The sequence below is a fragment of the Sceloporus occidentalis genome, unplaced genomic scaffold (genome assembly GCF_023333645.1).
Source record: "Sceloporus occidentalis isolate IW3139 unplaced genomic scaffold, rSceOcc1.0.p SCAF_8, whole genome shotgun sequence".
NCBI lineage: Eukaryota > Metazoa > Chordata > Lepidosauria > Squamata > Phrynosomatidae > Sceloporus > Sceloporus occidentalis.
This window is the reverse complement of record NW_028316988.1, coordinates 1781220-1845331: the sequence shown is the minus strand read 5'-3', so window position 1 is coordinate 1845331 and position 64112 is coordinate 1781220. Positions and strand designations below refer to the sequence as shown.

Genomic DNA, 64112 nt, shown 5'->3' with positions numbered 1-64112 from the left:
CCTGGCCACTAGGTACACAGGGGATTCTGGGTGCTGTAGTCCCAGGAAAGCAATGTTTCCTGAGCTCTGTTCCTCCGTCGCATCATGCTCTCTACTTTGTCACTCACATCCCGGGAAGGTCCATGCGCCACCTTCCGCCAGTCCTTATCCGATCAAGATTTGTTTAAGGTGAGCGGCAGCCCTATAATCCCCCGCCGGCAATTAATTGCTTTTTTGTTCAGCAAGAGTGAACAAGATCTCATCTTAATCTTCATTATTTCTTCTTGTAGAGCAGAGTCAACACAAGATTAGGTTTAATTTACGTAAAGGGAGAAGACGGCGCAGAAGAAGAAGAAGAACGAAGCAATTGCCATGTCCTTTGTCTTTATCCTTTTTATGGGCCCTTTCTCTTTGCCTTTGCAGAGTCTGCTTCTTCTTTGCTGATGGTTTTCGGTCTCTTTGGTGGCCGAAGAGGGATTTGAACGCGGGTCTTTCCAACAGACATCCCTTGTAAAGTTTTATTCTGCCTCCAGCACCACATTCTGCCTTTATCTCAGCTTTCTGACCTATATAAAACTTAGATCTTCTTTTTCCGTCGCATCGGTTCTCACTTTTCTCGCAAGAGCAGGAATCCATAACCCTGAAAAATAGGTGACATTTTGGGGATCTGAGAGCAATTTAGTCTTGAAGCCGTGCTTTGCTCCTTTCCCACCAGCGAAACATTGAGAGAACATATATATATATATATATATATATATATATATATATATATGCACCTTCTGCTTCTGCCAGCAAGGGACAAAAATGACTTAAAAGCAGGAGGAGGAAAAAAAGAACGGCCAAAGGAAAAAGTGATTTTCCTCGCACCGAGGGGATTAAATCTTGTTTTCCGCCGTCACCGCCGAGTGGAATAATCCAATATATTACAACCTAATGTGCATCTAGTATTTATTGCGGTGCGGCTGACCTAACAGGGTTTTATTCTTGCGTTACGCACAAAACCGTTCCGAGACGCAGAAGCCCAGGACTCCTAGATCAATTGCAACCCCATTTCCGACATGAAAAAGAGAAAGAAAGAAAGAAAGGAGAGAAATATTTCTAGTGTAAGATGGAAATATATATATGTATGTGTGTGTGTGTGTGTGTGTGTGTGTATATATATATATATATATATATATATATATTAATTTTGTATTAGAGATAATCCTCTTTTTGATAGAACTTTGATGGTGTCTTAAGGCATGAACAAAATCCAGAGGTGATGTGAAGGCTTCCCTTTTCTTATTCATATATATGTGTTTGTGTGTGTGTATTGTGTGTGTGTGTGTGGGAATAGAGAAGACTTGGATCTGATTTTGTGCGGCCGTTCCGGCCTTCTTAATGGTCAGCAATGCTAGGTGGACCTGAATATCTTGGAAGGTTTTGGCGAAGGGTCTTTCGCTGGTTGGCTTCCAAATGAGTCTGGATGGCTACCTGCTGCTGGGGATGGTCTATCTGGAGCTCTTGCGTTGAGCAAAGGCTTGGATTTGATGGCTTCTAGGACCCCATTACAACTCTATGGACTTTTTCACATGGAGGAAGGTATCACCGCCCCGAAAGAAGAAGAAAGAGTGGGGGGGGGGGGGGGTCCGAAAATGCAAGAAATTACGTAGCGTCCATCTGAACGAGAAGCATCCATCCGAAAGAGAAAGCCGTGCGGATGCGAATGAACTCATAACATGAGTACCCATCGGCTTCTTGATTTCGAATTAGCATCTTTGCACATGCACAGGGAAGACAAGATCCCACAGCCAACTTACCATTGGCCGTGGGATCTTGTCTTCCCTGCGCATGTGCAAATGCGCTAATTCGAAATCAAGAAGCCGATGGGTACGTACTCATGTGATGTACTCATGTTCCCACGGCCGAACTGGAGATGCGTTTCATACTAACGCAAATGTGAATCGACTGGGCAAGTCACACTCTCTCAGCCCCAGAGGAAGGCAATGGCAAACTGCCTCTGAAGAAATTTGGCACGAAAACCCTATGAGAGGGTCGTCTTATGGTCCCCGAAATGACTTGGAGGCACCCAACAACATCTAATAATAATAATAATAATAATAGTAATAATAGTAATAATAATAAATTGGGCCGAGGAAACCAGGAGGAGATATTCAGGTCAGTATTTGGCTTTCTTTGTGGCCGGGGAAGGTGAGAGGAAGCGATCTGACCGTCTCCGCTGGTTTTTAATGTGATTTTCTCTTGCCCAAATCCATGACGTGCGGAAGTAAAACAAAATAATTAGAGAATTAGCAAATGCATCTGGAGAGGAGGAAGGAAGAAAAGGCCCCGGGGGTGGCTAATCCTATCCCTCCGCTAACTCTATTAAAGTTCACTGTAATTAGATTGTAAACTACCGCGGTATGCATTAATGCACCAAAAAAAAGAAGGCCAAATTGAATTATGGCATGGGAAGCGAAGTCGTATTGGAAGACAGCGGGAAAGGCTGTAATTAAAACCAGCGATGAGTTGAAGTTTGCTCCCGAAATGTCCGCAAGGCCCTCTTTCCTCTTTGCAACAAGGTCTGCAAACAACTGCAAAAAATAGCTTTCTGGTCAGTTTTGAATCTGTCCCAAGTTTAGACTAGGATCTACTCAAGAGTCCAGCCCCTTATACTGTGCCTTTAACCCTAAAGTGGTGTCGAACTGGATTAAGTTTGCAGCGTGTTTGGGATCAAAGCGGTCAAACTGGATTGTGTCGGCGTGCGGATGCAGACCCTGACTCTGCGACAAAACATCTAGATCAAAAATAATGGTTTCTGGTGAGATTTGCCTCTGGCTCCTCTTTCCTTGTATAGTGATATATTGGGAACGGGGAATTTACCACCACCCCAAGATATTTGTTTCCCCCCCTTCCAAGCAATTTCCTTATTCATTTCCTTTTGCTCTTTGGAGCTGCGTTTGGTGGCCTGAGTAAGCTTTTAAGCCCCAATCTCCATAATTAAACAGGTAGAACAGAAATCGATGGCGCTTGGAATCATTAGACAGAAGCGCTCCTTAAACCCTCACTTAGGGCTGAGATGAGGAGATACGGCGCGGGCATTTGATCCCTGGGCCAGAGGAATCGATGCGAGAGGCGAGCGCCGGGAAGCGGATCCGGCCCGTGGGTCTCCAGCCGTGTCATGATCTCTTTCAGATTTTGGCTGGATGTGTTTGGTATAAAAGCTTTGCAGGGAGGAAGATAAAGGGAGAGGGATCCTGGATTGCAAAAGAGCAGAAGAGCAAAAAAGACATCTCCAAGGGTCATCCAGTCCAGCTCCGTTTTGCCATGCAGGAATACACAACCAAAGCCATCCCTGGCCATCCAGGCTCTATTTAAAAGCCGCCAAAGAAGGAGACTCCATCACACTCCAAGGCTGCATCTTCCTCCGTTGCACAGATCTTACTTTCAGGAGGTTCTTCCTAAAGGAGCCTTTTAGAGGCCAAGTGCCAAGTGCCCAAATTACAACCCAAAACCCACTTATTTATTGCAAAGTGCCATGCCCCTCTGGCTTTCTAGTAACAAACTCTGGCAAACTCTGTGCTGTGGCGATGGCACATGTGCCCACAGAAAGACCTCTGAGTGCCACCTCTGACGCATGTGCCATAGGTTCGCCATCACTGGTTTAGGTGGACTCTCTTGCCCCATACCTTGAATCCATGACTCCATTGTGTCCTATTCTCTGGAGCAGCAGAAAACAAGCTTGCTCCATCCTCAACATGGCATCCCTTCACATGTTTAAACACTTCACCTCTTCAGAGTCTCTTCTCCAATGAAGCTTGCCTAGAGCAAGGTGGAAATCATGCAGTCCTCCAGATCCAGAAGCAATAGCACCATAGGACTTTATCACACGGGGAAAACTGGAAGGTTCACCAAAGGTTAATCCGGAGGTCATCCAAGATATTTCACGCAAATGCGCTAATTCAACATTTATAAATCCAATGTGATGCTCAAACCACTCGAGGAAAGCAGTAGTGCCATTCTGCTTTGGTAAGGTCTCACTTGGAATACTGTTCAACAGAACAGAATACAAACTGAACTTGAGCCAACAGTGTGATGCGGCGGCTAACAAAGCCAATACGAAACAATCCTAGGCTGCATTCATAGAAAAATAGTGTCCAAATCAAGGGAAGTAATAGTCCCACTCTATTCTCCTTTGGTCAAGCCTCACCTGGACTACTGTTCAATATAATACAATACAAAGTAAACCCGACCCAATATTGTGATGCGGCAGCTAACCTGTTTGATTGTGGGGAAGGGAGGAAAAATCCCTGCATTCGAAGCCAGGAGCAGAACCGATAGCTAAATTAAACCTGCCTGTTTAATTGAAAATGCCATCTGTAATTTAAATGCCAGAGCCAAGGATGGTTATTAAAACCCCTTCTTGAGCGCCGTGCCTCATTTCACCGTTTCAAAACAGACAAGAAAGGGCCGCAAATGGAGCATGTAACACCGGCCGCCGCGCAATTAATAATCCTTGCCGGCTGCCTTTCTCTCTTTCTGGGCCGCTCTGTCTTCCTCACCCGCCACCCTCCTCTTTTTCTCCTATCTCTCCCATTCTGAGTTTATCACATCAGGGGTTTATCCCATGACCATCCTGGAAAAAAATCGCGCAATTACGCAAAAACGATTTCACAAGATGTCATGCAAAACCGGTCACAAGGAAGCATTAACGCGCATCTTTTTGCTTTTCAGCGGCAATGCATTTCCGATATCACTTTATTTGCGCAATTGCATGTGATAACCATTCGCCGTTTTCACTTTATTTGTGGGACGCTTAAAAGGCGCTTTAGTCTCTCTTTAGTGCCAAAATTAGCCCCAGTGCGATAAACTGGAATCTCTCTTCCTTTCCCCCACCCTCTCTCTCTTCCCCTTCCGTCTCTCCCCTTTTCTTTCTCTCTCCTACACTCTTTCCATCCCTTCTTCTTTCCTCCTCTCCGCCTTCTCTCCTTCACTTTCTCTCAAATGGTGACCATGAAGGCTTCTGGGAATGGCTTTTGCAGAAGCCTCTCTTTGCTTGGGCAAAACCGAGCTCCATTTGTTGCTGCATTTTGCAAAAGTGTTCAATATCTGCATGGCTAGAAATCCTGGCATCAAAGTGAACCATGAGAAGCACCAAGAAGATAAGGAACCAAGGCAGAAAAGGCCTCCTTCCCTGGTTTTTCATGGACGCCATCCACCCCAATCTTTTCACATTTCACAATCTTTCTTCCAACCCAAACCTTTGGATACGTTTGGGCATCGTTTCTGGACTGTTTTGCACTGCCTCCCTCCGTCTCTCCGTTCCTTCCTTCCCTCCTTCATCTCTTTCTGTCCTCAATGAGACGAACAGCGGGGAGGGATCTCAAATTTGACACCTTCCGATCGATAAGTGGAAAATGCATCCTTCGCGTCGTTTCCATTAGCCGGCTTTCCGGCTCCGTATGTCCAGCTTCCTGGGGTTCTTGCTGGCAAACCAGCGATCATTTCCAAAGGTCTCTGAGAAATGGATATAGTGCCCCTCAATCGCTTGCTTCCCTTGTTCAATTTGATTTGCATTTAAATATATTTCCCCCCATCTTCTCTCCTCCAAGTCATATTTTGTCTCCTTCTTGTTTTTGAGCGAGGAAGATGTCTCGGGTACCCAATTAACTGGAAAAGATATTTTCCTCCTCCTTTCTCCCTCCTTTACCGTTCCTTCATTGATGAATAATGATTTTGGGCTCATAAATGAAAATGACTTTTCTATTTAAATCCCGTAACTTCCTTTCGGAGAAGGCGGCAGGTTGCGGGGGAAAGAGAGGAATAAAGAGAGGGGAGCTAAGTGCCGCTCTTGGGACATTAGGACTTATTAATTTCAAGCGGTGCGCTTGGAGAGCGGCGTTAACCCCGAAAGTATTACAAAAGGATTTAATGTCAGGCTGATTAATTACCTCCGAAGGTTTTAGGGCCGTTGCGGCTTTTGTGCGGCAAAGCAATAGGGAAGCGAGGACAACTAAGGATAGAGGAGGCTTTTCCAAGTGGAAGAGGAAACAGTTCTATATCTGGGGAACTAGGAACCAGAATACTATGCTTGTCCAGCAAAAATGAAATGCATAGCTATAGGATGGAGGACACCTGGTTCAACAAGACTCCGTGCGAAAGGGATCTAGGAGTCGTAGTAGACTACAAGTTGAACATGAGCCAATGGTGTGATGCGGCAACTAAAAAGGCCAATGTGATTCTATAGTATAGTGTCTAGATCTAAAGACCCTTCAAGGGTCATCTAGTCAAACCCATAGGAGTTGCCTGTATGATGGTGACCATCATGCACTGGTCAAACTGGGAGATGGCAGCCATGGAAGTCGTTCCCCTCTCCGTCCATGTTGGGTCCTCCATGGATTGCAGCGTCCATCTTGCGGACGGCTACCAACTTCCAACAAACTCCCCCAATTTTAGGAAAGATGAGGGGTACGAAAACTTGGCGAGGAGTTACTTCTTCTTTTGCCAAGTTGCAAAACCCTGGCCTCTTTATATTTTGTTCCTTTTTCAATGACAAAGTGTTCTGTTGGGTGTTTCTGAGAAATGCCTTTCCTGCCCCTATTAACATTGAGCGGCTTGCAAAGGAGGACTTTCTCTGCCGGCCGCCGACTCCTTGAAGAAGCCTCCGCCGTCTCTCTGTACTGTCCAAGCGCAATTCATTTGTCGGGAATTGTATCGCCGTCGGCAGCCGCACGCCGGATGTGGGTCAGTCAATTAACGGCATAAAAGGACGCCGAAGGAATACGGGCTGCATTTCCAGGCGATACTGAAGCAATCTCCCCATAGCAGGAAGGGAAGAAATGACTTTTCTTTTTCCTTCTATACATTGGAATAACAACTTGTCCTTTTCTCTCCTTTCCGTGTAACGTTTGAGTCCGGTTTTGGCCTTGCAATCGGGTCAACGGAAAGTGGAAAAGTAGCGGAGGGCTGCCAATATCCGTGCTGCACCAATGTCTCTCAGGGCCTCTGCTTTTAACTTATACTACTAGGTTTAGGAAGACCACACTTAAGGTTTTACATGGCTGAGCCGGGATTTGAACCCTGGTCTCCAGAGTCGTAGTCCAATGCTCAAACCATGACCTTTCACTGGCCGTCGGGTCTGGAATATCAGTATGTCAAAGGATCTTTGGGAAAGACGTTATAGCATAAGCTTTGGTAGACGTGACAGCACAGCATTGAACCGTGACTCTGGGACCAGGGTTCGAATCCCTGCTTGGCCATGTAAACCCATTGGGTGACTTTGGGCAAGTGACACTCTCTCAGCTTCAGAGGAAGGCCATGGCAAACTCCTTTGGAAGAAACCTGCCAAGAAAACCCTGTGATAGATCTGCCTTAGGGTCGCCATAAATCGGGTACGACTTGAAGGCACACAACGATAACAACAACAAATACTGCTCTTGGATATGGAGGTTCTGTTTAGCAACCAAGACGACTCTCTTGAATCTGCCGATCTCTCCTTCCATATATTCACGGCTGGGCATTTTATCTCCCAGGTTTGTCACCGTCCAGACCTTACGATCAGTCCTAGGAAGATGGGCATGGAAGGGAAACCCAAAGACGGATTTCCCTCTGCAGTGAGCCATCCCAAAATGGAAGGAGAACGCTTTCTATGGCCGCCAGATCCTTTTCCTTTCACCCATGAAGTGCAAAGCCATCAAAACAGAGGTCTGCTCTTTTGCTAGTCAGTTGAATTCCATTTGGACGGCGGCAGGAAATGTATTTTCTACTTAATGAACCTGCCAGATTTTATGACCGCCGGTCCCTGGAAGAGAGTAAGCAAAGCAGGCAGGAATAGGGAAGGAGGAGGGCGAGAAAAGAAAAGAGGACATGTCTGTGTTCTGGAAAGGTCCAGCGACCTCTTCTTTGCTGGAAGCCCACTTTTGCAAGGATGCCATTAATCACAGACGGGAAGAAAATGCACCTGGATGGATCACCTCTTTTCATTTTCTTCAAGGTCCAGCCATTGCCTGCCTTAAACGCAAGGCCAGGCTTGATTTATAGGAGCATTAACACCCCATTGGGAAGTTTCCTGGGGTTCCAAAGATGTATGAGGTGTAAGAATATAACTAAAGTTGCAATACATAGGAACCATCGAATTGTAGAATACTACAGTTGGAAGGGACCCCAAGGGCTATCCAGTCCAACCCATGGCCATGGAGGAGGACACATGTCCTCTCTCTGAAAGATGGCCATCCGGCCTCTGTTTAAAATCCTCCAAAGAAGGAGATCTTCCACAATCCCAGGGAACATCTTCCACTGTTGAGCAGCTCTTCCCACCAGGATGCTCTTCCTAATGTTGAGGTGGAATCTCTTTTCCTGTAGTTTGCATCCATTGCTCTGTGTCCTAGTCTCTGGAGCATCAGAAAACAAGCTTGCTCCATCCTCAACATGACATCCCTTCATATATTTAAACACGGCTATCAGGTCATCGCTTCACCTTCTCTTCTCCGACGAACCTTGTCTAGAACAAGGTGGAACTCATGCAGTCCTCTAGATCCAGAACTTATAGCATCATCGTTGGAAGGGGTCCCAGAGGCCTTCAAATCCAACCTTTTGCTCAATGCAAGAGCTCCAGATAGACCACCCCCAGCAGACTCTTTTGAAAGCCATCCAAAGAAAGAGGCTTCGCCAAAACATTTCTAGTTTATTGAGTTCCACCAAGCATTTCTGACCATTAAGAAGGCCAGAATGGCCCCACAAAACCAGATTGAAGTCTTCTCCAGTCCACCATTATGTTCTTCCAGAGGAGAACCAGATACTTGAATGGGAAGTCCAGACTAAACATAGCCAGCTCCCAAAGTTGCTCCTCAATAGGGCTTCATGGTTTCCAGACTCTCCACCATTTTGGTCTTGATGCACCTCTGCCAACTTCTACATATACCAAGAAACTTACATGTACTATATATACATTACAAAGAGGATACCCACATACTTGAATTGGAAGTCCACCAGAAGGACATGGCCAGGACTGTGGCCTGTGTCCCATGTTCCTCAGCAACTGATATCACTATTAGATATCATGTTGGATCACTATTAGATATAGTGAGAAGAAACCTATGTCCTGTTCCTGAGTCTCAGGGCTTGGTGGACCTCCCAAATCCTAGTCTAATGGCGTTCCCCATTTTCATTTGGCTTGCGGACACCTTCACCTGCCAAGCAATGGCTCATTTGTGAGTTATCCAAACAATCATTTGCAACGTTTACAAGCCATGAAGCCCCGAACTGCCAAATGAGGCAATGCAAACGAAGGGAATTATGCAAAGCCGGCGGAAGAGCGCAAGTGGCGCTGTGCTGGAGCATGGGCCCAAGGAAGCAGGGCTGCTGACTTTTGGAGAGATCCCCTTTTTGGATTTGTTCCTCCTTCTTACCTTTCAGTTTGAGCTCCGGCATCTTAGTAGGGATCTGTTAGTATTTTAGTCACAGACACCTAGAAGAAGAGAAACCTTTGCAAGGTGTCTGTCTGCGAATGTCCCTTCAAGTCGCCTGTTGACATTTGGCAAACCCATTAGTTTCATAGGATTTTCTTAGCCCTAGGGAAGGGTCGCCTTAAGGGTCTCCAGAAGTCGGAAATGACTTGAAGGCACACCATCAGAATGGCCTCATTCCCACTACCTTTTAAACTGGACTACAAATCGGTTTGAACCGAAATCGGTTCGCACTTGAACCGAATCGCTGAAGTGCTTTGGAGAGGGGAGCCCATGCGCTAGACTCATTTAACCGGTATCTTTTTTGATGCTGATTTTTTTCCATGTCTTTTTGGATTAATCAATTCAAGTGTGAACCAGATGCGGATCGGAATCGATTTAAATTTGCCCTTTGGTCAGCTGGAGTGGCTCCATTTTGAATCGATTCATCTGTCAATGTGAACCACAAGTGGGTTATTTTATTTTGTTTTGCAGCCAGAAAATGCGATTGGGGCAAATGTAGTGTGAACCGCGCTCCGCTGCCGAACCAATCCATCGATTTGGATCACAAAGCGATTTATAAGTGTGAATGCGGCCAACAAATACTATTTCTTTCCTATTCCTTTCCAACTCAATCTTGGAACTGCATCAGATTGGAACTTCTGTTTCTAGCCATTCCAGCTGAACAGACTTACTGGCATGAGAGCAAAAGTAGAGCCACAGGTTGGGATGCATATATTCTGCTCTCCTGACTTCTTGCTAACTCTTCTCCCCATTATTTTCACAACCTTGCAATCCTGCCAACCTTTCCTCTCGCTCCCTTTTCCCTTTCCTTGGCTTCTCTCCTCAAAGGAGGCCCAACCTTTATTCAAATGCCAGCCTCTGAATATGGAGCAGGTTCGCTTTCATGTGCCGCTTTCCTACAGATCAAAAGCGGAGCTTCTCAAGATGTTTTTCGCGGAGCTGTCTCCTCCATGAAAATCAAATCAAACAGAGAGATAAACAGCCCAACGCTTCCTGCAGCCTGGCTTGAACATCCAGGAGTCTATGTCCGTATCAATTTTGTTGCATTTCTCACTCTTTGGGGAATTTCTCTTGGCATAGGGATGCTTTTCACGAAACTGTCATGGGCTACTTCATCATCTGCTTGTGAAAGTTACATTCCATAACCCCTGTGTGCACCAACATTTGACGCACATGGCTGACAACCCCTTGTGCAATTGCAATACTTCATGCACCGTGTGCAAAGTCAATGCATAGAGGCATTCACATTGTTTTGGGTGTACCTTGATTTGCAACTGTCTCATGTGCCATAATATTTCTGACTAGGGGTGCGTGTGTGTGTGTGTGTGTGTGTGTTGTGTGCTTGCAAGTCATTTCTGATTTTTGGCAACCCTAAGACAAACCTATCATGGGGTTTTCTTGGCAAGGTTTATTCAGAGGAGGTTTGCCCATTGCCATTGCCTTCCCCTGACGGGAAGAGAATGTGACTTGCCCAAGGTTATCCAATGGGTTTCATGGCCGAGTCGGAATCAAACCCTGGTCTCCAGAGTCGTAGCCCAATGCTCAAACCACTGCGTCACTCTGGCTCTCATTTACACTGTAGAAATAGTTCAGTTTGGCCTCATTCCCACTTGCAAATAAATTGGTTTGCGATCCGAATCGATGGATCGATTCGACAGTGGAGTGTGGTTCACACTACATTTGCCCCAGTCCTGTCTGCAATATGCATTCTTGTATGACTCTACTTCATTCTCTCCATTTTAGCTCCTTTCCTTTCCCACACTCCTTTCCAGTCTTTAAACCCCAAAACCATCGGCGCATCAAGATAATGAAGCTCTGGGATGCGGCGAAACCGTCAGATTTAGCCGCTGCCTCGACTCATTTTGGGTGACTTCCCAACACCAGCAGGTTTTAACCAAGCCCCTAAAATTCATTAATGAGGCAGCTTAGCCACTGTCCCCAGGGAGGGTTTGTTCCAGAAGCCTTGTTAGGACACAAAGATTTACACAACAAATGCATTCAGCGCAACGGGATCAAATTAGATAATCCCTAATATTATACCAACCTCTTCCCCGCTAACCCTTCTCTATTATTTTAGCCAATCCTCCCTCCAAAAACTGCCAACTCTCGGATGTAATGAAAGCTTGTTGCACCTCTGCTTTGGAGGAACACAGGGCTGCATCTGCACTGCAGAATCGATGCAGTTTGACACCACTTCAACTGCCATGACTCCATGCTATGAAATCCTGGGATTGATCATGTGCCGAGAAGTTTCTAACAAGGTGAAGGAGCTCACAAAACTAGTTTTGCTCCAGTGCCATGAGAAACCGCCATTCTCAGACTTCCATAGCATTGAGCCGCGGCAGTTAAAGTGGGGCCAAATTGGATTATTTCTGCAGATGATAATGCTTGGAAAGATAAGGTAGTAGGAAGACTCGCTTTATCACGCCAGGATTGGATCAGATTGCGACAGGAACCGGTTTCGAATGGGAACAACCGTCATTTGCACCGATCGGCAATTCGCTCTATTGCATTCATAGTGGGAACAGGCCCATAGAAGGTCAAAGAAATCACAGACCCAAATGGCATGGACCCAAGACCAAAGTGTTGGATCTGGGAACATACAAAAAGCCTGGACAAGAATGGATGAGTAAAAAGACAAAAGGCATGCACCTTGGATGGTCAAAGTGTTGACATTGTGCCCATTTGAACAGCTGCCTCGGTTACCTTCTTGTTTTGCAACGGCAAGCTCTTCTCTACTTCCCCCCTGTTTCTTTCCCCCAAAAAGGAGACCTTATCTAACTGCCTACAGAAAGATGTTTTTAATCCGTATTTAAAAGGGCGCATCTCCCTCCTTCCCTGCGGCATAAAGCCTTTGACAAAGATTCTCATTACCGTAATGCTTTAATGCTGAAAAGCCTGTTCGTATAATTGGGGAAAGGGAACAACAACAGCAACACCACAAATCTCTGAGATTTTCCTCTTTACGGAGGGGGAAAAAGGGGGCTTCGACGATGGTCACAGCGGGAGCTGTATGAAAGAGCAGCCGAGCATTCAACAGCTCCAGGAAAATAATTGTCTCTTAGTAAAGGAAGGTGGAGGAGAAGATGTTATATGGTTGCAAGCACTCCTTCTTATCTCAAGGAGTTCGAGATCATGGTACTTAATGGGAGACGTTGCGCCAACAGACCCATGCGGCGTCTCTTTTGCAGAGGGGCTGGTTGGGAAACCTCTGAGGCAGGATGTCTGTCTGTCTCCTTCCCTACCGCTTTGTTGGGTCTATGTTGACCCAATGAAACCCTGTTGGTGAATTGCAAAGATGCGCATCAAGGAACCGGCAAGAGTGCTCCAGTGTGCCTCAGGCACTTCTGAGGCACACCAGGCTCTTCTGACGGTGCATCAGGCACATCCAAGGCACATTGGGTTCTTTTGAGGTACACTGGGTTCTTTCGATGGTGCATCAGATGCATTGGACTCTTCTGATGCACATTAGGCATTGCTGATGTGCCTTGGACCCTCCTGATGTGCACTAGGCATTTCTGTTTGAACACAGAGCTCTTCTGAGGCATGTCAGGCTCTTCTGATGGTGCATCAGGCACATCCATTGGATTCATCTGAGGCACACTGGGTTCTCTTGATGGTGCATCAGATACATTGGACACTTCTGATGCACATTAGGCATTGCTGATGTGCACTGCATCCTCCTGATGTGCACCAGGCATTTCTATTTGAACATAGGGCTCTTCTGAGGCACATCAGGCTCTTCTGATGGTGCATCAGACACATCCAATGCACACTAGGCTCTTCTGATGCACATTGGACACTGCAGCTAACAACAAACAAATGCACATTAGGCTCTTCTTATTGTGCACTGGAAACTTCTGATGCACATCCAGCTCTTCTGATCTCAAAAATATCATACTAAGAGATGACCTGCGGGGAAAGAAATGACTTTTTGTACTATAACTCCCAGCATCTCCAAGCTGGGATTCTGGGATTTGTGAGTCCCCAAAGGACATCTTCCAAACGCTTGCTAGGAGTAGAAGGGATTTGCAATTGTTTGATGGCTAGCCCCAAGTTATCTATTGAGCCCAAACTGTAAGAGAAAGAGGAGAGAGGGAGCGAAAAGGAGGGAAGGAGAGAAAGAGAATGAGAGAAAGAGAGAGAGGGGGGATTCTGCCAAGCAAGGACAAGAGCTCTTAATGAGGTCCTTATAATTGTATTATGCGTTGTATTATTTTATCCTTCTGCAAGCCAGGGATTGAGCATCTGGAGACAAACATAATGTCCAGGTGTGTGCCGTGCTGCCAACTCGCAGCATTTAAAGGGTAATTTACTCGAGACAATAGCCGGCGGACCTGATCGCTACTCCTCCGAAGCGACAATTATGGCGCGTCACGTGAGGGCCTTCAGTGGCCTCTGGATGAGGCCTTTAAATGCTGAAACAAATACAGCTGATTGCAATTAAGGGGACGCTGGGCTTTCTTCTCCCTCCCAGACGGTTACGGGAAAACGAAGAGCGCCGCGGTGCTGTCGGCAGATCTGTTAATGAAATTAAAATTCCAAAGACATTCGTTGGCATGGCTGGCGTAAAAAGAGTCGTCCTGCCATGTCCTTTGGCAACCGCAGCCGGGAAAGAACCAAAAAGAGCTGAAAGATGTTAGGGTTAAATGAGGATGATAACCAGAAGCAGGGGTCTCTTTCTTGCTCTGAAGCTCTGGTGCTTCCAGAAACTACAGTTCCCAGAATTCCATAGCATTGAGCCATGGCAGTTAACATCGAGTTATTTCTGCAGTATGGATGCAGCCCTAGATCATTAGATAGCAATGATGATGAGCCCTGTTCCCAAGTAGGTACAATGCCTTGGACAGTTCGTGTGCATTTCATCTCCAGACTCAAAATGGAGTGGAAACTACACACAACTGATGGTGGCATGGACCTGAAACGGCTTAAAGGCTGGGAAGAGGTGAAATTGCATGGCCCCCAACACTGACATATTGGTCCAACCGTATAGATAAGTAGCCGTGAATCCCATCTATGGAGCCACACTGGTTTCTTTCTCAGACAGGTATAATTTTACTACTCCCTTGATGTGTTGAAATCCATGGATAGGATTCATCGCTACTTATCTATTGCACAACTTTGGGATGGGTACGACTTTTTAGCTAGGATTCATAGCTCCTTATTTATGTCCCAACTTCAGGATGGGTACGACTTTTTAAATAGGATTCATCACTTATCTATTGCACAACTTTGGGATGGCTATTACTTTTTAGCTGGGCTTCATTGCTCCTTATCTATGGCCCAATTTCAGGATTGGCACGGCTTTTTAGATAGGATTCATCACTATTTATCTATTGCACAACTTCCTAGGACGCATGCGACTTCACTCTTCCATTGGCACACTGAAAGAGACCTGACGTGAACCCACTTTCAGGCGTGAATTATGCATCAACCTTGTGCCTTGCAGGGTGGCAGTGAACCCATCGCATGCATAAAGAACAAGCTGTTGGCCCTAAACCCCAAACGCAGAAGATGCGGAGGAAAATAAATTAGGAAAGAGAAATTAGACAACGTCGGCCAACGCGCCTGAACTGGGGGCCATCAGAATGCATGGCCGCGTTTCTCCCGCCATGTTTATCGCTCCCCAAAACGATTACGCCTGAGTAAGCCGCTCTCACAGCCATCTGTCCCTTTATCACCGGAGACTCCATGGGCTTCCCGAAGCGGCGCAATTAACTGCTTAGCAAGCGATAAATGCCATTGTTATCCCACCACGGTTGAGATGAGACCAATTCTTCACCTCTTCCCCTCCCAGGCGCACATCAGGGTCCACCATCTGGGGGGATTTGCGCAGCTTCTGGTGTTGAATTGCTATGGATACACATTCTTTGTTGATGCCAAAGCTTCTATTTGTGGAGTTGATAGAGTTGTCAGGGCAGGACTGTCCCAGGTTGGGAAATTTGTGGGTCCGAACCTGGGGTCGAACCCTTGCGAAGTCATGGTGGAGGCCCAAGGGTTTCCAGTGAGTTTTCATGGCTGAGCTGGGATCATAGTCTGATGCTCAAAGCACCAAACCACACTTGCTGTCTTGCAATGATAGATATAGCTTTATTTGCTTCCTTCTGGGAGAAAGGTGGCATCGAAACGAAATAGATAAAATAATAAAATGTTCCGCGTTGCAGTGCTGGGGCTTTTTAAAATGCCATTTTTAAGAGGGAGAAACTTTGCAAACTTTTTAGGTCTTGACTGGTAAGACGTCAGCTGAGAAGAAGCCAAACAGGACCTGTCAGTTTGGCAGGACATCTGCCATTGGAATTGTCACCGGTGATGTTGCGATGATTAAATTTCTCACCCAGAGTCCCCAGCCTTTCTGCTTATTGACCGAATCAAGAGCCTCCTATTGACAGAAGCATGAGTTAAAAGGGGAACAACGCGGGAAAATCGATGAGTTATTAGGCTGGGAGGTTCACCATCTTGCCAGGGATGGAAGTAGCAGAGATGAAAAGTGGACTTGCTTGTGCGGGGAGCCAAGAGGTCAAGCTCCCCAGATGCACCCCAAGAACATATCTCCTCCGCGTAGTTTGCAAACTCACCTCTCAGGACTTTATCACACGGGGAAAAGTGGAAGGTTAACCAAAAGTTAATCTGGGGTCGTCCAAGGCATTTCGGGTAATTTCACAAAAGATTTTCAAACGAAGTCGCAACCAAATGGAAGGCACCCCGAACGCAATCGTGAGACATCCCAAGGATAGCTGAATTTGGAAAAATATCAATTTATATATCCTTTTCAACTGTGTATTAGCAGTCAATTTGCATTTGCGTTACTATGAAGTGCACCTCCAGTTGCTGTGTGCCTTCAAGCTTGTTGTAGCTTCCTTGGAGAACGAAATTGGGGGAAAGATTATATGCCCAGGGACTCTTTCCTGTTGCAATTACAGTTCTTCTGCAACGCTTTTTGATCCACAGTCTCTCTTCGAAGCTCTCCGGAAAAGAAGAGGCAAAGGTGGCCACTGAGAATGGAAGTGAGAATAGCCGATGGCTAAAGGGACACTTGGTTGCAAGAGAGAAACGGCTGCCAGACGTCTTTGGCAATCTTTGGGCATTCTCGGCCCAGACCTAGCAAGAGCAAAAGGGCGAGAGGGATGATAAATTGAAGTTTATTCCAGCAAATACTCTGCCCTCCCTTAACAAGCTGTTAATGGCAGCATGAGTCAGTAGCAATCCCTCAATGCCTGGCATGATCTTTTAGTAAGACGCCGCCGGCTTGGCTATGAAACCCACTTGATGACATTGAGCGAGTCACATGCTCTCAGCCTCAGGGGAAGACAATGGCAAAGCAAGGACACCAATCAGGACCAAACCAAGGGCACCTTGGGACAAAAAAACCCCATGATAGGTTCCAATTAGGGTCACGATCGGTTGGAAATAGGTTGGAAAGGCATGCGCCATCACCAAGAGCAGCGTGCTTTTTTCCGAAGGCTTCCCTTGGAACTATATCTGTAACTCATTACATTTGATGAGTAACTTTCCATGCTTTGGTGGGCTCACCCTGACCCAGTTTCTTTTTTTCTCAGGAGGCTTTGGAGTTGTACAGACGGGTGGCTGAATGCCTCCCCTTTTTGCCCCGGATGGAGGCCGCGGTAACTGCATGCCTCCGGAGAGAGCAAAAAGAAGACATGAAAAGCGGCTTCTTCTTACTCCCTGGAAGGGGTGTCATAAGCATGGTGGCACGCCATGATGACACCCCTTCCGCTGTGCCATTTGGGTGCTCCGCCAGAGGTACGGCATCATGGCATGCGCCATGTAGATGGCACATGCCTTAATGATGCCCTGCCGGTGGCAATAGGTCTTTGAACATGCGGACACTCAGTGGGCTTTGAACATGAGGACGCTTTTTGCCGGTCTGTACAGGGCCCTTATCTCCAAAGGAGACAAGGGTGCATGATCCTTTCCAAAGTGGACCTCTTTCTGGGAGCTATCTCTCCTCATTCATCTCCAACCAAGTGCCAATGTGGGCAAATCAGAGAGTATAATTAAGACAAATGCCAAGATGCAAATGTGCTTGGTTTGCCCCAGCTGGAAAGCATGGGAGGATGGAGAAATAAAAGGCCAGATGGTGGTTGGGTTGGAAGAGTGTTCAGCAAAAAAAAGGTGGGTGGGCAGGGAAGGCCTTGCTGCGTCCACTGGGTGCCCTCACAACATACGGAGATCATTTGGTGCCAACAGACGAGCTCCATCAAGGATTAGCGTTGTGGGATGCTTTTGTGTGTTAAATACCATGTAATCCCAAAGCCCCAGCCCTTCTGAACCAAAACTGGAGCCGCACCAAAGAGACATATGGAGAGAAATCGAGCAAATAACAGAACCCAGGCAATGGGTCATATTCTCCTTCAGCAACTTAGGGGCTGCGCAGACCAGACAACACATGCCCTGACTCTGCCCCATCCATGCGCTGTATCACACGGCGCATGGCGTCACGGTGCTTCTCTTTAGATGAGGCAGTGTCAAAGGAGCGCTGTGAAGCCGAGGCTCCTTTTTGTGCCGCGGCCCCATTTTGCTGCTTTGTTCATGGGACAAAGGAGTGGCGATGGTGACGCCGTGTGAAAATCAACCCGTCGTTGTGCAATATTGATGGGATTTAATGCCGATTTAATGACGCTTGCCTCCTGTGTGATAAAGTTCATATAGTTTTATGTACCAGTCTTTGACTGAAGGGATATTGTATGTCTTCCAATTGCACACAACCATTTTCAAAGGAAAGCAAAGGACGGCTGCAAAGACCTGTCGACCCAAAGTGTTTTGCAAAAGGCCGGCTAGGAATAAGAAATCCGACGGTGTTCATGCCAACCGCGGTGCTCAAAAGATCTGTTCGGTCAATCCATCACCCCTCGGCCTTGAACTCGGCGTCCGCTTTGTTCCCAACCCTTGCCCCTTCTGGGGACATGGATGTGAAGAATGGAGACAATAATTGAGGACCAAGGACTGCTCCGCAAGAGACTCCCACTATTCTCGCTCTTTTGCAGAGAACCAGAAAGAAACTCTCTCGTTTTAACGGGGAAAAAGCCGAGCGATAACTCAGCCGAGAAAATAGGAGCAATTTGATATCGCCAGGCTGGGCTGAGACAGAACAGAAAATCGATGCCAGGCGTTGGATTTGTGTCAGAGAGGCGGAGAAGAGGAGAAGGAATAAAATTTAACCCGGTGGCACTGGGTTGTTCAAGCTTTTTCCTTTCTTCTTGGCCTGCTCAAGCTATGCATGCAACCCTGGTTCTCCAAGTGTTCTTGGATTGCAACGTCCATCATCCCTACCCAGCATTATCAATAGGGAAAAATAGTCTCGTCCAGGCTGTTTGAAGCACCATATTTCCCAGCCTTGCTTTCCTCCTTTCCCTTTCTCTCTCCTTCCTTCCTTTCCTCCCCCTTTTCTTTCTTTCTTTCTTTCTTTCTTTCTTTCTTTCTTTCTCTTTTCCTTCCCTCCCTCCCTCCCTCCCTTTCTTTTCCTTCCTTCCTTTCCTCTTCCTTTCTCTCTTGCTGTCCTTTTCCTCCCTCCCTCCCTCCTTCCCTCCCTCCCTCCCTCCCTCCCTCCCTCTTTCTTTCTTTTCCTTGCTTTCCTCCTTTCTCTCTCCTTCTTTCTTTCTTCCCTCCCTTCCCTCCCCCTTTCTTTCTTTCTTCCTTTCTTTCTTGCTCTTTCCCCTCCCTCCCTCCCTCTTCCTTTCTTTCTTTCTTGCTGTCCCTTTCCCCCTCCCTCCCCCCTCCCCTCCCCTTTCTTTCTTCCTTTCTTTCTTGCTGTCCTTTCCCTCCCTCCCTCCCTCTTTCTTTCTTTCTTTCTTTCTTTCTTTCTTTCTTTCTCCCCAGAACTGTGAACCAGCCCAAGAGTCTTGGCTTGCTTTCCCAGCTAGAAACCAGAGAGCAGGGTCTGAATCTTAAGAGCCCTTCTTCCTTGCGCTGCTCTCTCATTCCGGCTCCATCTGACTGGCTTTGGCCTCTGGTGGCCTGGCTGCTGGAACAAAACGGCTGCCCCTTCCTTCTTCCTTCCTTCCTTCCTTCTTCCATCATCCATCCTTGCTGCCAGCAAAGACTCTCAGATGGAGATCGAAGCAGGCCATTCGAAAGCCCAGAGGGGCCCAGCATCACAGCAGAGAGCAATGGGTGAAAATGGGAAGGAGCTGATTGCTTGTAAAGCACAGGCCTTGGCAGAAAATTGAATTGGAGCCATTCTGGAGCAATTGAGGAGCAGAGAATGGATGGAGCATTGGGCCGAAGGAGGGCATTTCATCTCGCAATTAGCGCCAGAGGATGATGAACTCAGGAGGGGAATAAAGAAACCCAAAGCGAAAAGCACAATCTGCCGGGAAAATGCATCTAAAAGTACATCTGACTGTGAAATAATATTCTTACTGTTGTTGCTATTATTAATGCCATCGCTATTATTTATACCCTGCTCTTTTTCAGGAATAAAACAGCTTGCATTAAAAACATAGCCTGGAATTCACAACTGCAGTCATTAATCTGTGGCCTAGAGTTATGCATCCATGTGGTTGTCCTGTGCTTTCAAGTTGTTTCCATCTTATCTCATTATAGATGGAAAGAGGACAACAAGGTATTGGCCTATGACTTTGGAGACCAGGATTCAAATCGTGGCCCTGGAAACCCACTGCATGACCATTAGCAAGCCATACTCTCTCAGCCTCAGAGGAAGGCAATCGAAAGACCCCTCGGACCAAACCTTGCCTAGAAGACCCCTTGAGAGGAATGCCTTAGTCTCACCATAAGCTGGAAATGACTTGAAGGCACACAACGACGACGAAAGCCAACTTGTAAGTCAAAGCTACCTTGAGTAATTCCTACTTTCCAGGTCCAAGGGATGTGGAAGAGAGCAAGGGATGCTCCGGATTCGGTAAAGGACTGGGCCTGGCTGAGAGGGAAGGAGACGACTTCTCATTTGCGACCTGTCAGGATCCGTGCGACAAATTACCGAAGGGAAGCGCTGAACGGCAGAATAATGAGTTGTTCATCTGAAAATGTAAAATAAATAGGTAAATCTCTCTCCCGGTGACCAGGGAGGATAAATGGCACTCGGTTCGACAGCAAGTGATTAAACTGAACAGTAATGAACTCGTGAGGGATGAGGCTGCCAGGCTGGATTGGGAGAAGCATCGCTCTGTCAGCGTGTCGGAGTGTGTGTGTGTGTCGGGTTATTGCTGGCGCACACCGCCACACAGACCCACGCACTTGTGGGCGCATGGAATGATCTCGGCCCATTACAACAGCTATGTTTACCCTTTGCTGTCCAGGGGATTCTGAGGTTTGTAGTCCAAAACAGCCACCCTTCCTCCAAAGAGAGCGGAGGACATGCTGAATCTTCCTTGATGGAAGCCATTCAACCCATGGGGTCTTCACCACCATTAATGTTGTCAACCTCTTCCAAGAGTCTTTCCTTGAAGCCAAGAATATGCCCCTGAACCATAGCATTTTGTATCAAGAACTCTTCTCTACCCATCGACCCTCCATTCCCTTCCACTCCGGGGTTTTCAATAATAACGGGTATTATCCTGGATTTATTAGAGGATTATGCTATTAAGCTCCCAGGATAATGGCAACAACGGCTGTCCTTGCAATCTGCAGGCTGGAGCTCATTCTCGCCTTTATCAACCGGAGGCAAATCCAGCACAGACCACCATCTGCTCCAGCGAGATTAGGTCCATTGCTGTCCTGAGATACTCTCTTTGCCGACAGAAGGCCGGCTTGGGGACCCCATTGAGAAAAGAGGTCTAAAAGTCACTTTATCACCCTCTATCGATATTCTTCTGTCTCACTTTGCCATCAACTCATTGCAAAAGATACCTTTTTAAAATGGCCTCCGATTTTGTTGCCATTTTTTGCATAACGGAAAACCCCGTTATTACAAAAACGCTGGGAGAAAAGCGGGACGTGCTTCAGCGATGCTTCAGAAGCGCGAACGGCGAACCCACCTCCGCGCTTCTGAAGCATTTGGGCCACAATTCCAGTGCGGTAAGTGCCTTGTGTGATAAGGCCCATAGTCTAACCGACAACCTTTTCTATCGGGTCCTTCTAAGTGCAAAGAATCCCTAAGTGGGGAAAGACTTCTGTCCTGTTCAATGGGGATCGCCGGATGTCCTTATACCCCATCCGTCCTCCGCACCCCTGCCTTTGCTGTCGTTGTGGAAAACACTGCGGCAGCAGAAAACCCACACCATTGCTAAATAAACAGTAAATCAAACTGAGCCACCAGCAACCTTTCTGACGCGGTCGGTAATAGGGAAGAAAAAACCCATGCCAACTCAGCACAAAATTGTACCGACGGAGGAGGTTGGCATTATTCAAATGTATGCACATCGGTCTATTTGATCCTCCCTGTCCTGACTTGAGATGGCCACGATCCACACCGAAGGGAGACCTTTTGCCGACAGGAGGAAACTCGCAAGGGAACCCATTAAGGAGGGTTAGTGCCAAAGGAAGCGAGATCAGGACATTGCCCTTAGAGAGGAAGAAAAGATAAATAGAGATAGCATGTGTGTGTGTGTGTGTATATATATATATATATATATATATATATATATATAGGCTAGAGAGAGTTATTTATAACATCTCTTCCCAACCCTCCTGACTCATTAGGTGGCTGAAAAACAGAATTAAAACGCAATAAATCATCTTAAAAAGCCACCCGCATTAAAATTCAAGGGAGGAAGGAGACCTAGGAAGGAGAAGAGGAGAGACTCCAATTAGAAGAGGAGTCTGGGGGATAATAAATCCAGATCAAGGGAAGCATTAGTGTCACCGGATTCTGCTTTGGTCAGACCTCACCTGGAATTATATCGCGTCTGGTTTTGGGCACCGCAATTCAAAAAGCGATGTTGAGAAGCTGGAAGGCGTCCAGAGAAGGGTGGCCAAGATGGTCTGGGAACCGAGGGTGCGTTCCCACTATGATTTAAAGTAAATCGGTTTAGATGACCATTGTTCCCATTCGAAACTGGTGAATCAAATCTTCTATCAACTGCCGCTTATGTCACCGATGATGCACAGATTGACATGCATTTTGAAGTGGTACAAACTAGTGCAATGCAACTGAGAAGTCGCACCTGCCCTTTGGAAGACTGCTTTGTGGGATGTGCAGTCCTCCGTCTCCAGCCGCCTCCTTGCCATGCCAGCTAAACCCCCAGCATTATGCACCGCTTGCTTACAGCAATATTTATCTTTAATCCCTTTTTTTTAAAGTGACCATCGACTCCATAAAACAACAATTAGCCGCGTTCCCTAATTTCCGAGCTTCGTTGCCAGCGCTGTTGAAGGCCTGTCGTTCGGATGGGGCCATTTGTACAAGGGTAATTGTTCGTGCCGCCATAAATAAGTTGGCACAGTGGTCGCCTCTGGCTCTCTTTCAACGCTTTTTGGAGATGGAAACATGGGGAAGAGAAGGATAGATTCTGTCTTGCAGGGAACAAATCCTTGTCAAAAGGGAGAAGGTGGAAACATGGGTCAGCAAGACCCAAATGGCATTTTGAGCGACAATGCACATCACCATCTTACTGTTTGCATCGACTAGAGCTGAATCAATTGGATTTACCAATCATAACGTTGGAAGAGACCCCAAGGACTATCCAGTCCAATCCCTTGCCATGCAGGAACTCACAATCAAAACATCCCCGACAGACTGGCCATCCAGCCTCTGTTTAAAACACCCCCAAAGAAGGAGAGACAACCACTTTTCAATGCAACATGTTCCAGCATTGGCGCCTGGACGCCTCCGTCTCCGATTTGCTGAGGGCCCAAAGTGAAATAAAACTAAAAGGCGTCCGTTGTTATTTTATTATCACACGACGTGGGCTAATTAACTTGGCAGGTTTAGGACGTGTGCCTTAGATCAGCTCTGACTATCAGGATGTTCTTCCAAATGTTTAGGAGGAACCTCTTTCCCCGTTTGGTGAAGTCAGTCTGTGCCATTGCCTTCCGGAGCAAAGCAACTTTGGAGACGGAGGCGTCCAGGCGCAAATGCTGAATTACAACGCAGCGACTCATTGTGATTCGCCTATGGCCCGAAGTGAGATAAAACTAAAAGGCGTCCGTTGTTATTTTATTATCACACGACATGTGCTAATTAGCTTGGCAGGTTTAGGACGAGCGCCTTAGATCACCAACAACGTTTGGGTGAACGGATGCTGTTAATCACCCAGTTGCTGCTGCATTTTATTTCCATCTGAACTCTTGGTTGGGTCCCTTTACCCTTACTAAGTGGGCTCTATAAATAAAGCTTAATAATAATAATAATAATAATAATAATAATAATAATATGTTATCTCGGAATCTCTAGGTGGTTCTCAACCTTTGAGACTTCAACTCCCAGAGTTCCTGAACAATGAGCATCCTGACTGGGAATTCTGGGAATTGAAGTCCAAAACTTGTGGAAGCCCAAAGGTTGAGAACCACTGCTTCTAGGTCCTCCAGCGCAACTCTGCCATTGGTTGAGCATAGAGTTGTGATGGAGAACCTACACATCCCTAGAGACAACACTTCCGTAGGTCCTCCAGCATGATTCTATGATTAACCTCTGGCAGATGTTGACCACAGAGTTGCATTGGAGGACCCAAACCACAGCGAATGTGGAGGGACCACTGTAGTAGCAGCAGGACCAATGACAGGATGTCAGACCAATGGATCCATCCCTCTCCAAAGACCTTCAACGAAACTGTAAGACCAAAGGACCATCCCATCCCTCCTACGCCTTCATTCCCAATGATTTTGCTGACTTTTTTCTATATGGGCTTATTGTTCAAGGACTTGCGTTCCCTCCTCCCGGCCTTTCTTTCTTCACTCTTTCCATCTCTTGCAACCCGAAATACATGAATTGTCTGATACGGCCGCTCTACTTTTATGGAGCACCGCATCCGTCGGCCCCTCCAGGCTACGACGAATAAACTTTTAATGGGGCTATAAATTGCAAGGTTATTTAACAATACCAAATCAATTCGAACGCATTAAAGGGCATTTATCAGGAGTTAACAGAAAACTGGGGAGGAGGGCAGAGAAGAGGAAAAGGATGTTATTTAAGAAGAATAAAATGCTGATCCTTCCATGATTAAAAAATTATTTTCTTCCTTCTCGACGTTTTGCTCCGCATTGATAGAAAGTCAGCAGTTTTCCCCCTCCTCTTTTTTTAATATACATCAATATAAATTGGGTGCGATCGACGAATAAGTCCAACGGTGGCTTTGGTTGCAAAAGAAAATGGCCCCATGAAAGCGCACCTTTTTGTCGAAAGGACGCCTCCTTTCCATCTTCCCCGTTTCGGAAATGACAGCCGGGAGGTGTGGAGAATCATTAATCCACTAATTTGAAATCAATTTAAAGTGCATTTGCTTAATGGCATGAGCCTTGCAAATTATCCAGACATTGTTAATTTAAAAAGAAGAAGGGGAGGAGAAAAAAAAACCCTCACCAGATTTCCCTTTCCGTGGCTGTTGTTCGTGTCTTCTCCCCCTTTTTTATTAAGCAGATGTGCGGCGGCGTGGCGTTGGGAAACTTCATTAGCACGCTCCCGCCGTCGATGAAAAAGCTCTTTCTTTCTCTCTGTAATGAGTTGTTTTGTTAGCCAAGAATAAAAGGAAAGGGAGGGAAAGCGGAGGAGATTAGGCATAAAGGGATGAGATGCACGTTCTTGGATTAGACATTGCTAGATTCATAATGGACAGAGTCATGGTATACTAGGAAATGTCATGGCTGCACATGTTCATCATGTGAGATTTTCTGTTGTATGCAGAAAATCTCACATGAAGAACAAGTTTAGATCCGGAGAAAAAGGGGAATAAAGCTAAGATGGAGGAATATCAACAATTTACTCTATGCAGATGACATTGTACTACTATCAGACAACATCAAGGAAGCGGAACAATTATAGTCGGCTCTCCATATCCACGGATTGATTTTATCCACGGATTTAAGTACCCATGGCTTGAAAATACTTTGAAAAATATATAAATTACAATAAAAGCAAGCTTTTATTTCCCCATTATATATAAGGGACACTGTTTTATTACCCACCGTATTTAATGGGACTTGAACATCCATGGATTTTGACCTCCGCAGAGGGTCCTGGAAACAAACCTACTAAAGGAAGGTCAAAGAAGAAAGTGCAAAGGCATGTTTACTGCAAGGAAACAAAAATAATGACTATGGAGGATCTGTATAAATTCAACCCAGACAATGAAGGAATCAAGATAGTTAAAAGAGTTCCCATACCTTGGATCAAACGTGGATCGGGATGGAGACTGCGGCCCAGAAACCAGGAGATGAAGAAAGGGATGGGCGGCTACGAAGGACCTAGATTAGAAATGGAAAAGAATAGGAGGAACGCGATCCACAATCGCCAGCTGAACTTGCTCCGTTTTTGGAAACAGTCTTAGAAATTCTACTATGAATGCGGTTCAGCTGCCGAAGAAAGTAGGACAGACTTTAGGGGACAGGAAGAAAAACGTACATCTGGGATTGTTTAGCATGGATGTAATTGTGAGGAATTACGGTCCGCTCCAGAAGGAAAGAGCCAGTGTGGTGTAATGGTTTGAGCATGGGACTATCCATAATAGCCACAGAGACACTCAGTTCAGGAAAATCCCATAGCTAAGGATTTGCATCCCTTTCCTCCGTCAGTTCTCCCTGAACTTTGGAGACAAGGTCCATTCTCCAGTTAGTGACATTTGGAGGTAAGTTGTGCAAAGTTAAGCCTGTGGATCAGTAGTGCTTTTAATTAGAGAGTAGCATGCAAACACATGTTGCCTCTATGCATTTGCACGCTGACATATATATATATATATATATATATATATATATATATTGCCAGGAACTGATTATTGCATGTCCTATCGAACAGCCAAGTGCCTCAAGTTAGCTCTGACAAAAAGAGACACTTTAAAGTTGTCTCTTGAGAAAAAGCAGGTGAAAATATGGGATGACGGAGGATAAATCGAGACTGTCTAGGCCAAATGGGGACACTTTGGGGTATTCCAGCCATCAATATTGACCGCTGATCCACATCCATTGCACCGCATTGGTATTCAGCAAAGGAGCTGTGCAATGCAACTCCACCCACGGATATTTACACAAGGCCGAAGTGATGGAGAAGCTAGACCTCTGTGTAGTTGTTTAGCGTGGAGCAAAACACTCACTGTATCTTCCAAGGAGACGTTTCTGTTGTTAACATTTTGCTAATCTCACTTGTTCCAGGGTTGAGAGCTGGCAGCAAACACTGATGCGGAGGCTGAACCGTCGGGCGTCTTGCGGCATAAATTAAAACTCTGCGGTCTTGCCTCCCCATCCGAATGTTTACCGAGTCCAGCTTTCCCCAGTCAGCCAGATCATAACAAATGAGGACTCTGACTCGGATGTTATTTTAAGGTGAGGATGTAATACATCTTGTTACGATCCAGTGAAACCCAGTGATGGATGGGGACAGGAGTAGCAAAGAAAAGCAGAAACAAATACAGACAGACTGAGCTGTTCCTGGAGACAGAAGGAATAGCCACACAAAGCATTACAAGGCACCTTTGATAGGCATTTGCTCATGCCGCGCCGCCACATGCATGAGTCCCATTCACTTCAATGGGACTTGAGCATGCACGGTATTTGGGTTATGCTGGGGGGTCCGGAACGGGCGCACTGTAATCAAATCTGCAAACATCAAAGCTGCAAATATGGAGGGATGAGTGTAATAATAATAATAATAATAATAATAGATTCATTCTTTATTCCCAGATTAGATCCATGTTCCAATTCACACACAGAGAAAAGCTCTCTTCTTTCTCATCCGCTTGCAAAATGCACAAGCAGCAGAGAACAAACAAACACAAGAAAGGACTGCCAACCAAATCTGCAATGGATTTAGATTACCAAAAAGAGGACCGGCATGATGGATGATATTGCTCCATGCGCCATCCCTTCCATAAAAAAACATGGGTTGTTTCTGGGTTTTCTTTCGCTTTTTTGTTGCCGGAACAACGGGGAGAAAAATTGCATTGTTTGCTTGCATTTCCCTCTCTGTAATGCTGGAACCGTAATTGAGAGAAAGGGCAGCCGCATGTGCGTTCCTCCTCCCCTGCCATCCTTTTCAAAAGGATAAATCATCTTTATAGGAAGCATATGGAGCCGTAAGAGGAGACATCGGTCTTGGAAATGGGAGGCGATTTCTTTTTTTAACGGCTTCCTTTTCTTTCTTCTTGCATCACGGAGATGCTGGAAAGTAAATAGTAATGAGGAGGAATATACAAGCTAAAAAAAGGCCGCAGCAGTTTGCTTTTGCCTGAGCCGACTGGGAAGGGCAAGATTATGCCTCTTGGTCTCATATTCCCAAACTGCTTCTCTATGTTGAACTCAATTTGCAGCAATGGAAGTGATAATCTGAGGACCCTTTGCAGGTTGGAGGTCTTTAAAGTGAAGTTGGATGGGTGCATTCCCACTTACAGGTTAATTTGGTTTCCAAATGGAATATACGAATCGGTTCGGCTCTGAGCGTGGTTCACACTGTGTTTGATCCAAGGGCCGGGGAAGCTGGGGACAAGACTGGGGAAACCGAGAATGGCAAGGGAGCCGGGAAGGAGGCTGCGGGGAAGCTGGGAAGGGAAGGAAGCAAGTGATGGAAGAAGGCAAGGGAGAGAGAATCCGGTGATGGAGTGGCCAGGGACGGAGAGGCCAGGGACGGAGAGGCTGGTGACAGGCGAAGGCCAAGGCCATTGCAGCTGTCCCTCGTCAGGGGGAGTGGATTCGAATCCGCATGGTTCCCACTTGGGCTGAATTGATTTATTTCAAAATAAATAGATTCACCCCAAAAAGAACCAGAAAAAAAAAACATGGCCCTGGCCTTCTCCTGTCACCAGCCTTTCCATCCCTTGCCTCTCCATCCCTGGCCACTCCGTCACCAGCTTCTCTGTCCCTTGCCTTCTTCCATCACCACTTCTTTTTGATGCGGGTTCAACGTGGCCTCCCTTTTGGAATCGCTTCAACGATTCGAATTAAATGGGAACCAGGGTCATTTAAACCATTTTGGATCGAATCGCGATTAAAACGTAGTGAGAATGAGGCCTGAGAGTGCTTTAGCTGTGCATTGTTGCATGGAAGGGGATTGGATTCGATGACCTTTGAGGCCCCTTCCAACTCTAGGATTGTGTGATTCTTTGTATTTTTGTTAGACTCCGCAGGTGTAGGACCTCGGCGTCGGAGGGTAAAATCACACCTCCCTTTTGACAGCTGTCACCGACACCATATTGTAAATATAAAATATAATGATCAACCCTTTCCCAAAAAATAGCTGTTTTGTGTGCCGTCGATGACACATCGGGGGCACCCAAACAGATTGGGAACAACAACACCTTCCCACGCACAAACGCAAAGTGAGAGAACATGACACCAAACAGAGAAAAAAGGAAGGGGGGAAGGAATTTGGAAGGACAGATTTGAAAAACCCATAGCAAGGCCCTCTTCCTCAGAGTCCAGAAGAAACAGGTATCAGGAGGACAAGAAGAAAAGACTAATCTAGGCTCCGTCCGCACTGTAGAATTAATGCAGTTTGACACCGCTTTAGCTGCTGTGGCTCCATGCCAGGATTTGTATTTCGGTGAGATCTTTAGTCTTTTCCATCTTAGAGCTCTGGTGCTACAGCAAACAAATCCCAAGGTCCCATAGCATGGAGCCATAGCAGTTAAAGCGGTGTCAAAGTGGATCATCTCTGCAGTGCGGATGCAACCCAGGTGGGAAGGGGCTGGGCATGTCGTCCCGCAGCACCCTGCTTTCCAGTCTCCAGACTGGCTTTCAAGGTGGGTTTCTTTCAGGATCATTTGTGGCCATCATTGCAAATGAGAATACAAAGCAATTGTAATATCTTAAATCTCACTCGCAACGTTGTAAGTTAGGCTGCCCAGATCCCATTGGATCTTGGAAGCTAAGCAGGACCAGGTCTGGTTAGCACATGGATGGGGTTCTAGCCTACATATTTCAGAGGCAGGATCTTGCAAAACTACCTCTGAGGATTCCTGGCTTAAGAAAACCCAGTGAAATCCATGGGGTCCCCATAAGTCAACAGGCGGCTCGAAGGCATATATACACACACACACTGCAAAGTGAATGCACTTTGACACTGCCTTAACTGCCATGGCTCCATCTGACCGGATCCTAGGATTTGTGATTTGTTGCGGCATTGAATGTTGCGGCAGCATTTCGTAACATGGAGCCATGGCAGTTAAAGCGGTGTCAAACTGCATTAATTCTGCCATGTAGATGCAGCTCGACTCACCGGATGCCAGGCTTAAGACATTGCAGATCTTTACAAGTGTGTTCAGAGTCAATGAAGTCTTTCCTGAGGTTTAGAAACATGGGGATCACTTCGCCTTACATTTCCTTCTGCAAGAACCGTGCAGGGCTGCAAAAAGAGTTATTTAAGAGAGACCAAACCCTGCGCCTCTGTAAATAAACAGTTATGTAAAGGTTTTATACTCATCAAATATATTTGTCCTTGTTTATTTGCAACTCTCCGATCCGAGACAGGGAGCGGCTGATGTTTTCATTCCTGTTTTGCACCACTGCTTCTGCACAAAGCCATGTGTGAAGATAGGATATTTATGGTTTTTATCACACTAATGAGAAGATCATGCGGCTTTCCAAGATTAGCACAGAGTTTTGGATGCATGGGCTCCAAATCCTTGCTTGACCATGAAGCTGACCACAAGTTATCATCTCTCGCATGGCCCCCCCTCTCCAAATCGCTTCAGCAATTTGGTTCAAGTGTGAACAAGGGCCATTTAAACCGCTTCAAACCAATTTGCGATCCGGTTTAAAAGGTAGTGGGAATGAGGCCCTTGCCAAGAAAACAGCATGATAGCTTTGCCTTAGGGTTGCCATAACTCAGAAACAACTTGAAGGCACACAACGCACACAATGCAAGAGGTTAGAGAAGCTGCGCAACTGGCGATGATGAACAAGACTGCTCTCCGATTCTTTGCAGAAATTGCCTTCTGAACTCTTGCGTACGACTTGAAACTTCCAAGTGGGCATTTCAAGGTGAAGTGGTTGCAAGTGTATTGTGTGTGTGTGTGATGTTTGATAGTGAAGTACTAGAGGCATTCGTCAGGTTCCTGGCTGCAGAGCAATGCAATTCATTGGAAATCGGTCTTCGCTGTTAGATTCCGGGGAGACCGCTGGTGGATACGGAGACACAACTGTATTTATTATGTTGCAAAACCTACACAACTCTGGATGGATTGTGTCCTCTGGGGTTGTTGGAATCGGAGGGAGACTAAGGCAGGCAGGTTTGGCTGATTGTTACAACTCATAAAGGGGAATAAACTGGGTCTCCGAAGAAGTGTGGATGTCTGCGCATCCATTAGAGCATTAAATATGTGCTTCCTCCGACCGCAGTCGGAGGAAACAATCCATTGCCCCACTCACAAGCCACTCTGGGCTATATTTTGCTATGGATTTTATATCGATGATTAATTTAAGTGTTCCACCGGATGTCTTCAACGGCTGCTACACGTAACTCAGTTAGCAAAACCTCAGTCGGAGAAGCTCCCTGTTGCAAAGCCTTTCTCCGCTCGCCCAGCTCACCTTTTCATACTCATCCTCTGCGCAGCCAAAGGTTTTTTAGCAGCTTGGACATTGGGAGGACAAAACAGACAGCTATGAAATCCTGGGATTTGTAGTTTTGTTAACTACTTCGGAGCTCCACAACAAACTACAAACCCCAGGATTTTATAGCGCGGAGCCGTGCGCAGTTCAAGTGGGCCCAAACCGCATCGTTTCTGCAGTGCGGATGCAGATCTGTGCAGTTTCTCACCCGGAGAGCTGAGAAATCAATGGGTTGAAACAGAGGCGATATCACCGAATGTCAAAACCATCTTTATTATTCTTATTCTTATTCTTTTTCTCGTCATTATTTACAATATGGTTTCCAAAAGAACAAATCGACAACTTAAGATCGCAGGGGGAAAAAGAAAGCGATGGCGACGCAGAAGAAGAAAGCAACCGTGGGAAAGAAAGGACCCAACGCAAGTAAAGAATGGGTTATCCTACATAAGAGAAATTGTGCTATTTTTCCTCCTAGAAATAATAAGGTTAAAAACCATCGCTTGCTAGGATAGCCTCATGCCAATCCTTGGCATCTCATAATAGATCCTAACCACTGTTCCTTCCAGTCTGTGGTTCCTTCCTGGCATTACCTTTTCCTAACCTGCAACATTATAGTCATATATTTGCATAGTTGTATATTTATGTGCATGAGAGCCAGTGTGAGGGTTTGAGCGTTGGACGACGACTCTGGGAGACCAGGGTTCGAATCCTCACTTGAGCATAAAAGCCCACTGGGTGACTTTGGGCGAGAGTCACACTCTCTCAGCCTCAGAGGAGGGCAATGGCAAACCCAAGGACTTGGAGGCAGACAAGTCCCAAGGTACCGAATCCCAAACAGACTCAATACTTGGAACAGTTCATTGAATCCACTGTTGAATGGCAGTTTGACACATTGGCTCAGTAGATTTTCTCGACTTGGGCCAAAGTTAACCAATCTGCAAGTCCATTTTGGTTCTCCTATTCAATGCGACTTTCTCGAGCCAACGTTTGCAAAACGGGAGAACATTCCCCAGCATGAACCCGGCATCCCTTGAGTGTCAGACTGCAACTCCCATCATCCCCAGGAGACCTAGCTTGTGGAAGTGGGAGATAGTTGCATTCCGCGTCTGCAAAATACCAGGTTAGGGATGGCTAGAATACCCAGAGATGTATCTGCCCAAGGTAGATTCTGGAACAATCCCTTGGTTTTCCTTTCCTTTCATGTTCTCTGCAGCAAAGGTGATTTACAAAAGCGAGATGCAAGGAGTCCTCTCTACTAGTCCTCCCTCCACACCAGTGTGCCCAGGTGGACTATAAATCACTCCTCAGATGCTCCGCCGCTAGTGAGCGGAGGAGGATTTATGCCAGACAGCGTGGTAAATAACAGGCGGTTTATTGCCTTCCCCGGGAGAAGCAGCTTCTCTCCTTAGGAAAATTCAAGGCGCACAAATTATGCCTCGGCAATGATAAGAAGCCATAACTCCAGAGGAAGGTGGGGAAGGGGCCACCAGAAGACAGCATGCTTCGAATGGAAGTTATACCAAACATTTCGCCAGCTATGGATGGTGGCTTCCATGTCGGAAGGACTGTGGATGATGCCCTGAACAGGAATGGGGATGATGGGGTTTTCCAAGGAGCCTATACAAAGGGCTTCACTTGTTTTTGAAGATGGAGTTCAGCATCTTGGATAGATCCATTCAAGTTCAGCCTCAAACCCAGAATGGGTTGACCACCGACGTCACATGGGGTCATCATAAGTTGACTTGATGGCACTTAACAACAACAAAATGGTGGCTACCATGTGACTTGGGTGGCCAACCCATTCTGGGCTTGAGGTTGAACTTCAATGGATCTATCCAAGATGCTGAACTCCATTTTCAAAAGCTCTTTGTATAGCTCCTTGGAAATGCAGATGAAAAACCAAGTCATCCCATCATCCACAGTCCTTCTCAATTCTTGTAGACTCCAACTCTTGATGGAGTCTATCCAACTCTAATGCAACCTTCACTTTTCCTATGGCCTTCTACCCTACTAAGCACCATTGCCTTGTCTAGCGGGTCCTTTCTTCTCATACGTCCAAAGCATGGCAACCTCAGTTGGGTCATCTTGGCTTCTAGGGAGAGTTCATTGGATTTGTTCTCAGACCCCAAGGAACTGAGTACCAGGGCTTTTTAAATAGAGAGATCTGATTTGTTAACTCTTATTTTTGGAGTGGGAGTCATGGGATTGTTGGAGAGCCAGCGTGATGCAATGGCCTGAGCCTTGCTCTGGATTCGAGTCCTACTGGTTTTTCACAACTATGACACTCCATGGACTTAGCCAGGGACCAGTAAAGGTGGTTCTGTGATTTCAACCTCCACAGATTCTCCCTCCACTGCAATTTTGGGACCGAACTGGTCGGCGGGCAACCTTCATCTTATGCGACCGTATCCGCGCACCAGTTAACAGCTCCGCCATTCCCAGTTTTGCATTTCTGTAAATAATGTTCAAGACGTGGCCTCCTAACCTTTCCCCCCGCCAAGGGAACAGCTGCTCTGCATACCAATGGTGAGGCTTCCTTATTTCGGCTTTAAGGAATAAAACGGGATCAGCGGAGCTTCAAATGCACTTGTTAATGGAGTTGGTTTGTGGTTTCATTTGCAGCTTAATGGGGACCATCTGCTCCCAACAAGCACCTTCCAAGAGCGGAGGGCAAACCACCGCTTGCATGGCAGCCGGGAAGGAAACAGAAGGAGGGCTTCGACTTGTGAATCCCTAAGGAAGATCCCTGCCATATCGGAGCCTCAAATCTTAGCAACGTTTTGACTTTCGACATTCAAAAGAGAGGACGTTCTAGGGTTTGAATCAGGCCTGGAATCGTGTTAGTGATTTATGAGCACATATATATATGAGCCAGCATGGCACAGTGGTTTGCGTGTTGGACTACAACTCTGGAGACCAAGGTTCAATTCCCAACTCGGCCATGAAACCTAGGTGACTTTGGGCATGTCACACTCTCTCAGCCTCAACGGAAGGTGATAGCCAACCTCCTCTGAACAAATCTTGCCAAGAAAGCCTCATGATCGATTCACCTTAGAGTCACCATAAGTTAGGAATGACTTGAAGGCGCACAACAACAAACTCCCTTTGGGAGACCATTTCCCTTCGCAGCCTAGACCAGTCACTTCATTTCGACATTACTTTCTTCCCTCCCCTTTCGGCCTGTCAATCCAATAAACAATAGCTATGGACCAAGAAAACTGGCATATGGAAAAACCAAACCAAACCTGAGAAGGGTACAAGAAGAAAGTAACTTCTGCACATCTTTTGTGCATTTTCTTTCCCCCTCCCCAATGGCCAATCCTCCTATATAGTAGCCACAGTGTGTATAGATCCTTACACTCCATCCATCCTGGGGGAAAATAATATATATTAACACAATTAATTCCTTAAGTTTCCAAGCAGAAAAACGAGGGAGGTAGGAAGTAAAGTGCATCTGGAAATTGAGAGGCGAGGGAGGGAAGAGATAGAAGGGGAAAGGATAAACCACAAGAACTGATTTCCTTCTGGACTTACTGAAAGAAATAGAAAAGTCCTTCTAAAAAGTGGATGCAGAAATTAAAGGAGCCAAGTGAAGTACGGAAGGAACTCGCCAACTCCAAGGGGTTGGGTTTAGGTTCAACACCTGGAATAACTCCTTTCAAGACTGAGCTAAAACAAAATGGATTCACTGCGTCATTGGCATGGGACCCATCAGCTGCCGCTGGAAAGGACATCTTACCCCTCTATCCTCTGCATCCCTCCACATCTCCTGTCTTTGGGGAGAAAGATGGTTCCCTTCACCTTTCCATATCTCCCAGGACTGGATAGGAAAGCTCAAGAGAAGTAACAGTGCCAACCTATTCTCCTTTGGTCAGACCTCCCCTGGAATATTGTGTCCAGTTCTGGTCATCACAGTTCAAGATGGATGCTGACCAGCTGGAGCGTTGTCCAGAGGCGGCCGACCAAAATGGTCGAAGATTTGGAAACCACCAACTCCTATGAGGAGCGGCTTAGACACCTGGCTAGGTTTAACTTGGAGAAGAGAAGGTTAAGAAGGGGCATGACAACCATGTTTAAATATTCAAAGGGATTTCATGTTGAGGATGGAGCAAGGAGTAGTCTGGGGAGTAAAGCTATCAAAATCCAGGACAGGATTCACTGCCCAACTAACATGGAGGCAACCACCCACCGCTATAAATTGGTCTAACAGATCCAGCGTTCCTACAGTACTCCAGTTGGCTGGGGATAAAATGCGGGAAAGGAAAGGGGGAGAAACAATTGGGGCGGGTTCCTTGGGCTCCATGGAACTATAGGACTGTCCCGTTGGGGAGGGGGATCTTGAATCCGCTTCTCAACAACACCAAGCAGATGCAGAGGCCCGCCATCATGGCGACCAGCAGCCCAGCGAGGGCTTTGAGGAAGGAAGTCCGGCTCCGTGTGAAGAAAGGGGGTCCCATGATGCTGAGGAGGGCAGTGCTCACAGTCAGGGTGTAAAGGATGGAGACCCCCGTGTTGAGGGCCACGATCTTGCCAAACTTGGCAAAGGGGGCGATGATGCAGAAGAAGAGAGGGACAGTGGCTATGACAGTGGTGACCGCGCTGGACACAATGGCCACACCAACGTGCCGGACGGCTTCGATTGTCCTCCATTGCCTGCTGGAACTGGGGTCCTGGAGGGTGGGAAGAAGAAGGCACTGGATATACAGGGTCCTATAGGATGAAGCTATTGGATTTATAGGGGGTTCATGATCCATGTTCCCTGCCACAGGTCTGTGTTTGCAACCCTATCATCAAGAATTGTATAGAACCTAGGAACATCAGTAATGGTCCAATATGGAGCCAGGCCATTAGTCCATCCTCACCAGGGGTATGGGAAGTGATATGCACACTATATACCCCATTTTGTGACCCTTCAAGTCTTCCAGAATATCCCCAAGCCTTTATTTCAGCTGAAAATTGGCCAAAAATGGTAACCAAAAAAAGGGATGTGCCCATTGATGGAGGAAACTAGCCCCTTGTGATGGTTGTCTAACTTAAGGCTTGTGTTGGTTTTATTGGTGTTCCAGATCTCAGGGTGGCGTACCGTAAAAGGAGAGGATCGATTTAAGAATCATGAAAACAAGAGAAGAGGTTGTAGAAACTTAATATTTTAGAAAGCTAATAACGTAATTTTGGGAAGGACCTGTCGTCTCACCTCCGCCAGGTGAAGAGGCAGGCTCTCTCCGGCCAGAAGGAAGCCTTCTACAAGATGGACGCAGTAGTCCACAGAGGAGCCAACCAGGATGGAGAGGGAAATGGCCTCCACGGCTCCCATCTCCCAGCCAGACCAGTACATGATAGTCACCACCAGACAGACGACTCCTAGGGAAGGAAGAGAGAAAGAGAGAGGGAATAGTTGGATCATGGCACTGGAAAGACCCTCAAGGGTCTTCTAGTTCAACCCCCTACAAAGCAGGAACACACAACTGAAGCACACGTGAAGAGACCTCTGAGGAAAGAGATGCCACCACCATCCAAGGCAGCGTCTTCCACTGTCAAACAGCTTTTACAGTCAAGACGTTCTTCCTAATGTTTAGGTGGACACTCTTTTCCTGCCATTTGAATCCACTGGTTCTCACTCTATTTATTTAATTTATTTCCCAGCTTTCTCTAATCTCTGGAGCAGCAGAAAACAAGTTCACTCCTTCTTCTATAGCACCTCCAGGTATTTACAAATGGCTGTCATAGCATCTCTCAGTCTCCTCTTCCCCAAACTAAGTTCAACTCTGGAGACCAGGATTCGATTCCCAGCGTAGCCACGAAACCCACTGGGTGACCTTTGGGCAAGTCACACTCTCTCAAGGGAAGACCATGGCAAACCTCCTCTGAGCAAATCTTGCCAAGAAAACCCCATGATAGGTTCCCTTTAGGGTTCCCACAAGTCAAAAATGTCTTGAATGCATGCAACAACAACAACAACAACAACAAACGTCTGTTGTACCTAGGATGGTGAGTAGCACAGGAACCAGCAGAAGGACATGAGTGGTGAAGAGGGCCACAGCAGCCACACAGATGACAAGGGACAGGATGAGGCCATAGAGGGCACTCTGGACACCTGGAATAATACAGAAGAGAAGTTTGGGTTTATTCATTTGTTTATTTTATACAATCATTTTTATGGCTGAAATGTGTTTGGAGAGGACTTGGAGACCAGGGTTGAGATCCTTGGTCAGCCGTGGAAACCCATAGTGTGACGTTGGGCAAGTCACACTCTCTCTGCCTTAAGACTATTGCAAACTCCCATCCCTTGAAAGTGGCCAGCAACAAAGAGTGAGACATGGGCATAGAAGCACTGCATGATGCCACATTTTGTTGGAGTCCTAATAGTTTCCCCTTCCTCCCTTGGTATGCCCATCGCAGGATGAAGACTCAGAGGAACCCAACACGCTCACCAATTATCTCCATGAAGATCTGTTTCCAGTGTTCACAGGTCTGGAAGCCCCGCCGCAACGCAGACCCTTTGGGAAACTGCCGGAGCTGTTCTTGGAGGAAGGTTTCCCATTTGAGATAGTCGGAGTAGGTCTGGAAGGACGACTTCCCCTTGTAGGTTGTCTGAAGCAGGAGACAGCGAGGGAGGATCAGAAAACAAACACAAGGAAGGACCTGTGAAATGGTCAAGCCCCTTTCTCCATCTCCGGCTTTAAAAACCCAGCAGTAAAACACCGACAAATTTGCTACCTTTTTCATGACACCCAAACATGTCATGAATACATGTATGGGCAACCCCTGGGAGACACACTGCAAGATCAAGGCAGTTTAGTGGACCTGGATAAGGAGTCCTCACCGACTCAAAAGCCATGGAGATCCACTGGACCTTGCCGTCCTTCAGCCCCACGGCTCCGTGGGAGAGCTGCCCCGGGAGGAGGTTTGGCTCCGGCAGGTTCTTACACTCTGGATGGAGCATCTGAAGGACGGAAGAGATACTATAACCTGGAAAGAGGGAAAGCATCTTTTTCATACAACCCAGAAGGCCTGAGAGTGTTTAGGGGAGATGGATTTAGGGGGACAAGGCCAGGGGGACACCCGCTCCCCAAAATACTCTTTCCTTAGCAGAAATACTGGCCTCATTCCCACTTACAGATAAATCAGTGTGCGACCTGAATCGATGGATCGATTCGACAGTGGAGTGTGGTTCCCACTACATTTGCCCCAATCGCATTTTCCCCCTCTAAAATAACCCACTTGTGGTTCACATTCATGCATGAATTGATTCAAAATGGACCCGCTCCAGCTTTGGCCGGAGGGCAAATTTAAGTCGATGCCAATCCGCATCTGGTTCACACTTGCGCGGAACGGATTTATCAAACAAGACGTGGGTTAAATGGGTCCAGCGCATGGCTCCCTTCTTGGAATTGCTTCAGCGATTCAGTTTAAGTGGGAATCAGAGTCATTTGAACTGGTTGAAACCGATTTGTGATCAGGTTTAAAAGGCAGTGGGAATGAGGCCCTATGGAGAACCAGTGACTTCCACTTAGCACAGCACAGCTCTCAGCCTGCATAAATTCATTTTTAAATGCCTGCATGCCAAGACCACCGACGTCACCCCTTAACATGTAACAGCGGGTTGCGAGAAGATGGTTGAACGAACCTGATGGCAAGCATTGAGCTCCTCCTGGCTTGACCAGCTCAGCGTTGCTGGCAATGGCCTTGCAGATCCGGCACAAGCTGCCAATCTCTTTGAAGAGGTCAAAGCCGTCATCGTAAATGACGCTGCCCTTTCACAAGGAGACACACACGGGAGGAGAGAAACGTATGAGACAATGGCATTGCACAAAGAAATACGCTACAGCGGCCATTCGCTGACCTCTGCGCCTACGTCAGAAATGCTACAGCTCCCGCAATGGCTGTTCCATGTGAAAGCAGTGGGAAATTGGAGAGGCGTCTGACTATGTTGCCGTAGCCAGACACAAAATGAGTACATCCTCCACTGAGATCCACTGGGCTATTCTACAAGCCTCAGTGCACCATGTACTGTATATATGCATAAGTCTAGAAATTGTAATCAAAAAACTGATTCAAAAAACCTGGGTCGACTTATCCATGGCTCAAAGCAAATACTGTACTTTAACCCTTATCAAAAAAGGAACCATGCCCTGGTGAAAGGTGAGCGCTTAATCTCTTCTCGGACCACCTCAAAGAAGCATTAACCCCCTCCACTATCTCATCCATCCAGCCTTTAGGACAGTGGTTCCCAACCTTTCTAATGCTGCGACCCTTTAATACAGTTCCTCATGTTGTGGCGACCCCCAACCATACAATTATTTTCATTGCTACATGCAAATATGTGTTTTCTGATGGTCTTAGGCGACCCCTGTGAAAGAGTCATTCGACCCCCAAAGGGTTCCCGACCCACAGTTTGGGAACCAGTGCTTTAGGATGAGCACCTTTGGGATATCAGCATGTGTCAGTTTGTATCTCTCTGCAAATTTAGCCCAAGCTGGTGCTTTCCGTCCTTAGCCCTCACCCCTCCGTGATCCACACAAAAAGGCATGTGTACCATGTCTCCAATCACGTGATTGTCCGTGCGCCGGGTGCGATTCACCCCGAGAACGCCAAACACCACAAACACCATGGCGCCTGTGTCAACCAGCGGCCGCACGGCTGGCTTTCCACAGCTGGTATTTCCACAAGGGTTGAATCCAGATGTGATCGACAACTTGGCTTTGGGGTTGGCTGCGGAAGAGAAGAAAAGGAAGAGCGGCTGCTGTTTCTCTTACTGACGCTGCTAAAATGCTTTGGGCTAGACAGAGGATGAGGGGGAAAGGGGCCTGGTTTTTATTTTTAACGTCGTTCTAAAAAGGAACTTCTTTGTCAGAGGCTTTGTTAACTGAGGCATGCCTGTCTTCCTTTAGCTTTTGGGTTACTGTCTTGCTGCATTAAGAAGGAATGAGATCAAGACAATAACAAAGCTCTGTCTGGATTTAAAATAATAAAGGATTTTCATTTAGGTAATAGCATGGTTTTCTCTTCTGGGTCGATATGACCTGAGCTTTGGGGGAGAGTTATTCAACTCCATTCGACTCAAGGCTGCACATATGCTATCTACGGATGAAAGTGCCTCTGCAGAAAATGCATTAGAAGGGGCTTGTTGAATGGCTCCCGATGGCTGACAACCGATTAAGTGCGCTCAACCTGCTCAGGGCCAGAGCTGGAGACTGGAGAAAATAAGCATTTTCTGCAATTGGGAAGACAGCCAGCAAAGGAGAAAAAAGGCGTCTTGTTGTCTGAGCAGATAGTTGGTAAATATGAGCCCCGAGGAAGAAGCCGGGGGCATGCTGTGGCTTTTGGGGGTCCAACTCTTGTAGTTTTTCCATTGCTTTGGGAGGACTGATACCTTTGCTTTTTTGGGGACTGATTTGTTGCTTCTAGAGGACCGACATAGTTACTTTAGGAAGGCAGAATCTGTTGCTTCTGGAGAACTGACTTTGGACTTTATCACACGGATAAAAGCATCCCAGGTTTCCTCAACCTTCTGTCGGGGTTAACCTCGAACGTCGTCTGAGAAAACAACCCGCAAATGAATGCGAGTTGTTTTCAGTTTAAATTTAGATTCTGAATGGGATTTGTTCCTTACGATAAACTCCTTTGTCACTTTTGGAAGACTAGCAATGCTGTTTTTGAAGGACGGACACTCTCCATTTTGGAGAAGCGACCCCTTTGCTTTTGGGGAAGGCAATGGCAAACCTCCTCTGAACAAATCTTGCTAAGAAACCCCATGATGGGTTCGCCATAAGTCAGAATCGACTTGAAGGCACAAAACAACAGCAACAACAACAACAGGAAAGTCATCTAGGACTCACGTCTCTCGCTCGGCACATACAAGAAGCCTTTGTTGGGACCATCCGGACTGGAGCTGAGGAGACAACCAGGAGGAGCCATGCAAACCCTGCCATGGTAAGGAGGCTTGTGCGACTGGGCAAAATATAACTTCCTGGAGAGAGAAAGAGAAATGGATGATCCTGAAAGCTTTGTTTCCTATGCAGACAATGCCATTTTCCATACAAAACAGTCATGTGTGCATTTCGTGTGGAATAAGTCCAGGACGGTCAAGATTGCCTTCTGTCCAAGCCTAGATATCCCCTCCAAATCTTGCAAGAGAAATGTGGACTAGCAGAGATATCCCCTCTAAATGTTGCAGGAAAAAAATGTGAAGAAGCATAGATATTGCCTCTAAAACTTGCAGACCCAGCCACAAGGGCTAACTACTTGCTTTCTATATATAAAATGGAGGCTTTCAATATCTATCTATCTATCTATCTATCTATCTATCTATCTATCTATCATTGCGAGTACTATTTCCAAGTAGTGTACCCCCATCCGAGCGCATATCTGACCCCGCTTCCTCACCGCGTGCGTTGCTGCTCCTTTGGAGCCACGTAGAAGCTGAAGTCGAATTTCCATCCTCTCTTGGCATCACAGGACAAGGTGGTCATCATCCACTTCTTGGGGCCCATCTGCTGGAGATGCCCTACTGTGGACATACAAGCGGTCAGCCTCTTGGTGAAGTTACCGTAAGGAACTCTATACACCTAAGCAATGGATTAATGAAAACAGATCACTTCACTACACGTTGTCCAGCGCCAGGGAAAACGGGGCATAAATAGAGATGTTAGCATTGCAAAACCTGCTCAAAACAGCAGCCGGAAGAGAAGAAGATGCGCAAACCCATCAGGATGTGATGCTGAAATTGCCCAGAAGATGAAGGCTTTCATGGCCGGCATCCATAGTTCTTTGTGGTTTTTTGGGGCTATGTGGAAGAGTTTATTCCTGATGTTTCTCCAGCATCTGTGGCTGGCATCTTCAGAGGATGCCATTCTCTGAAGATGCTAGCCACAGATGCTGGCAAAACGTCAGGAATAAAGTCTTCCAGAACATGGCCACAGAGCCCGAAAAACCCACAAAAAACTTCAGAAGAGTCTCATGAGACTTGAAAACTCTTTCTAACCCAGCCCCTTTCAGCCTCGAGTCTATTGGAATGCAAAGCCCCATCATCCCCAGCCACTATCCACTATGGATGAGGAGGACTCTAGTCAAAAATGTTGGAGAGGGGGACAGATTGAGAAAGTCCATCGATTCTGCAAAAGGGCTGATCATCTCTTCCATCCCACACCAATTTAAGAGTTACAACAATGGGGACATTATGCATGGCCTTTTTAAAAACCTCTGGGGAGGATTGGGAACTACTCTGGGAACTCACCTGGAAGGAAGGGACTTCTCCATCTCCGGTGGAGACCATTTGCCATGGTGCTGGGACGCTGGCGTTAAGGGAGAACCTGTAGACCACTGGCCTGCTTCTGCCTTTAGACTTGAAGATGTAGACCGTTCCCTGGGGGTCTGGAGAACAGGACACTGTCAGGTGAATGGGAAGGATGAGGACCCTCCACTGAAGGAGAGTCCACCACTTTCCAAGGTAGACCTTTCCATGGTCAACCAGACCTTCTCATCAGAAACCTGGACTGGAATTTAATCTGGGGGAGGTGTCTATGAATTCATTCAACCCAAAACAATCTGTATCGCCAAATTGGGGTCCAACCACAACTTTGTGACTGGTGTACTCCTCAAATCATGTGGGGGGACATCCAACTTCATCCAAGCCCAATCTTTGTGAATTCAGATCCCAACTAAACCTTGTAATCTGGGAACATCCCTATTTTATGGAGTGCTAAGTGGAATCATGTTTGGATTGCATATATCTTGGGGGCCAAAGCAGAGGGGTATATAGCAAATATACAAATATACAATGAGAGCGTGCTCATGAATTCACCTTGAATGGCTCCTCCATCCCCGGCAGTGCTCCCTCGACTTCCCCATGCCATTCCGGACCCCCGTTTCCTCTTCTCTAAAGAGGTGCGGATGTTATTCTGCAGATTGCGGGGTTTTTCCTGAAACAATCCTGTCGCACAAGGTTAGTCAGGGACAAAAGGATATCCAGGATCAAGAGAAGTACAAGGCTGATGCGTTCTTGCTTACAAAGAAGAATATGTACCAGGAGGACAACACATCCTCGGTCAAAAAACCATTCCGGGGACATATGATTTGGTGTTTTTGTAAACTCCTTAAGACAACAGACTGGTATTGGTTATCTTAGAGGGCATCAAGTCTTTACAAAGCCACCTGGAAGTCATTTTATGAAAGCGGCGGCAAGAATTATTCACATATAAACACGCCAGCTCAGTCTGATCCTGCATTGCTCCATAGAACTGGCACTTTCCTACACTGCCCCAGCTATTGGGTTTGGGCTAACTCACCTGAGCAGGTAATGCAAGAGATGCCCTCCGCGCTCAGGTTGTACTTGAGGTCCAGCAACACTTGGATGTTGGTGTCGGGCCTGAAGAGTAGCGGGGCACGGCTGGCTGGGTGGAGGCGGCTGGCGAAGAAGATGGAGAGGATGAGAACCGAGAGAAACAGCCCTGGAACAAGAAAGGGGGCAAGGAGTGAGACCAGGTTATAAGACCAGGTATGGGACAATACAGAGGCCATGCTAAGAAGGGTCTTCCCTCGCTTCTAAATCTGCAGGCATGATGAGGAAGGAAGAAATTGGATGCGCAAGTTTGGATCCCAACCGGTAGGAAAGGGAGGCAACTCATAGAGGCAGGTCTAGGCTTGGAGGGAGAAATAAATGAGGATGCACTCCCAGATGCAGTGTATCCATCTTTCCCTTCTGCTTGGAGCCTAGACCAGCCCCATTGTAGGTCCCTTGCAGAGCTTGAAGCTTCTGATCTAGGCTTGGAGGAAGAAATAAATGAGGGTATGCTCTCAGATGGGATGCACTTTTCTTTCGCTGCAGAGCCTAGCTAATAAATAGCACCATTGATGGTCCCTTGCAGAGCTTGAAGCTGCTGGTCTAGGCTTGGAGAAGAAAGAAAGGAGGTATGATTCTAGATGGAGTGCACTGTTCTTTCCTTTCCCCACAGAGCTTCAACAAGCCCCATTAAAAAACCAGAAGCAATGGTGGCCCATCTCAGCTGCTGGGATGAAAGTTTTGGAGAGAGAGAGAAACAAAGGTGTTGAGAATGACTCCCATTATCCCCTTAAAAAAATGAGCTGTGTCTATGCATGCATGCACCACTCACGGGATCATGGCCTATGCAATCTTGGTGTGGCAAAGACGTAAATGACGAAGGCTTACCGACGATCACCCATTTGCTCTTCACAGCCGACCAGAGCACCCAGCCCTGCAGGAGGTCTTGGAGGTGACCGATTAAGTGTCCATGGCTGCCGTCCTTTGCATGGATCTGGAGGTTGTCTGGCAACACGGAGACCAAGGGGACGTCCCCCATTTCCAAAGCCACTGGCAAGAAAAGAAAGAGAAGTGTGCTGAGCTGAAGGGCTCTCTCTCACAAAAGCCAAGTGAATAGGCAGCAGAACAAAGGGAGTCCTTCTATGGACAAACAGACCGAGCGGCCACATCTATCGCTGTATCTCCAGGCATCGGTTCTCTTAGCGGATGAATGGGAATCATTTGGAACAATTATCCAGCACACAAGGATTGCTCCCTCCTTATTTTCAACAGCTTTCCCCCAGCCTAGCAATTCCCTTCCTGACCTTGCCTTTAAAAAGGAAAAGGAAAAGAACAAGGCCAAGTTTTCAAACGGCTGGTGCGGGAATTAAAACCCATTGCCTTGTTGTGAAACACACACAATGGCTGTCAATCGGTTCCTCTTATTATAAGGGGCAGGGAATTCAAATGGCCTTGCAACAACCGTGTGCAACGTTTAGCTTTGGATTTCTCAATCCGTGATAAAAGTAGGACGGGACTGTTTTGCACGACGACGTCAACAGCAAGAAAATGTCGCAGCAGGCCATGGTTCCAGTGACTATGGCGGCATCCGCACGGCAGAAATAATGCAGTTCGACACCACTTTAACTGCTGTAGTTCAATACTATGGAATCTGGAAATACTATCTATGCGCTTTAATCTTTCTTTAATGCTGAAAACTAGACCCAGTGTGAGAAACTCCTATGTCTAAAACAGTGAGGTTCCACTTGTGAATAAAAACTTTAAAATGGCCATGATAGGAAGATGATAAGCTGTGGGTCCCTCATTTTCCGTATCTCATGCCCCCCCATGCGCTGAAGGGGACCAAGGGATCATCTTCACTGGCCACTTCTTAAACCATAAAGAGACCCTTGACCCTCATTTTACCATTTTGACATTAAAAAACTCTCCCCCTTGACTTCATTAGCATTGCAGACATGCGCTCCGGCGCGCGCATGGCACTACCTCCCATGCCCTGTTGACCCATGGGGGTCCCGGAGGAAATTGTCATCCTGTCTCCTATTATTCTAGGCAAGCAGCGAAAGAATCCATTTCCATAAATTACCATGCGCGGCAGGGAAGGCATATCAACGAGGTGAGATGCTTGTGGCGGACGTTTCATGCACCTCAGGCTGTCTGTTGAGAGGCATTGACCTCCCAGCGTTAAAAGGAGGGGCATTCTGCAGGAGGATTTGCAAGGTGGTCCCCCAAAAAGTAGTTGGCTATTCTGAGAATTGTAGACCAAAAAGTAACATTTCCAAAGGTAAGGGAGAAACAAAAGGACAAATAGGAAAGATGAGCGTCTCCGACCAACCTGGTTCCTCTTCCACATTCAATAAGGGGATGTCATCATCCAGATAAGGCAGGGTCCCTCTGTTTTCACTGGCTGCCTCCGCCGAGATCAACAGACCATCGGAGACATGCAAGGTATCCTTCTTGGTGCATTTCTGACTGCAGCTGTGGCAAGAAGAGGAACGGATGCCAAGTGAGTCTCTCCAGGCACCAAGATAGCCATAGAATCATAGAATCATAGAATCATAGAATCGTAGAGTTGGAAGAGACCACAAGGGCCATCCAGTCCAACCCCATTCTGCCATGCAGGAAATCCAAATCAAAGCATCCCTGACAGATGGCCATCCAGCCTCTGTTTAAAGACCTCCAAGGAAGGAGACTCTATCACCTTCCGAGGAAGTGCATTCCACTGCCGAACAGCCCTTACTGTCAGGAAGTTCCTCCTAATGTTCAGGTGGAATCTCTTTTCCTGTAGCTTGCATCCATTGTTCCGGGTCCTGTTCTCTGGAGCAGCAGAAAACAAGCTTGCTCCCGCCTCAATATGACAACCTTTCAAATATTTAAACAGGGCTATCATATCACCTCTTAACCTTCTTTTCTCCAGGCTAAACATCCCCAGCTCCCTAAGTCGTTCCTCATAGGGCATGGTTTCCAGACCCTTCACCATTTTTGTCGCCCTCCTTTGGACACACTCCAGTTTCTCAATGTCCTTTCTGAATTGTGGCGCCCAGAACTGGACACAATATTCTAGGTGGGGCCTGACCAGAGCAGAATATGAAATGAAATGAAATTTTATTTATATACCGCCGTTCCTATGATCACGGCGGTTTACAACAGGTAAAATACAATACAATACAATTTACAATACAATTTACAAGCAGCATAAAAAGCATGTACTACAATACAGCAATAAATCACAATACAGCAATAAATCCATCCTATACAATCAAATACTAAGGCAATCTAAAAATACATTAGATAGTATACAGCAGCGAAAAAAAAGACAGGACGTATCCCAATCAATCCCTAATGAGAAAAAAATAACTAAGCCCCTCTCTATCTCCCTCCCTCTAAAGAGACCCCAACAACAGGCACTCCGCCCTGATGGTATAGGCGGCGGACAGAGTCCCCTAGGCCACCCCTGCCCAGATGGAGAAGGGCAACGGCAGCATCCTCTTTGGGGGGAGCCGGCGGGCCAGCTTTTGTAGGGGCCGCTCCCACCAGCCCCGCCCCCTGGAGAAACGCCGCGGCGGCGGTGGGCAAAGTCCTCTGGGCCGCCCTGCCCAGATGGAAAAGGGCGACGGCGGCGGCACTATTACTTCTCTTGATCTAGACACTATACTTCTATTGATGCAGCCTAAAATAGCAATCCCCCGCCCCGATTTTTGCACAAAACCAACATTTTAGCACGGATGACAGGACTTTTCCTGCAAAACTGGTGCCTGGTTATTTCATTGGATGGGGGGAAAAATGCAAGTGTGCCACAAATTCTTATTTACGGCTAGAACTTCAAAACGCTTCCGGTTCTTCACTGACTCCAAGTGAAATCCAGTTAGCCCAATCTAAGTGACTATAGCCACCTGTTTAGCTGCAGGGTTAAATCCAATCGTCCCAAATAGAATGAAGCTGTTGAATCAGAGAAGCCTCTTTCATCCACCTACAAATTTCTATGTCCTCGAATGCAACTTTACGGTCAGCATCTAGAGGTTGAACATAGAATCACAGTGGAGGACTTACAAATGCCTAGAGAAGTGTTTTCTCTAGGAATCTCTAGGTCCTCCAGTGTGGCTCTATGGCCAACTTCCAGCAGAGTTATGCTGGAGGACCTAGAGATTTCTAGAGGTAATATTTTAATCAAAGACGCAAATAATAAAATCCATAAACATCAAAGCTGCAAATGTGGAAAGAAGACTATATATATGAAGTCAACTGCATAGGCCTCACCTAGCCTGGCAGGCGTTCTCCATAGGGGAAAGGTAGAGAGACCAGATCCCAAGAGCCGCAGGCATTGTGAAAAGGACGGCAACCCAGCAACAAGAAACGATCAGCGACATGAAGAGCCCAAAGTCATGGACAGCTGGAATCTGTGGATAAAATAGGAAAGAGGATTTGGGGAAAGCCATCATGGGATGGAGGCGGGCCGCTCCAACATCAGCAGGGTAGCAAATCTGCTTCTGTGTTTAGTCTGAACTAAAATGCCAACTATTTGAGCATCTTAACTCAGGGGTCTGAGTGTGTTTCGACACCGGCAAAAGAGAAAAGGCTCACCTGCGAGAAAATGTTGGCCGCGTAAGCTGCAGCGGTGGTCAAGGAAGTAAAGAAGGTGGCTTTCCCAGCGGTTTGAATGGTGTGGATCATCCGAAGGTTCAGATCTTTCAAGTGGGTGGCCTGCCGGTAGGTGTTGATGAAGACAAAGACGTCATCCACACCTGAAATGGCACAGAAAAGGGGACACTGTTGGGAAACTTATAAGATTTAAGTGCATTGGAAGAGAAGGTTAAGCGGGTCCTAGTCTCTGGAGCAGCAGAAAACAAGCTTGTTCTCTCCTCAATATAGCATCCCTTCAAATATTTAAACAGGGCTATCATATCACCTCTTAACCTTCTCTTCTCCAGGCTAAACATCCCTAGCTCCATAAGTCGTTCCTCATAGGGCTCCATGGTTTCCAGACCCTTCACCATTTTAGTCACTCTCCTTTGGATGCTGGCCACTATCGATGCTGGCCATGAAAGCCTTCGACTTCACATCAGGAAGAACCTCCTGAAGGTAAGAGATGCTTAACAGTAGAAGATTCTCACTTGGAGAGTGATGGAGTCTCCTTCTTTGGAGGTTTTCAAACAGAGTCTGGATGGCCATCGATTGGGAATGCTTTGGTTGTGTCTTCCCGCATGGCAGGGGGTTGAACCAGATGGCTTCTGGGGTCTCTTCCAACTCTATGAATCTATCCTTCTTTGTAGGTTTTCAAACAGAGGCTATAAGGCCATCTATCAAGGGTGCTTTGATCGCATGGCAGAAGGGGATTGGGCTGCATGTTCCTTGGGGTTTCTTCCAACTCTAGGATTCTCTGACTCTATCAAAGCGGCTTTATTCCAGGTCAGACCTTTCTTCCCTTGATCTACCGCAGAGTCCTGTATCTCTCCCCAGGAGATTTTTGAAAAACTGACATGAGAAGAAGGTATATCCTGCAAGGACAGCTTTGTGAGAGATGGCGGCATTATAACTTAATTAACTAAAAGTAGTTTATACACATTCTCCCCTCCTCTGATATATAACCCAGCACGGCTCTCCGTAAAAAATTCATCTGCAACGAAATTACCAGAAAACAATTACAGAGAGCCGTAAAAGCACTTAATGAAAGGCATGTAATGAGTTACGGAGTAATACCAGCGACGTTTCTAATGCTGGCAGAAGTAATTAAAAAGCACGGGGCAATTAAAGTCAAAAAAGTTCTTGCTTGTCGATCGCAGGTTCAGCGGTGCGGAAATCCTGTCTTAACAGTAAGCCCAATGAGTTAGGTCTGCTAGAATTTTGTAAGTTCTTCAATGTTGTTTTGTGTCGCCTCGTCCTTTAGCTCCTTTGCTATATGCGCTTAAATTTTACCCTTGATTTATCCATGGGCCATAGCAAAATCCATCATTTTGGCCCCAAAACTTTGTTCCAAGACTTATACATGAGGTCGAGTATATATTCTACTCCAAAGTAGAGAGGGAATTTGAAGCCTGGTCTCTGGAGTCATACTAATTCAATGCTCAAACCACTATACTACAGTGGCAATACTGGCATTTTCCACCCAAGGAATAAGCCACATTGGACTCAGTGAGACTTGTTTCTGAACATACAAGCCTAGGGTGATACGGAAAACTGGATAAGTTAAAGCAACCTACCAATCCCTACGATGACAAAAGCCGCTACTCCGTTCAGGATCCCTAGGTATTGGATCCCGAACACCACGTGGTACAAGAAGAGGGCCACAAGGCAGCTGAGGCCGATGCTAGCGATCCCAAAGAAAGACAGGAACACTGGAGGAAAAAGAGGGAGAGAAAGTGTGGACAAGAAAATTACCCTATTGTGCAGAAGTCCCAAACTTTTCATCGGCCCAGGACTATTCTTGAAAGGGTTTCTCAACACCAGGGAGGAAAAGAATTGGACCATTTTTTGACTTGAAAATGTTATACCAAGTGCCTGAGAAGTACTGACTCAGGAGTGGACTTTGTGCTATATTTTTAGAGCGTTTAAGCGCATGCCTCTGCTTCCACGCAGTCGGCGTCTTTGCAAATGGATGCAGACGCTACGAAATGTCAATAAGCCATGGGCATGCATCAAAAGGAACCAAATCCCTAGCAAACGCCACACCCTTGGAACTACCTGCGGCTTTAAGGAAGAGGAGGTTAAGCCCAATATGGTTGTATTATTTTTAGTAGTAGTATTATTATTAACATCAACTCACCTGAGCAAGAAGCAAGGATGTAGACCAGCACCGCGATGCAGCTGCTGCTAATGAAAGCCAGCAACATGTCGTTGTTGAAGGTCTTCCGGACTTCGTAGTCAAACAAATCCGTCCCGCCGTAAAGCACTTGGACTTTGCTAGCAGGGAACGTGGGATGAAAAGTTAGGATGGCAATAATGGTTGTATTTATTTACACCCCCCAGTTTGGGACGCAAGGTTACAACAGAGTTTTCAGAAGCATAGGGTGCATCTAAAACAGTGGTTCCCAAACTCTGGCCTTCCAGGGGGTTTTTTGGACTTCAGCCGCCAGAAACCCAGACTATTGGCCAAGATGGTTGAGGCTCCTAGAGCTGAAGTCCAAAACACCTGGAGGACCAGAGTTTGGGAATCACTGATCTACACAGTAGAAGTAATGTCTGCTCATATTCATTGGGATCCATTGGGATCAATCGGGTCTACAAACTTGAGTCCCAGCATCTGGCTTCTCTTCCTAACCTCCAACGGATGGAATTGGCAGACTTCTGTCCTTTTCCTTCATTGAAAATCATGTGTGTCACCTGCAGTAGCCAAAATCCAATTGCTGGCCCCAGTTAGAGTAAACCTATTGACTCAATGGCATTTGCATTAATGCTGACTTGCCATTCAGCCATTGATTCAAAGGGTTGACACTACTTGGGGTGCATCTACCTTGTAGAAATGACACAGTTAGACACCGCTTTAACGGCCATGGCTCCATCCGGCAGAATCCTGGGGTGCATTGCATGGTGAGGCACCAGCTTTCTTTGGCAGAGATGGCTAAAGACTGGTATAACTACAGATCCCATTCCATAGGATGGAGCTACAAAGCGGCATCAATTGGCCTTACTTCTGCATTCCTCCAGATGCCCACAATCCCTTCATTGTTTGGTGGTTTCCTATCTTTTCTGTGGGTTTTTCCCATCTAGAAGCTTAAGAGATCTCTCCCTAGTCTTTGTTACTGGCTACGCAAGATACAGCTGGTATTTTTGGTTCGACTCTTTTGCCTTCCACCACTGGAATATGTGCCTTGATCTGATCCTTGGGTTGGAAAAGGCCCCCCACATTTGGATTGGAGGAAACTACAGAGCCCGGTTTCCTTCTCACTCTCGACAGATGGGTCAATGCTAGGAAATCTCTTTAAGCGTCAGCAAATTCTGACGGCTCTTCTCCCAAGAGCCACAGGATTAGATTCTCTGCAAGAGAAAAGAGCAACTGCAGAGAGAAAGGAAGAGACTCTCTCCCCGAAAACTTTCCTCTAGAGCTTAAGTTTGCTCCATCCTAAAGGCAGCAATTCCGCCCGGAATCCTAATCATCCTTTTATTATATTAAAAGCAGCACAAAAGTGGGTTATAAAAGCAAGCGGATTCGGAGGGCTCAGCAGCCTACATTGAGAGCTGAGAGAGATGCCCAGGCTCTTTTGCAAGGAGCGAAAAAAGCGAGGCTCCAAGCAAAGCTAATCCAAGATAATTAAAAGTAGAAAGACAATAAAGCTGGCACAGGAAAAGAATAGTCTCCGGCGAGATTCGCGAGTTCTGCCAATCTTCGTTGGCACACGCTGCAAGACTTTTGAAACACGAGGCTCAGAATTTGGTTGCAATATCAGTCTGTCTCCTGGAGTGGGTCCTTTCCTGAGCTTCCATGTCAGAGGGGTGCAAATCCGCTCCAGGTTTTCCATTGCTTTAAAGGGATTTCCCCAAAATGCAGGAACTTCAAGGTACTGAACAATAAGATGCTTTAAATGAGTTCTCTATGGTGCTGAAATTCAGCATCTTGGATAGCTCTTTTAAAGCACAAAGAAGCAGAAAAGACAGGTTGATCCTCCTGCATCCAAAACGCTCCAAAATTGTATCTGGCACTTAGTCTGTATGAACCACACACTTTTGGGCACAAAAAATGGCATTTTCTATGCCAGAAACAGCACAGAGAGACACAAATATTCGGTTCCCATCTTGAATTTTGACACAGTGGGGAATGGGAAATAGGTGGGTAAGATAAATCTCCCTTTCCCCCTTTTGTTGTTATGTGCCGTCAAGTCATTCCCAACTTATGGCAGCCGTAAGGTAACCATGTCATGGGGTTTTCTTGGCAAGATTTGTTCAGAGGAGCTTTGCCATGGCCTTCCCGAGGCTGAGAATGTGTGACTTGCCCAAAGTCGCTCAATGGGTTTCTCGGCTGAGCCAGGAATCGACTATCGCCCCCAGAGTCATAGTCCAACACTCAAACCTAGAGGGACTCTACCTAGAAATGCAAAAAAGTGAGGTCTAGACATGGTTCTGCAAAGAAGGGGAATCCTGCTCCTACTCACCTGGTAGACTGCTTGGCCAAGAGGGTCACGTAAGTCACCACGAAATTTTGGAACTTCTGACGCTGTTCTTCCCAGCGGTCTTCGATGGAGTAGTAGCTGGGCAAAGGGGCCCCGAAGAGAATCTCGCTGCGCAAGAGGGAGCTGCGCATGTTTTCCGCCGACAAGGCTTCGTCGACGTACCAGTAGAACTCAGGGTGGGTCATGGCCAGCTCTAGGGAACCTAGAGGCAGGTAGACAACCCAGTGGTTTGGGAACGGCCTCCAGCTCATTGGATGGCACCTTCATTCCTTCCCTTCCACCCACACATAACACAACATCCATCACAGCAAGTCATGAGAAGAACCCCATTAATTTCAGAGCAATGCTTTACATACATATATTTATCTTATCGGTATTCTGCATTTGGTGTCTGTCTCATCCTGAGAGTCCTCTCCTTGGAATGGAGAAGTGGGAACCTAGGCATCCTACTCACCTCGAATGTCAGCCAGATCTTGCCCCAGGCCATCGTAGTAAATTTTCCCACCTCTTTCGGTGGGGAAGAAGTAAGTCATGAGGGAACTGGGAGGGGAGCAATATGAGTAAGAACCCAACGGAAGGTCTTTGAGGACCTCATGAGGCTTCCAACAAAATTCCCGGAAATGAGGGTGGTCCATGATCCTGCGCTCGATCTCATGGATTGTGACCAGGCGCTCGGAGGTGAAGATGTTGTTGTCCGTATCGCCCCGAGCGAGGAAAATGAGCTCAATGCGCCAATGCGCATGAGTCTGAGTGTTGGCGCTCACGACGGCGTTGGCGTATTCCCAATGGGACGGAGTGCTCCGAGGCTGGCGGGAGGTTTGGTTGGTTGAACCCGGCTGGACTTGAGGAGAGGAACTAGTCCTGTTTTGATCCAGGCTACGTTTCCGCCTCGCCTCCCGAGTGCCGCCCAACCAGGAGGCATTGTGGTGGAGATGCTGGAGATGCTCGAAAATCAATCTCTGCAAGGTCTCCGAATTGAAGTCCGCCAAGTCCCGCCGGCTACGGCCCCACGAGCCAAACTGGGTCTTCAGGGCCAAGGCGAGGGAGTCGAAACGCCGGGAGGACTCATGGTTGCGGATCTCAAAGGCGTTGTAGGAGATATCGATGTCCAAAGCGGGATAATGCAGGAACATCACAATGGCTAGGGCGGCTGGAATGGCGCAACCCAAGAAGAGGATGAGGCTGGCAGAGTAGGGGTTGGTAAAAACCCAGCCCACCACGTTCCAAAAACTAGAGGTTTGCACGGCCGTGGTTGGCGTGGTCCGTGGCCGGGAATTCCACTGGCATTTGCCACACAACTGGGTCCCTTTGGTTCTCTTGCAGGGGCCAAAGGCAGCCTCTTCCTCCTCATTGAGCCAAATGTCCTGCAACAAGGGATCATCCTCAGCATCCATCCTGAACACCTGTATGGACAGGGAAGAGAAAAGAGCACAGGCTGAAAAGCTAGAACCATCATCATCATCACTGTCACCATCACCACCACCATCTTCATCATTGTGTTTACATTTGGCCCTCCAAATTTGTGGCTGTGACATTTGCTGATAGCCTTTAGAGCTGAAGAGAGTGGTATAAATACCATAATAAATAATAAATAAAATTTGCAGATATGATTATTCACAGATTTTTATTAATATAGCCTCTCTAGGATACGTTCCCAGACTGAGCGAAAATCGTGGACAATGGTGAATGCTATATGCTTCCACCACGGTGACTCTACTATGGTCAACCTCTGGCATCCTGCAAATGGTAAGAAAGCGGTCAAAGTCTTCCAACAGATTTTAATTTTGTGGATTTGGGATGTTATTTGTCATGTTTATAGTGGGGTTTTTTCCAGCACAGGCTTGCATTCGCCCATTCTCAGCATCTCTTCTGTGTGTGCGTTTTCCTCTTACAAAAAGGCTTGGACGGAAACATCCTACAGAGAGCAAGCACAGATTAGATGGCTAATAGCCTCATCAAGAATAATCTTCTCCCCCAAAGCTAATGATCTTTATTAATAACAGGGGAGATAGAGAAACAGCAGACAGGGGCCGTGTCAAAAGTGACACGCGATATACATAAATAACCTTCCCAAAGCTTTCAACGTTCCCCCCCCCCTGCAAATTAAGAAGTGTTTTCGAATCACGATTGGCACGTCTCCCAGGACCAAAGTGGATGTGACATTTGCAGTTGGATATCTTGCAATTTCTAAGACGTCAAATAGCATGGTCCGGAGAAGTCGTTTTTTAAAAGAAGAATGAACTGCCATGGTACCAACTCCGGCCTCCAAAGTAATTGTCTCGTTGTGTTTTAGCTTTGGTATTTTGTGGGTTTGTCAACAATGTTTTCTTTAATTGTTGTAACCATAAGTGGTTCAAGCTGTGTGCAGAGAACATATGAAGACTAAGGAGGAGGAGGAGTGAAGATAGGAGGAAGGAATATCAACCATCTAAGGTATGCAGATGATACAATATTACTAGCGGGAAACATCATAGGCTTGGAACAATTACTAGGGAAGGTCAAAGGCAAAAATGGAAAGGCAGGGGGTTTGCCATGGCCATCCTCTGAGGCTGAGAGAATGGGACTTGACCAAAGTCACCCAATGGGTTTACACACCCAAGCTGGGATTCGAACCCTGGTCTCCGGAGACCTGGTCCAACATTCAACACCGTTACGCCACGCCGGCTCCTACGAGCCGTATACAATCATTAAAAAGCACACACAAGTTAAAAATAAAGCATGAGTGTGTGCATACACAGACACTCAACTATGGCTTTCCCCTTTGGAAAGGGAGCCGTGCCGCTCCTGGCTCTTCCTTTTCCAGCTCGTTTTTGGAAGGAATGCCTTGCACCACTCCTCCAAATCTTAAGAATCCTTCCTCCAGAAGCATCTCTGGGACGGTCTTCATGCCGGTGAGGTTATTTTTTTAATTTACGGCCCTTCCTTCCAGCCTGTCTGGCTTGGAGCGCTTTCACGAAATGAAATACGCCAAGGCTCTTCCTCCCCTTTCTCATTAAGGCTAGATCTTTCCCTTCCCAGGCTCTCCGTATTTTATAACCTCATTATTTATTTTCCTAGCTGGAACGCATACCCGAGAAGTACAAGGATCACGGCTAGCTCCCTTTCTTCCCCGGCTGCCTTGGAGCCATCTTCCCACAAGGCAGAAGGCGTTGTGCTTCAGAAACGGCGAAGAACCCATTTGGCACAAAGGAACCACTGGCTCCCATGTCAGTGGGGCAGCAGATCCATGCCACGTATTGGGTAGCTCTAAAGGAATGCACTGAGGAATCAGACTGAGCACCTTGGGGGTGTTGTGTTGTGCGCCTTCAAGTCGTTTCTGACTTATGACAACTCTAAGGTGACTATAGTAGGGTCTTCTTGGCACGTTTCTTCCAAGGAGGTTTGGCCTTGCCTTCCCCTATGGCTGAGAGAGTGTGACTTGCCCAAGGTCACCCAATGGGTTTCATGGCTGAGCTGGGAATCAAACCCTGGTCTCCAGGGTCATAGTACAACACTCAGACCACTACGCCATGCACCTTGGGGAACTCTGTTGAAAGCTGGGCTCAAACCTAGCATGCATTGACTCTCTATGCTCCTATTGATGCAGCCTAGAATCGCATTGGCTTTCTTAGCTGCTGCATCACACAGTTGACTCATGCTTGGCTTGGGGTCTAGTAGGACTCCCAGATCCTTTTCACATGTACTTCATTGCAGGAAAGCCTTGGAAGTTTTCTCAAATGAAGAGTCTTCTCTTTGTCAAACATACAGGATCCTGGTGGTCATCTATTAAGAAGTAGTGCACCTATTGCATTTGTGAGTCCTACTTTGCAAAATGGGTTCATATAATCACCCGCATGTCTGGAGCCAAGAGGGATGTAGAGCTCAGTGGTTAAACCCTGGCAGCTCAGTAGTTAGCTTTGCATGCAGACAGTACCAGAAAGTACCAGATTCGGTCCACTGTATCTCTCTGTAGGGATGGGAATGGGAAAGGTACCCAAGTAACAATTCTTTAACATCCCTAATGATGGTGCATTTGTCTCCAACGGCAAACATCCGCCCAGCTCTAACCAGTACACCAAACTATCTTTCCATGCCTACCGTGAGAACTCAGTCCTGTGGCAACCTCCAGACTGGAAAACTGGAAGCGAATCTCCAACAACCATCCCAAGCCTTCCTTCCTGCAAAGCAAAACCTGCTATCTTTCCCCATAGCAATTTCCGCCCCGACGAGGCTCTCTTTTGTAGCTTGACCCTGAGAGTCACAAGCAATTTCCAAACGCAGCCAAGCACCAATTTGAAACTTCACCTTTCGCAAGGGCTCCACTTTCCGCAGAACTACAAATACGAGGCGAGGCCGGAGCCTCCGCCGCGAGTGGCGGCGAAGAACACAGGGCTCCTAAACAGGCCAGATTAGCAAATACGTATCATAGAGCTTCCAAATACATATATTTATTTGTATACGGTATTTATAGAAAACACCCAAACAGTGCTGTTTTCAGGCAGAACATGGATCCCAGAAATATGCCATAAAACTGACAATGATGTAATAAAATTGGTATTTATAGGACTAGCACACCAGATGTTGCAGCTATATGAGATCTTTAAGTCTCTCGCTCTCTCAGAAAATTTCTTTACTCAGCTCTTAATGGACCATCTCTGCTTATTACTGGTTGTGGTTGTGGTTGTTGTAGGCCTCCAAGTCGTTTCCGATTTATGACGAACCTAAGGAGAATGTCTATCTCATCCAATCCATCCATCTGATCCAATCTACCCATCCCATCATCTTAGCATCTCACCCAATCCATCCATCCATCATCCATCTCACACAATCCTCCATCCATCCATCTATCCATCCCTCCATCCATCCGATCATCTAATCCATCTGTCTTGGGTCCAGTACTGTAAAATCGCGATCTTGTCCTCTATGCGCAGGCGCAAACACATTAATCCGCAATAAAAAGCCGATCGGTATGTACTCATGTGCTGAATTCATTCACATTCGCACTGCTTTCTCTTTTGGATGCATACTGTTTTCACCTTTGCATGTGATGAGCTAGTGCATAATTTCGCGCATTTTCGAATTGGCCTCACTTTCTTTTCTTTCGGGGCGGTGATGCTTTCCTCCCGCGTGAAAAAGTCCATGGTTAGTTTGAACGAGGAGAGGAGAGTTTGCATGCAGGAAATCCCTATCTATCTACAGAAGGGGAAAGGGAATGCAAAAACCTTCCAAGAAATCTTCATCAATGCAAAAAAGGAAACTGGATTGCAATGGCCTCCCCATGTGGAAGCGTGGTCTATCTGCTTGGCGGATGTGGGAAAGGAAGCAAGAGACCAAGCTAAGATGGATCACAGGTTATTTTATTTCTGTTTGCATCTGCTCCTACACACTTTTGAGCTTGCAAAAGTCGCACCCTGAGTTGCTCGAGTGCCTCTCCTGCGCCAGCCTTGCAGGCTCCTAGGAGGCTTTAAATAAACCCCCTCGCTTTCTCCTCTCTCTGGCAAAAATTGACTAAGTCATCATCCCCACAGCCTTGTTGAAATCTCCAAGGCTGATTGGAATAATAGCTTCATTAGTTGTTTTTAAGGCTCAGCGCGGAGCCAGGGAAAAGCAACTCGCCCCCCTCTGTCCCTTGCAGATACACCGACAAACACAGAGCCAGACCCATTTCTTTCTCACAGCCCTGGAAAGCAGCTGAAGTCAACCAACATAGTCTCCTTGTGCAAAGAACCAGTGACACACAGCAGTGGTGGCAAACACACAAAGTTGATGCTTTTGCAATGACTTTTCCCCTCCCCGCATCCTTGCACACTCTCCACGGTTCATCTAACCTACATCCCTACATTAATTCTGAATGCAAGCACAGCCACACACAAAAAATGGTTTGAATTTAAATTCCTGGTGCAAAATGGTGGCAGGTCTGGAAAACCACCAAACCCTCTGAAGAACGGCTTAGGGAGCTGGATTTGTTCAGTCTGGGGAAGAGGAGGTTAAGAAGTGACATGATGGCCGTGATTAAATATTGGAAGGAATGTCACATTGAGGATGGAGCAAGCTTGTTTTCTGTTGCCCCAGAGCATAGGACCCGGAACAACGGATGCAAACTACAGGAAAAGAGATTCCACTTAAACTTTAGGAAGGACTTCTTGATGCTAAGAGATGTTTGACGGTGCTTTGATTGTGTCTTCCTGCATGGCAGTATGGGGTTGGACTGCATGACCCTTGAGGATCCCTTCCAACTCTAAGATTCAATGATCTTGCAACAGCTCCTGCAACAGAAGTAAGAAATCACCAAGAAGGTTTCGTCAGGCGCAACGTCGGCACAGAGGGAGAAAAAGAGAGCGAAAAGGGGGCCGATGCGAAGATGCAAACACGTCCTCTGATCTCACCAACGCTTACCGCTGGCGGCCAATGGGGCAAGCCATGCGGAAAAAAGGAAGGCATTAAAACATTAGCGTGGCTCAGCAAGCAACAGCAGCCAAACTGCAAAGCCTGGCAGGGGATGGAATTGGACAAGGGGCCCAGGCGTTTCTGACACTAGCCGGCAACGTGACTCCATCATGGCAAATGGGTTTCACACGAGGGCTAGGCAACTCTGGGCCGTTTTTATTTGGGCCAGGATTTATTTAAACATACACGTGTCCCTCCATATTTGCTAGGGTTAGGGGCACAAGACCCCCATGAATATGGAAAAACCGCAAATAACAAAAACACCATGTTTTGACCTGAGAGGACACCTCTCTAAGAATCTCTAGGTCCTCCGGCGCAACTCTGTGGCCGACGTCCGACAAACATTGGCCATAGATCCAAAAAAGGGCCCTAAGTCGATGTCTATCAATTTTCTAAAATGTGATGGTATTGATTGGCAGTTGTATTAAAGTCCTGCATTTGGCTACAAAACCCCACAGCGACGAATACTGTATGGCTCAGGAGCAAGCTTGTTTTCTGCAGCTCTGGAAGGCAGAACTTGAACCCACCACCCAGATCTCACCTCTTCCTCCTCTCCCTTAGATGCCTTCAAGTCAATTCTGGCACCCTATCGCTGGGTTTTTTCAGAGAGATTTAGTCGACATGTGCACTGCAGAAATAATCCAGTTTGACACCACTTCGATGGTATGGACTTCCAGGAATGACTTGAAGGCACACAACAACAACAACAACAACAACAACAACAACAGCTTCCAAAGTTACACAATGGCTCTTAACATTGTGTATTTAAAACCAAAACAATGTGTGTTGGGTTTTTTAAATGCTATTTGTTGTTGTTGTTGTACACCTTCAAGTTCTTTCCGACTTATGGAGACCCTAGGCAAACCTATCCAAATTCTTGGCAAGGTTGCCATGGCCTTCCCCTGAAGCTGAGAGAGCATGACTTGCCCAAAGTCACTAATGGTGAATTTTGTTACCTCTTATTGCTTAATCCCACAATACCATCTCCACTGATCCATGAGTCTAACACCGTCACCATTTTTCTCCTGTTAAACATCGAGGCCAGCGAAGCTTCGAAAGCTTGCCTTGTGCACTTCATGCTTTGGAGTCGACCCAATAAAGTTATCGCTCCTTGTGGGTTTTGTTATACCTTGCTGCACAGCTACCCCTGAAAACATATTTTCTCCTTGGTATTTTTATAGAGAGTCTTTCCTTTCATGCTCCCGTGGGCCTGTCCATCTTTCCCTTTCAATTCAGCCATAAAAACCTTCTGTGAGAGTTGCTTTGACATCCGCAGAGCCAGGAGGTACGGGAATATAATTCCAACCAGAGCCAAAATTTACGGTCAAGACGCAAGAGCAGCCGGCGGCTCTTGTGTCAGTCGGGCGATGCGTCCGTTCTGGGGTTTTGCTTTAATTGGTGCGCAGCTTCCACGCAAGCTGGAAGATACGTATAGTGCGCCCGCATATGGTGCGGGAACACTATATATATATTTTAGCATTTTGGAGACTTTGGAGGACTTTGTGGGCGCTTTGGGAGGCCACACTTTGGGTTCCCAAGGGCCACATGTGGCCCATAAACCACTCTTTCCCCACCTTGGCTTCAGACAATGATTCAGTGCGTCTTCCTCTCCTCCTTTGCAGAGCATTGGGAGTTCTGATCAAATAAAACCCCAACATCCAGAAAACTGTACATCTTATTCATTTGATGGGGATGTCTTCTGCATCCTAGGAGCTGGCGACGCACGCAAGAAACAGCACTCCAAAAGATGGAGAAGAGGAAGAAAATTGCATTTTGGATCAGAGAAGGTGGGAAACGGGCAAAACAATGGAGTAAGAGAAACCTGGTCTCCCTCAGTCAATAGACCATTCTGGCTGATAGCATCTACCTTGGCACAAAAGCCCTTAATCCCACTCCTGGTATATCCAATTACATGTTAGTTACCGTTCTTTGGCCTCTTGAAAAGGAAAGGACAGATCCGCTCGCTCTATTGGACACACACAAAAAGCACCCTAATACCCTCAGAGCAGCCTCGCAGGTTGAGAGACTTAAGAGTTGAGCTGGTCTCCTGTTTCCAAGCCAATATTTCTGGTTTCAAAGCAATCAAGGTGTTGTCATTGCCGTTGCGTCATTTCCAACTTACAGCGACCTGAAGGCGAACCTCTCCCGCAGCACTCCGTGCAGAGTCCTTAATAATGTTTTTGTACTAATGTTGCCAATAAATCATAGCACAGAATATGGAGATGATTACCTCCCTTGCCTTGGAAACTATGGTTCTATTAATGCAGGCTGAAGTAGCATTCACTTTCTTTGCTGCAGCATCACACTCTTGAGTCATGTTCAATTCGTGATCAACAATAATCCCAAGGCCTTTCTTGCACATGCTGCTGCTAAACCAAGCGTCCTCACATGCCATTACCATGTTTTTTCACCATGTTCTGCATAGAAGTTGCATAGTCCTGGCATACAATGTTCACGCAAATCCGGAGAGGGATGTTGGACCACAGCTGCTGTATGCTTGAACATGCCAAGGGCCAGCAGCTGCTCCTGGATGATTCAGATGGTCTGAGAGAATGCTTTTTGTGCCCAGGCCTCCGACATGCCAGCCATGTTTTCGGACTTTCAAATGGTCCACCCCTTTGGCTGTGAAAAACGGTCTCTCTCCGCAAGATCTGGCAAAGCTCAGGAGTTGGCTTTGGCGTCTTTGGTACAGAACGGCAGGGCTTCCAGGCAGATGGCAAGAGGTGCCCTGGGAAAAAGCAATTGGGGCATTGGCAGCCAAACAAAAAGCATCCATTCAAAAAGAAGAAAGGGAAAAGCCAATCCAGAGATGACCAAGGCAGAGACCATGCAAAAGCCGTGGAAGATAAGCCTGCTTAAACTTAAAACCCAGGGCCCTGGATCCTAATGTTAGGCCCAAGTAGAGTAGACTGGTTGAATCTAGATTTATTGACATTTTGACTAATTACTCAGCCATTGTTTCAATGGGGCTGTATCTGCACTACCAAAATAATGCAGTTTGGCACTGCTTTAACTGCTATGGCTCCATCCTACAGGATCCTGGATTGTTAGTTTGTTGTAGCAGCATAGCTTTCTGACAGAGAAGGCTAAATAGCTTCCAAAACTGCAAATTTCAAGATTTAGTAACATTGAACCATGGCAGTTAAAGTGGGGTCAAATGGCACTACTTCTTCAGATGCAACCAAAGGTGGCAAACCTATGCCAAACCTTTCTCTTCTTGATAGCACTTGACTCTGGAGACAACAACAACAGAGGAGAGGGGGTCTTTCACAAGATCTGACCATCTCTTCCATCCCATGTGGGATTTGGGAGGGCTGGTGGGGGGATTCAGAAGCTACAAGTGTGGGTTCCAGGGGTCACATGCAGCACACAGACTCATTATGACTGGGCACTATGACTATACGTTGCATTTAGATGGGTGGATAGATAGATGGACAGGCAGAAGGACGGATGCATTGGGTAAGATGATCAGATGGATGGATGGAAGATTTGGTGAGATGGATGACAGATGGATGGATGGATTGGGTGAGATGGTGAGATGATGGGATGGATGGATGAATGGTGGATGGGTAGATTGGATCAGATGGATGGGTTGGGTGAGATGGATGGATGGGTCAATAGGTTGGGTGAGATTTGGCGAGATGGATGACAGATGTACAGATGGATGGAAAGGTTGGATGAGATGGACAGATGGATGGGTTGGGTGAGATGGTGAGATGGATGGCTGGCTGGATGGCTGGATGGATGGATAGATTGGGTGAGATGGATGGATGGATTGGGTGAGATAAATGGATGGATAGATTGGGCCAGATGGATGGATGGGTTGGGTGAGATAGAGGGATGGATAGGTTGGTTGAGATAGACAGATGGATAGGTTGGGTGAGATGGATGGATGGATGGATTGGGTGAGATATGGTGGCTGGATAGACAGATAATTTTAAAGCAATTTTATAATGTATATACACAACTGTACTTAATATATTGTTCTAACTGTTGGACCAGTTTTGCAAGGCTGGGTGGCTGGGATTGATTTGTCACTGCTGAAGTCTGAGAAAGATTTTAAACAATGATGATGATGATGATGATGATGATGATGATGATGATGATGATTGAATGAAGCAATAACACACAAACCGCCAGACTTGGAATTTTCCATCATGTCCACCAACAGCCTCATTTCTGAAGAACTGGAATGGGGGCGGCGAGACGAACAAAGCGATCCCAACCCACTTCCCCTTCCTAGGCAACCAGCGCATTACATGTTGCTTGGATGTTGTGACAGATCTCTCCTATTGTTTTCACTATCCGGCAAAGCAATGCAGAGACATGTTTTTCCTAAGCGACTGTTTGTCCAATACTCAAAGAAACCAGAAGCTTCTTTTTAAAAATATAAATAAATAGATGAATAAATCTGCAAATGCTTCTTGCAGTCTTGTGCGCCGTGCAAAATGGGACATGCTTGTTATCACATGGCTGATGTACCAAACTGGAGAGCATGGTAATGTAGCTTGCCTTCCTTTGAAATAAAATGGATGCCCTTTGTTTGGTTCACTCCGAACTACGTTAAACCCAACTGTGAGTCTCGACTGGAGTCAACCCATTGAGTCAATGGAATTTAGCTAAAGGGAGCTTTGATATTGACATTTAAGCCGACCTACAAACACAGTAACAAGATAGAGACAGAGACAATGTGGCGTAGTGGTTGGAGTTTTAGGCCCAGAATGGGGAGATCTTGGTCCAAGACCCCCCATAGATGCAAAAATCCATGGATGCTCAAGTCCCATTATATACAGATGATGATGATGATGATGATGATGATGATGATGATGATGATGATGATGATGATGATATGTCCTTGGTATCTGCTGGAGTTTGTTTCCAGGACTCCAAATCCTTGGATGCTCAAGTCCCATTAAATACAGTGGCTTAGTAAAATGGCATCAAAGTTTGCTATTTGGAATCCATACTTATTTTCTGGGAACATTTGCAAGCCGTGGATGCTTAAATCTATGGATATGGAGGACCAACAGTATAAAATAACCTTATTGCTGGGAAGAATGGATTTACCAAACCAACACTGGTCTCATGCTTAATCTATGGCATTCTTGCATCTTTCATGGTGCCAATCTGAAGCAGAGCATCTTGCAAAGGCATTTTAGCACAACACAAAGCTAATACTGAGCCTGGCCATCCATCCATCGAACCCAGAACCACCAACTCCGACTGGCCACAGATTTATAGGATCTAAGGCAAGACTTTTTCCCCCTATAGACCTTG

General features: G+C 46.6%; 1 protein-coding gene across 1 annotated transcript; it reads right to left on the bottom strand.

The window, feature by feature from the left end:
- Nucleotides 1-34190: 34190 nt before the first annotated feature.
- DISP3 (dispatched RND transporter family member 3) lies at nt 34191-53806 on the bottom strand. The gene is made up of 20 exons (XM_089534128.1): nt 52864-53806; nt 52392-52611; nt 50069-50205; nt 49506-49640; nt 47890-48050; nt 47566-47705; nt 45644-45786; nt 44200-44361; nt 43319-43480; nt 42835-42963; nt 42268-42404; nt 41418-41599; nt 40871-41001; nt 39568-39743; nt 38659-38785; nt 37855-38000; nt 37463-37622; nt 37012-37125; nt 36226-36392; nt 34191-35701 (listed from the first exon to the last, which is right to left on the bottom strand). Exons 1-20 carry the CDS (start codon nt 53801-53803, stop codon nt 35339-35341), a joined length of 4032 nt encoding a protein of 1343 aa, XP_089390254.1. The 5' UTR covers nt 53804-53806; the 3' UTR covers nt 34191-35338.
- Between the last annotated feature and the right edge of the window lie 10306 nt (nt 53807-64112).

Excerpts from the sequence above, each read along its gene's own strand:
- DISP3 (XM_089534128.1), bottom strand. The coding sequence starts at position 53,803 with ATGGATGCTGAGGATGATCCCTTGTTGCAGGACATTTGGCTCAATGAG. Across the intron at positions 45,787-47,565 it reads GAGAACGCCTGCCAGGCTAG|CTGCAGTCAGAAATGCACCA; the intron begins GTGAGGCCTATG and ends TTCTTGCCACAG. Across the intron at positions 42,964-43,318 it reads CTCTTGCATTACCTGCTCAG|GATTGTTTCAGGAAAAACCC; the intron begins GTGAGTTAGCCC and ends CTTGTGCGACAG.